General features: G+C 44.5%; 1 protein-coding gene and 1 long non-coding RNA gene across 3 annotated transcripts; one reads left to right on the top strand and one right to left on the bottom strand.

Moving 5' to 3' along the window:
• Positions 1-9,631: 9,631 nt before the first annotated feature.
• On the bottom strand, positions 9,632-38,513 carry rnf144ab (ring finger protein 144ab). 2 transcript variants are annotated; one of them, XM_023824883.2, is made up of 8 exons: positions 38,213-38,513; positions 17,036-17,191; positions 16,122-16,226; positions 15,940-16,000; positions 14,760-14,964; positions 13,860-14,007; positions 13,340-13,429; positions 9,632-12,361 (listed from the first exon to the last, which is right to left on the bottom strand). In XM_023824883.2, exons 2-8 carry the CDS (start codon positions 17,168-17,170, stop codon positions 12,230-12,232), a joined length of 876 nt encoding a protein of 291 aa, XP_023680651.2. In that variant the 5' UTR covers positions 17,171-17,191; positions 38,213-38,513; the 3' UTR covers positions 9,632-12,229. The 2 variants fall into 2 exon arrangements, with proteins under 2 accessions (XP_023680651.2, XP_023680652.2); XM_023824884.2 differs by lacking the exon at positions 38,213-38,513 and adding an exon at positions 36,598-36,721.
• On the top strand, positions 38,435-39,804 carry LOC111850701 (uncharacterized). Its single transcript, XR_002839861.2, has 2 exons — positions 38,435-38,616; positions 39,040-39,804. It is a non-coding gene; the product is annotated as an uncharacterized lncRNA (long non-coding RNA).
• Positions 39,805-69,316: the final 29,512 nt, after the last annotated feature.

The raw sequence follows: 69,316 nt of genomic DNA, 5'->3' as shown, positions 1-69,316 counted from the left end.
AGTCGAACCAACCAGTTCGAAAAAAAATTACCTAGAGCTCGATCTGAATCTCAGAAGTCAAATCGTGAACGCCGACCTAAGATAACTTGTACACGCCGGGAAATGAGTCGCGGCACGTCTGTCAGCGGAAACAAAGGGTAACGCTTCAGTCTCAGCCTCGCATTCGCTATGATAGCATCGTGCATGCTTTCACTAGCTGAATACATATATTTAGACAGTAAAAATACATTTAGACAATGATAGACAGTAACAGTAATTATTATTATATAATAAAATACATTTAAAAATAAAGATTTCTTATTAATTATTTTAATATTAATAATAAACCATTAATACATTTAATTATAATAACACTGTCGTTCTGAGCGGGGACGGAATGGAGACAAAGACGAGGGGTTTAATTACAGGTAAGGCAAGCAAAACTCAGACGGACAATAAAATGACAGGGCTGGGGAAACAAACTGAAACGCGGACGAAATACAGAGGACTAACGACAACAACCAGAAACAGCTGATCACACGGGGATTCCACACGGGTTAACGAGGGGGCGTGGCACACGGAAGGAGCGGACGATCAGGGCAGGACACATTGTTTTTTTTAACTTTACACATTGTTTGGATACATTTATTTTCTTACTTTACAAATTACTGTTTTGATAAATGTGCTTAGATGTGTTTAGTACAGTATATGCTCTTCTTGTTTTATCCGGTTCATTTTGTGTTAAAATGCTAAAAAAAAAAAAAATTAGATGTATTTTTTTGCGGGGCCGGGAACCAATGAATTGGTTTTCCATTATTTCTTAAGGGGAAAATTCGATCACAACTCGAACTTTTTAGGATTCGATCCGCAGTTCTGAACGGATTAAATTCGAGTTCTGAGGTACCACTGTACATATATATGCATTTGTAGTATAGGTATATAAATATATATGCACATGTAGTATAGGTATATACATATATATGCACTTGTAGTATAGATATACATATATGAGTGTGCAGGTAGTATAAGTATAAGCATATATTTGTGCGCAGGTAGTATAGCTATATAGATATATGTGTTTGCATGTAGTATGCACTACATATTACATACACCCCTCTACACTACATGCACACACATCTGCATGTTATAGTTTTTCCTGATAAGGGAATATGAGCCTACTGGTTCTGCCTGGCTCTTCTATCTCTTCTGAGCCCAGCAGACTTGAGCTGTAGGGCCTTTGAAGAGAAGATTCTCTTCAGCCAAACGACACTGAGCCTGGCCAGTCGCTGACTGCCTAATTCCAATATTAAAAACATACTCTACAAAATAAAATAAAATATTACGTGATTAAATGTTCCTTTCGTTATGAATTACACAAATAACCAATAAAAAAGGCAATCACATTCACCCAGAACAATCTGCAATATTAAAAAAGCTTACTTTTCATTGCTGTTCATAAATCATGAAAGAGCCATTATGTCTCTCTGCAGCTCTATAACTTTTGTGTTTACTACAGTAGCACACAGGTATTACAAAGAAGGAAATGCACTCGATTCCATTTCCTCTGGCTTGACTGCGTAAAGCCTAGTCTGATGTGTGAATACCATGATCTTCACTAGATAAAATTTATTACTCAGGTTGGAACATCCTCACTTCATTCCTATCCTCAGATCCTCGATTGAATCGATACTGAAGCACAGATGAAAGTCAATGCACCCTTCATCCTCAGAAAGAGTGTGCACTGTGTGATGCACAATGGATTATTCAGAGCTTTCTCTCAGCTTAAGGTGAATAGAGAAAGCTAGGGACAGACTGCCATTTAAATTAGGGTATGGAGTACATTCAACTGACAATTCTGCACTAATGGAAACAATTAGAAGTACCTTCAGGACCCTGAAACCACTCAGCAATGTACAGAAATCACCTCCCCAGGTCATAATGGATTAGCTACAGGGAAAAAGGGACACAGACCTCTCTCTACTGCACATCCATTTAGCCGATCCACAATTAACGCTGACTCACAAGCCCTCACTGGACTATATGGCAGTTACATTGTAGCTAGTAATGCCTGTTAACAGCAGCATTGGCCGGTTACTGACACCTGTGTCAACTGGATTTATTTATCTAAAGAGTTCATGCTAAGGATGGCAAAGCAGGGCTGTATACCAGCAACAACTTTTGACTCCATCTCTCTAACTACTACTCTAAAGTTGAGGTCATGTTTGAACACACATCTAAACTGGAATTATTGTGGTGGCATGTAAGTCAAGTAAGATCATTTCCCAGCGAAAACATGTGTGTGTGTGTGTGTGTGTGTGTGGGGGGGGGGGGGTTACTGGGAGGTGCCCCTCGACCCCTAAACCTGTGAAATCACACAGTAATCACCTTCTGCTTCTCCTTACTGAACAACTGCCCCTACATCTCTGCAAGGATCTGCAAGGTAGGTGTTGCAAAAAGCTGTGTTGCAACCAGAGATGAAAAATCACATTAATTAAAAACTCTAGTCTCTCCCATAAAAAACCCAGAAAGATTATCGCCAAGTTCATACAGACCTCACATAACCAGGAATAAACAGTTTTTTTGCCAGTACATTCGTTTATTATTTCTCTCCTTGGCAAAGCCATCAGATTTGAAGAACAAGCTACCACTGGCTTTACTTCACTTCCTGGTGTGATGGGGTTCGAGGGGTAATTCCCCCAGTGAGAGGTACAAACCACAGGAGGAACGGCCCCCCTCCTCCATCACCCCCAGACCCACAAATCCCCTCCTGCCCCAAACAGAAAACAGAATTTATTTTTTCCCTCACTTTGCTAATACTTTAATGGTGCCTTCAGAAAGTTTCCAGAACCCTCCTTCACAAACTTCGTTGTGTTGACTTATTTCAAAGTAGATCGAACTGATCTAACTTTTTTGCCATTGATTGACACACACTACACAAAAACAACTAAATGACAACACATTAACTTACAGAAGTTTGCCAAATCTATTAAAAAATAAAGAATTGAAATCTCCCATTCACACTATAATAATGTAAAAAGATTGATGAAGGCACTGTGCCCAAAGCGTCTTTTGGCCAATTTTAGTAATTTCTACAAATTCTATAAATTCAAAATAGCTCGTGTCCTCAAAGGCAGGGTTTCTAGCTACTGAAAAGGTCAGAGGTTAAGTCAAGTTTACCTGGGACTTTTTTTTTTTGAAGGAAGACTGGCATCGAGGCTAAAATACTTGGGGCTATAGCCCTGTGTGAACGGCCCTAATAACACCCATGCTCAAGGGTACAACCATAGTGACCTTAATGTGATCTGAACCAACACACCCTTTACCTGCACAGTACATGCTGTCTGTTCAGACCATAATTCAAGAAGAACTTCAGTGTGAGTAAGGCATGTAGCCAGATGGAGAAGGAAGACAAGAGAGGAAAGAATTGTAGCAGAAACCTCAGGATCTGTCCCATAGCCCCAGTTGGACCAGTATCAAAACTACGACTCTACTGGGGAGGGACACCAGCTGTTCTTGGCTTTGTTAATTGCATCCCCATGAACCCATGCTGGCTAGAAAATCAAATCAACAAAACAATCATCAGGTCCTTGAGCCTTTAAAGCTTTTGTGTTCAGCGATGTCTGGCGCTGCGGTCATTCGAACAAAATGCAAGCAGATGCAGACATCTCAGCGTGTTAAACATGCCCAGGAGCAAAACCTACCAGCTGTCAGAACCTTTGAGAAGTACCCGTTTCAAACCAGCTGTCTGGGTTGGTGGGCTATGGAGAAGGCAGCTCTGTAATGTTTAAATTATATACTGATTTATACAGAAGTTTGCCCAGGACCATGTATAGGCCATAGCCATGCGTGTCTGAGCCATTCCTTACGGAGGGGAAAAAAAAAGAAAAAACTTCAGAAACTCTAAAAGCATGGCCCACTTGTGCTGTTCAGGGTTGTGGGGGGTCCAGAGCCTATCCTGGAAGCTATGGGCACAAGGCAGAGAACAACCCAGGATGGAGCCCCAACCTATCGCACCTAGGCACAATTTACACAAACATCACACTTATGGACAATTTGGTAACTCCAATTCACCTCAGGATGTTTTTGGACTGTGGCGGGAAACTGGAGCACCTGGAGGAAACCTCCATTACAACATGGTGTGAACATACAAACTCCACACATGTAGAGCTGGGTGGAGTCTCAAACCACAGTCACAGAGGTGCAAGGCAACAGTGCTAAACAAAGCAAATCATCATCATCATCATTATTATTATTAGTTTATGTCTCAACAGGAAATACTATACTATAATCGTCTCAATTATGCGCTTCTGTGTTCTCTTTGCTAGTCTCAAAATTCGAAATGAATTTGTCGTACTAATTTATAGAAAATGATAATAACTTGGAGTATGTAGTCCAGGTAATACGGGACAGACATCGTTCTCAAAATTCGCAACTGTTGCCATCAAAAATACAGCTATCAACTGGATACAAAGCTTTTTTTTCTTTTGGTGGATTGAAAGAACTGATTTATGGTGTGCAGCCAACGGTAGTTCAATGACTACATGTCGATTTCCAGAACAGAACGAACATCTGTCAGGATAAACAAAACAAACACACTAAAAACAATTCATAAAAGTGAACAGAAGAAGCGCTTGGGGACCGAAAAGTTTGCGTGTAGCGCGGGTGCGGGGGCGTTTCCTCCCTGCTGGCCCGCCGCGCGCATGAATCCACAGTCTGCTGTACAAGTCGCCTGTGGCTCCCAGCCGCAACGCAGCGAGCAAGGGCACCTGCTAACAGCGGACGGGCAAGATAAGCTATATGTAATGTAAATGCGCATTTCAAACGAAGATAACAGTCAGCGGCCAATCAAGGCTGACTTTACGCGTTTTTATTCAAATCCTTCATGGGCATATTCGATGACTATTATTAATCGGAGAATAAACTCGTTTTCCAACACACTTTAACCCTATAGCCATTGCGACCTCAAAGGGAAAGTGTTCTAGTTAATAGATAGTAAGTTAGGATTTAAAAAGTGTCCACTCATCAGCTATTAACAATGTCACAGCACCCCCTTCAGGTGACTCCAGAAAACTGTCATTCCTGGAAGCGCTAGTTTCAGTCGCGCCAAGATTCGCCTCGTCTGTGGCTGGATAGTATTTAATAACTGTATGAGAATATTCCTAATAGTAAAAAAAAAAACTTCTCACGGGAACGTTTACTTTAGAGAGCTAATGGATGAGTACACAGCAATGGGGGAGTAAGAATGTATATCAGCTATTTTTTTTTTTTTTTAAATGAAAAACAAAGCTAGAGTAGTATGTTATATTTAGTATTCACTGATTCTGTTGAGAACCATTGATCTTACTAAATTTAGCTCACCAAGGGAGCCAGAAACCAATCCCAGTTGTCCAGAGGGGATGCCAGTCCATTGCAGAGCACACACACAATGGGTATTTTAGAAAGGCCAATTAGTCTAAATGAATGCTTTTTTGCTGTGGAACAAAACCAGCACAACAGAGGGAGAACGTGCAAACTCTACACAAAAACAGCAAAGGCTGGAGTCAGACGCCATACCCTGGGGGTGTGAGGTCATGGAGTCGCCACATCACCCATGTCGCGGTAGCGCTGATCTCACGCGCCAGAAACCTCCCGCTCGGGACAATTCCGCTAATGTCTGCAGAAGATTCTCATGTTGCCATGGGGAGAGACTTTCTGTTTACCCAACAAAGGCTCCCATACTACCTTCAATTCCATCCCCGTCCTTTCTACAGATCAGCTGAAGCTTCATCCGGAAGTTTCTGTAGATTGTCTGCTGTAAGGCTGGTGTGTGTTAATTCCACAGGATCTTTGGGAAATGGAAGCAGACAGAGGTGCTGTGAGGGGGGGCTTCATGAGGCAGTCGGCAGCCACCCCCCTCTCCTTTTAAACACTACTTCTCTTCCAGAGAAAGATACAAACATGGACACTCATCCCAGAGGTACATTGCATATTAAAATTTATGTTTTAGACACAACAACATCTGGCTGAGTGGGGAGCATTGTTGCCTCACATCTCCAGTGTTGGGCTTATAAATCCCACCTCTGCTCTGTGAAAGTATGGAGTTTGCATGCTCTCCTGTGGGCTCCATCCCTCAGCCCAAAGGCATGGTGTCTCCAAGTTGGCCACATAGCATTGGCTGTGTACCCTGTACTGGGCTGGCCAACCTGTCCAAGATAAGCAGCAGGAAGAAGAAAGGCTGGAGATATCAGAAACCAAATCTTTCATTATAGTCATGTTGCATTGATATATTGTTGCTGTCAGTCTTGTCCACATGACATGGGATAGACGGTTTCTGCAGGATTATGGCTGAAAATAATACAATAAAATAACTTGATGATTCATGCCCTTGGAAAGAACATCCCCTCCAGCTGTTCCCATGACAACATTACACACTGGACCATCTTACAGTGAGATCTGCAGAAGCTCTCACATATGATGTGTTTGGTCCAATCTGTTCTTTCTGTGTTTTTAATAATCCAGCTGAGATGAGTCATCTGGCCCCCCTCTTAGCCCTTGGGGACCTGTCATCGCATTTTAAAGATGACAAAAATGTCAACACCATGCAGAGCATCCCTTAACGTGCCCTTTAAAGTAGGATGATGCAAGAAATTCCAAGTACAGGTGGGGAAAAAAATGCAAGAAAATCCTGGGCTTTCTGGTGGGTGTGTGAGAGGCCACAGCTCTCCATGCGGCTCGGCTGAGACAGCAGTTCACTCGGTGCGTATGACCAGCCTGCCAGTGCTCCTCTGGCTCTCCCCGGGATTTGCCAAGGGAATAGCGAAGGTCTGTAAAATCAACAATTAAGTGGATGCACAGGGGCTGAGTCGTCAAGGCAACGCATTGCAGCTGGGGCTGGGATAACAGTAATGGGTACCTCACCGTGGGATGGGACCGATCCAAGGAAGCAGGGCCCACGGCAGAAAGCCAAGTTTAGATATAGCTGAGCATACTACCCAGAATTCCTCAAACAAGACTAAATCAATAATACAGAAGGGGTAAGATGCACTCCACATCTTACTGGATCAAATCTATTCATTACCCATGATGCAATCAAACATGAGGTATGGTAAGCATTCTAATAATATGGTGCTTTGGGTTGGAAGTTACACTGCTAGCAGGTCCCCAGCCTGCCATGCTCCACATGGACTCCTGTGTGACACTTTGCTGATTTACTTCCCCCCAGTGTAGGTGAGTGGGTGTATCTATGTCTTTCTGGAGAACCCGGAGAGATGACAGGCCACACATAGCCCTGGGCAGAGGCTCCAGAGCTCATGAATTCGCGATAAAATCCAGTCAGACTCAGGGACACTCAAACCTTCAAAACAAGCAAGAAGGGGACTATTTTTTTTTCTTTCACGAAACATTCACACACCATAATAAATAACCCAATAAAACCGTGAAAGGTTTACGGAAGCAAAAATGTAATTTCAGTAGTATTTGGCATCATAAAAATTACCACAGGAAGTTTCTCCACGTTCCAAAGGGATGCTTTAGTTTGGTACCTTTAAAACAGAACCATGTGTGCTCAGCCTACATGTGTTATAACCTGACAGTCTCAGCCTAATTAACAACAGAGCCAAAACAGCAAGCCACACAGAACCCATCCAGCAGAGCCAAACATGACAAGGGGACCTGTGACTATCCCCAGAGAGATTGACACATGGAGCATCCCAGCAGGACTCTCTGCAGGAGTACAGGTGGGAGCTGCAGCCTGAACACACGATTACACAACCGGCTCGCCCTTACTGGTTCATTTGGTAGACGGGAATGTGTCTGTGCCGGCCAGCTGTCAGCGAAGCAATGCCTTATGGGTAAGATGCCCAGACTGCACAGAATGTACTCTAGCCAGCACAGTTAATATCGATTTTGATGCTAATAAATTACAATTTTGTAATTACCATTCAAAATATATTATGAAAATGACAAATCTATGGCAAAAAGATAAAGACCAATTTAATTACTGAAGTAGAAGGTGGGCCAGCTACAGCTATAGGCAGAATATGCAGTTGTCTAGGGTCCAAAAAAAGCTTGTGGGACTTTTACTTACACAAAAATGTTCTGAGGGGAATGAAAAATGATTAATTGACAGAGAGATAACCAATTAGATTGCACAGGAGGTGGGCCCAAGCAACTAGAGCAGGCAGGACCAAGACATATGACTTGTTGGTCCCACCTCCTTCAGTTGCTTGGACCTAACTTCCTGTGCACCAATCATTTTTTGTTCTGTCCTCAGAACTTTTTTTTTCCCAGTAAAACTCCCTTCAGTCCACAGAACCCCAAAGAACAAGAAATGGCAACACTGTGATTTCAGAAAAATGAAACCTAAAACTGTACATGTATAATAAAGAACATTTATCATTCAGATGTTGCTGCAGAAGTGTCCAAACTGCTAAACACTAGTTGAGCCAGGAAACTGTTTGAAAAGGAAAAATGGCCTGCAGATCTATAGCTGTATTTCAGGACATGTGAGGTATGTACAGTATGGGGTTTTATTTCTGCTCATGCGTCTTGTTCACTGTGTAGTACCTTTAACACTGGATAAACATGCACTTTTACTTTTATTGTTGGACTGGTGGTTCTACAAAGTTCTGGATGTCTCTTCTGGGGGGGAGGTCTTCTGTGGGGGAGGTCTTCTGCTGGCAGCACACCTCGTATGCACTGATGCACAGGTTCACATGCTGTGTTTTACAGTTTTTAAAAAGTAGAAACCATGAACACTGGTACCTGTAACATGATACAGAAGCAGGGTGTATAGGATGTACATTTATGGCAGAACCTCTCTACCAGCCCTGCAGGACATCTATGCTGAAAGGTGCAGTTCCTGGGCGACCAGGATCACTAGGGACTCCAGCCATCCCGCCCACAAACTGTTCAGGCCACTGAGGTCAGGGAAACGCCTCTGCAGCCTGAAGTCAAGAACTGAACTGATTAAGAGTTTTTACCCACAAGCAGTGAGACTCCTGAACCACAGCACATAACAGACGGACGGACACACACACACAGGGTATACATATCCTTATGGGGACCGCTCATTCATTTCAATGGGAAAAATGCTAACGCTACAGTAACTATGACAACCTTAACCCCTACCCAGCCCTAACCATAACCATAAGTAACCGAACAAAATACAAGAGTTTTTGCATTTTTAGTTTTTTCATAGTCACCGACTTTTATACAATATAGTTTTCCCTTATGGGGACCAGGAAACCGGTCCCCATAAGGGAAAAAAACGGATATTTATCACGTTATGGGGACATTATGTCCCCATAAGGATAGGTAAACCCGCTCGCACATGCACACACACAGTCTCCTACTATACATTTCCATAACTTATAAAATATTTGCATATATGCACTTTATGGCACACCTACAGTGAGATTTATATCTTCACAGTGCAATCTGTATACTGTGCAATTTATACTTTATATTTATACTTTCACAGTGCAACGCTATGTTATATATACTATATGCACTTTATCGTCCTGTGATGTTAGTACTTATTCCTTCCGTATGTATAGCACAGCCGGGGTACTTTTTGCCAGAAAAAGCATTTCACTGTATGTTGTAGCAGCTATAACTACATGTGACAAATAATGAATCTACATCAACAGAGATCTAAAAGAGAACCCAAAGCAAAGGGATAAGTACTGCTTTAATAAAAATAAAATATAAATGGAGTGATTCGGCAAACAGTTCTGCTCGCATACAATGACCTTTTCTTACATCTAAATGAGCAGTATTACAGGATCTGTACATAATGACAACGAGAGAGCCCATGGTGGTGAATCGGATGGCATAAGTATCACAGCATAACAATGGCTGCTCGCTCATCAGTACCAGCTGCTCCCCCCCCCCCCCCCAAGTTCAGAGCCCAGCCAAAGCTCAGGACGACCACAAGAGCATCATCCTAGTGTTACCATGGGAACCTTGCAGGATCGCCCATCTAAAGCATGAGTAGGACATGGTGAGTCTCAACATGACATAGATACAGGAGAATTTGTTTTTTTTTTTGTGGGTAGCATTTCCCTGTGTGTGTGTGTGTGTGTGTGTGTGTGTGTGTGTGTGTGTGTGTGTGTGTGTGTGTGTATATCCGCACACATGTGCACAGTTAGGCATCAATAAATTGTTCAAAGTATATGAGTGTGTCTGTGTGTCGAATGGACTGGCATCCTGACCAGGGTGAACCCCAACATTGTGTTCTATAATGCCTGGGATGGATAGATGATTGGATACTGAATTTCAGGGTTGAAAGTGGGAAAATGAGGCAAGATATACAACCTTCGGTCAACGTTAGTTAAGTTCACATGTACCCTGCAGAATGCTTTGCAGATTTACAAAAAAAAAAAAAGGTGTGGTCAACGTTACAACTACATATTTCTCTCCAGGCTACAGGTGTGAAGAGACATCAACATGTGCATACAGCTGCAGAACATGCTCAAAAACGGTACATTAAAAAAAAAAAAAAAACATAAAATATTCCAAAACATACTTAACATGTCAGGAGAATCATTGGGCACTTATTCAGTCCTAATTTGACCTTAATAAAAACACTACATTAAGTTAATTGCCGCATACTTATTTGCTACACCCATGTCGACTGGTTGAAAAAAAATGTTCTAACTGCTACAGATCAGCTGATTGGATGAAAATAAAATCTGGCTGCCATGTATCAGGTGCTGTGTGTGCTGGTGCCCCTCCCACCTTCAGGACGGATGCAGTTATGTATGTGCATCACAGCTTGTGACGGGCAGCTGCATGGCCAGTTTACCCTGAGCGAGCCGAGGAGAACCACTCACCTCTCCCTGAATTTGTTGACCCTGTGTTTCACGGTACGAAAGAAGCCAACATCACATTTCTTGTCAAACTGTGAAACCAATACAACTGTCTACGATGTTAAATTACCAAATAAGTATACTTCAGTGTGTCTATTTATAAAACCCTATAATCATAGCAAGTAAACTTGAGAGGTGTACTACAAAGCGGGTTTAGCAGATTTAAGTGCGACTTTCAGTTTAAAAGAGGCGTAAGTCTCGCCCTTTCGGCAAAAACAGACGCAAACCGCCTTTTCTACAAAAAAATAAAACATAGCCTAACAAGAGCTGCCCTTTCATGAAATAATAGGGATGGCCGATACTACTGAATGCCTTTTCAGTCAGACACCAAGTTATACCAGGTTGGGCTGCTAACGAAAAAATATTGCCGAGCAGGGGAAGGGGGGGGGGGGGGGGTATTCACTACCTATGAAACGGTGGCTCTTAGTTAGCATGCTTAGTCTGCAATGCCAACATCACCCCTTTTGTGTGAATGCGCACACTCCGATTAAGAAACTCAGAGTCAACTGACCAATAAGTACCATCATAGTACCATTTAAAGCAGACTATAACAGTCAGGATTAGTAAACCTGGATTTGTTGAGTTAACTCCGGGCATGTAAAACTTGCTTTGTAGTACACCCTAAAGCAACAGAAAAATTGAATATTGAGCAGAATGAGTATGTATATGGTATAAACTGGGTCTTTAAGGACGACCAGACTTTGTACCTAGACTACTAGAAAAAGTGCTTTCAAAGGTGAAAATGAATTTATTTCAAGTTTTAAGAACTTACGATTTATAAAGTTTGACACCAGAATGAAAGCATGTACTTGGAGAAATCACCTTAATGCAAAAAATGCACTTATCCTCTGTACAGTGAACAACAACTAAACATGGCAAAAACTACTTCGAAGTGAGAGAAGAAAAATAAGAGGGAAAAAAAAAACAAAAAAAAAACAGTAAATCCGTTCCTCTTTACATAGTGCAGATAAGGTTTACTCTCCAACTCGTCCTTGGGCTCCAGTGTAGATGGAGTCACGCTCAGGAGTCCCAGTGTCACTGCAGGCTTGTATTTACCACTAGAGCACAGTGAGAACCACACTTTTACAGCTCAGGTGGCCAATGGTAATACACCGGAACCATGGTAACACACCAGAACCAAGCGCCAGGGAGCCAGTTCACACTTTCCTGCATCTCACTGCTGTCACAGACCTTTGCCATGGACACAGAGCAGCTCCGCCCCTTTCAAACACAACCCTCCTTAGCCACGCCCACCAACAGCATAACAGGGGAGGGGCGGATTAAAAAAAAAAAAACCTGGCTTGGATCATGCCGGGCCTCCTGCCAAACAGAGTGCTGGTAGGAGGAAATGGAAAAGGCGGCAGGAGAAGCCGCGCGACGGGACCCCCCCGGGCGTGGCCCTAGGTGGGCAGTGGGTCGTCGTCGCCCTTGCTGCACTTGCATTTGCAGCAGAGGACGAAGGGTGTGGCGAGGAGGAGGAAGGGTGATGCGATCAGGAGAAGCAGGCCGAAGCCAGCGAAAATGCCTATTACCTGGGAGGGGGTGGGGGGCAGAGAGAGAGGGAAAGCAGAGTGGGGGGGAAAGGAGGGAGAGAAGGCAGAGTGGGGGGGGGGGCAGAGAGAGAGCGAGAGAGAGAGAGAGAGAGAGAACAAGTCATTAGTTATTAGCATAGGACTGAGGGTCTGCCAGTGTCTCTGCTGAGCTCCGTCTCCAGGTGACCTGGGCAGAGCCCCGCCCCGAATGACGCACAGGGCTCACACCTGCAGCGTGCCTCCCTCTGCACCACTCTATACCCGCACAGGCCCCGAGAGGCTTGCTGCAGAAAAACTCCAGCAACAGACTGCGTGGCCGGTGACGGGAACAGCATGCGGTGTTCTCCTTTGAGGGCTGGAGTGTCACCATAATGAAAACACAAACGCAAAAATGCAAGCGTGTACATGTGTGTCAGAAAAACCGGCTCAAGCGTATTGCACAGATAGCACTGTGTCAGAGCACAGAGACTTCCAGTAGGGGGCAGCAGTGACTCAGAAAACTTTACAAAAATGTTATCTGTGCTTCTGTCATCAATAAGGCCAGAGGGCCACCAATCATAGACACGTCCCTGAGTCACATGACTGCTACAGATCCAAATGATGTGAAATACTGAAATGGTTTTTGCTTATCTACTGCTTGTTTAATCTCCAGAGGTGAGGCCATCTCTGTGTTTGATTAGACGTGGGTTTCCACAGGAAGCAAAACTGCTGAGGCGAGAACCCAGAATGACAGGAAGGCCACCCTCTTAAGCCATGACTGGGGCCCCGTGCCTTATGAGAAAACACGCCCCAGACAGGAACGGTGTGGGACAGAGAGTGCAGGGTCGAGCCAGGGCAAACGGGGCAGCAGGCCGACCCAGCGGGAGGCAGGCCTCGTCACCGTCCCAGGGCGAGGAGGAGCGAGAGGAGGAGAGCCAGGCAATCAGCCCTTTGGCACACAGACAGAGGGCGCTGTTCTGGGGGCGTCCCCCAACCCACCTGCGTTCGGTGCCAGATGACCGAGGCGCGGGAATGGCCCAGCTTGTTACGACACGGCCCCTTGTCGTAGTGTATAAGGAGGAAGTCATCCTGCAGCGAGAAAAGCACCATGTCAGTCTCTGGGCGGTCGTGCGGGGGGAGGATGTGAACAGACCCAACACCCACAAGGCACAGTCTACATGTATTCGGCAGATGGTTTTAGCCAAAGTGACGCACATTTTTGAGGAATCGGGGTCAAAATGTCCCTGGAGCAGTTGGGGTTAAGGGCCTTGCTTAAAGGCCAAATGGTGAGATCATACTGCTGACCAGGGGATTTAAACTAGCGACCTTCTGATCACAAGTACAGCATCCCAACCCACTGAGCCATAGTACTTCAGACGGTTGGCTTAATCTCCACACCAACATTGCTAGTCATGTGATGCAGTAAGTAGGTTACAGACGGAAGGGTCTTCTCTCCGTGGGCTGAGAGAGAACGTCACATGGCCCTAGCCAGCCAGTCAGCAGAGATGTGGCCACTCACATCCAGCGATTCCAGACAGTACCAGCAGAAGGCGTGCTTGCAGTTCTTGCACATCATTTGGGCGCAGCCCTCGTCGCGCTCGATATACACCTTGCACCTGGGGCAGCGCTTGATGGGCGTGTCCTCCTCAGTCTTGTAAAAGGGATTGCTGTGGGGGGGGGGGGGGGGTCATTTGCAAACTGATTTCCCTAAATTATCATTTAGCAAGGTGCTGTCAGTTGGCATCAATCATTACAGAACATGAGTCACTCAGGAAGCCAGGAGGGTGACACAGACACAGAAACACAGGGAAATTAACTGGGATACTAACGATGACTCTGTGCAGTTTTCAGGATGATAGCTATATAAGGCAGTATTTGAGGGTTGAATAAGTGCAGCAGACATAAAACACCTTTACCCCAGGATCATTCCTGGGGGGAGGGTCATGTCACGGGTCCCCAGCCGCCCAAACAAAACCGTACTTTCTGAAGGAATGTGCCCCAACAGGAACATAACATTCCCCGATGAGTGAAGACTGGGGCACCATCATATGTCTGAGTGTAGCTTACTGCCACCTAGAGGCCGGTCACCTTCCTTACATGTGTGCAGGCCAGCGAGAGTATGCGTAGAACGAGAGGACAGCCCAGGGAATGCCAACAGATCTCTGTACTGTGGTGTGAAGGTTAAGGTGATCCTCATACTTTAGACGGCCCGATAATGCGGATTAAGGCCCAGAGCTGGAATCGTTAATTGGCAGCTTTGCACTTTGACCTTTGCAGATGTCAGAAGACGACGCAAGACTGATACTGTATCAACTTCCAACATTTTCAGGTGACATTAAGAAAAGCACTCTGACACTAAGCATGTTGCCTGCTCAGGGTCCGGTCTGTCACTTCAGAGCAGCGACGAGGGCGCCCCCACCTGGTGTCCCCGGGCAGTAAGGCGCTGACTGGCAGGTTCTCCTTGCACACCTGCCCCGGATGCCAGGTTGTGCGGCACGCGGAGCAGAACTCCAGGCTGCAGGTAGAGCAGCGGACGGATTGTGCCCCAGGGGCCTCTATGAGGTGGCACACCGCCTGGCAGGATGACGACGGGCACCAGGTCCGGCACGGGTCTAGCAGAACCTCTGGAACACCAAAAAAAAAATGGACGTTACTCATTGGCACTAAACTGGCAAGACTGCAATTCAGTGAACATCTTGTACCAGAAAACGAATTTGTACACTGTGCTCATCCAAAAAGGGGAAACTATATACTCTGTAACTGGTAATAGTTGCATGGTCCCTGCTACAGAGAGGCAAAGCTACCCGACCTGCACTAGCAGCACCAAGCATCTCCCGTCAGTGAGTTTTACGACTGGCATTGTTCTAAAATCACACTGAGGATTATGAAGAATACACCCAATCCCCTTTAAAACACCATTAAGCCATTACTTTATGTTTTCACAGACGACAAACCACTGTATTGTTGACATACACTATGATAACAGGTGGCGTTTTACTTCCTGAGTAAACACCTGCTTGATAATCATATAATCTGTGTATCATTTGCAAGACACGGAGGCATTCCGAAACCTGAAATGAAGAATATGGCTGAAATCACTTAGAATTTCTCCTGTAAAACAGGTCAAGCCGGGACAATATCACCTTGTCATTAATAAGCACATTTTTTTGCTGCATGAGGCTCTGCTAGCCGAAGAGGGCGCTGTATGTATGTATGTATGTATGTATGTATGTATGTATGTATGTATGCATGTATGTATGTATGTATGCATGTATGTATGCATGCATGCATGCATGTATGTATGCATGCATGCATGTATGTATGCATGCATGCATGTATGTATGTAGCGTCAACATGCTTAGGTTGCAAGAGGGACGACAGTGCATTTTGGGTAATTCTGAATCATATTCCTTGAAAGGTTAGGGGGCAGGTTTGGACTGAAGGCCTCCATTACACATGAGGTTAGGAGGCATGGAGGCGCAGCCCCAAGCAGGAAAGCGACACGGGACGAGTGGGCCGGGGGCCACCCAGGGTGTCTAAAGAGGTCACGACCCGGACAGGACCTGGAGACAAAGGGGTCGCCACAGAAACATACCTACCCCTCTCAAACTGCAGTTTCCTGAACTGCTGCATAGTCTCACCAGGAACCATGCATTCGATCTGCAAGGCAAGAGAGAGCATGTCAGAAAAAACACAGGCAATGCAGCAGGCAGGAACACTGACATTGAAACATAGCCTTATCTAATAAATAGATAATGATAATAATAATTAATAGTAATACCTCATTTTCCAGAAGATGTCCTCGTTTTGGACAAGCAGAATCTGGACAGCTAATGGCAGTTTCAAGGCCTTCTTTGATCAAAAGTTCCACATACTGTTTTAGGCACTACAGGGACACAGAAACAATAATACAAACTGTCACACTGTGTGTCCCAAGTGAAGCGAATTCCCACACAGAATGATCTACTTATTCAAATAAGAAATGAAAGTTTGAACTGAACATCAGCTATAGTGCACCGCCATTCATATGGAAGGATGAGCATTTCCTGCATGCTTCTGGGGTGGAGACCACTAGACAGCAAACCCTTGTGGGAACAAGCTGCAGAACTACCCGCTAAGATGATCAACCAATTGAAATTCAAGGACCACAGTCTCCACTGTGCAATTTGCTCATGTACACTTCCAACGGGGAAATGTAAAACACAAAGACAGTGAATCCTGTGACTGCAGAGGAGGGTAAGTGATTACGAAGGTGACAGAGAGATGGGAAAGGACAGTGTACAGAGGTGCGATCATAGGGGGAATGTGATGTTTACGCATCTTACCTTGTGTGTTAATGCACATATATGATGCGCACATAATGCAGTTGTTTACTTGACGGTAATCAACTGCATTCAAACAACTAACAAAAATAGCTAACTCCGTGCACAATACCTATCAATTCAAATGACTGGGGGTGGGCTAAACTCCACCCATGCATCTTATAGCTTTAGTTATAACACGTTTTGTGCATTTGGAGAGAACTGTCCACAGAGATAAAAATAAAACACTGTAATGGGTTAGGCTGCTGATCCATGCTTTTTGCTGTATAAATATCGGTAGTCAACGTTTCTCTGTTTATGACAGCCACACGTGAACAAAACGCCCTCTATGAGATGCTCTTGCTGGGTCACCCATTACCACAGGACCACTTACCGGGGTGCAGAACACACACTGGCACTGGCTGATGGCGGTCATCTGCTCCATGGGAAACTCTCCAAGGCACAGCTTGCAGGTCACCAGCGGGTCCAGGGACAGCTCCCAATTGGGCCGGTACCTGGCGGGGGTCATGGCGCTGAGCGGCGTTGAGTCCTGGAAGACCATCCACGTCAGGCACAGGTCTGCCGATGCCACGTCGCTCATTAACAGAGAGAGTATTCCGAGCACCGCCCGACTCGAGGCCGTGTTTTACTGCTACCAGGACAATGAGACACCCTGAAACACATTTTATCTTCACATAATTGATGAAATGCGGTCGCAAGGCAGCCGGTCGGACGCTCGTTAGTCTTCTCCGGCCGTACTGGTGTCACTAAGCGAAGGGCAAATGAGTGAGCAGCTATGAAGGAAGGACCTGAAGGTGGCACCTTTGGTCTGATAAAGTTCCACAGCTCAGGAGTAACTGCCAGGCAAGCTGTGATTCATTCCAAAAGGATGGAACCCTTTATGAATGTTTGCTTCTCACAGGAAAAGATTGGGGGGGGGGGGGGGGCGGGGAGCAGTGCTGGCTTTTATAGCAATTACTGCAGCTTAACCCCTGAGTGAGAAGGTGAAGCATCATTACATTCAGTCTCAAAAATGTGCCTTGAATATTTCTACATACTATTTGTCATAAGATTCCACTCTATCTGAAATTATTAAAAACCACCAACGCTACTATTAATCTTCCACCCACTTATCCTGGTCGGGGTCAGAGGAGGCAGCACAGATCGCAAGGCTGAGGTAACAGACTGGGACGCCAGTCCATCACAGGGCCCACACACAGTTATAGTTATGGGCAAATTAGAGACACTGATTCACTTAAGAGGAGGTCCGGGTGGGTGACATGGGGCAGGGGAGACGATTCAATGAGTCAGGAGCCGCCCGGCATCGTGTAAGATATGGAAATACACGAGCAAGGCAGCAACTCACTCGACACTTTACAGTCAAGCATGGCAAACTGAGATGGTGGGGGGCCACCAAAAAGCAGATGGACTGATTAGTGGATGCACTAAATGTGGTGGCCAATGAGACCACAGCCAACATATTCATTACAACATTTTACATAAATAAGTGGAAGGGGAGAGTATGAGCTTCTCTAAACTTTTACAACAGACACACAGGGCATCTTTAATGCCAGAGATGAATACGACTGCTTGTTCGTAATTGGGGGGGGGGATTTAAATGTAGCTGCAGCAGCACAAGTGCCACTGGTGCTGTAGTAATTGAGAACTGTTTACTGCACACTGGAACATCAGGAATGAAAACAAAGCTTCTTTACAAGGTCCTGCAGTAGAGTAGGGGGTCAACAGAACCACAATAGTAACCATGGTTTCTCTTAGTGTGTTAAATCTCACAACGATTTACTACGGTGTGTGAAATTTGGAGGGAAAAAGGGACTTCCCCAGACAGAGCCCTATCTAGTGGTAGAAGGGGAGTTTGAGGCAAAGGAGATGGTGTTTTTAAAGTAACAACACGCTCCATTCATCCATCTACTTATCCTGTTCAATTCATGATGCCATCTCAGTGTACAGGGTGAAGTATACTGAGTGTGATTTAGTAAAGACAACCAATCTTTGGAATCTACCACACTGCCCTACAGAGATACACATTTCTTACTGGAGAGCAACAAAATGAATCTCCAAAAACCCATTACTTCAGGAGCGTAAAACATTTCCTCAGAAACGTCTTCATAAAATGAACCTGAAACAACGTAATGAGAAACCCTTAACACCACAAATAAAAACTTCCTTACACAGCCATCAAAGAACAGTTTAATGTTTTAAACAGAATTGTCAGTGTCAACAAGATACAAAGGGTGCATCTGAAATTGCATACTTGTTTGCTATGTAGTAGGGGAAATGTACTGTAGTACATACAGTGAGCAGTACGTCCCAGTCCTCACTATGAAAGTGACAGTAGGCGAATGGTACCCGGATGAGGTACTACATTCTGCTGAATTTCAAAATGTATAACCAATGGAGTGGCCTTGTGGGATAGTGAAGTATCCATCGGTTACACTGGAGTGGCCTTGTGGGATAGTGAAGTATCCATCGGTTACACTGGAATGGCCTTATGACATGAACTTTTTCAATAATTTGTGCTACAGTAGCTCTCCTGTGGGATCAGACCAGATGGGCTGGTCTTCTCCCCACGTGTATCACTGAGCCTGTTGCTGGGTCACCAGTTGACCTTCCTTGGACCACTTTTGGTTGGTACTGAAGACTGCATAATAAAAGCACCACAAAATACCTGCTGTTTTGGAGATGCTCTGACCCAGTCGTCTAGCTATCACAATTTGACCTTTGTCAATATCGTTCAGATCCCTAAGCTTGTCTATTTTTCCTGCTTCCAACACAACTCCAAAAACTGACTGTTCACTTACCTAACATATAGTGGCACCCTTGACAGGAACGGTGCATGGTGTAAATGTTCACAATGCAACTGCCCCGGACACAATTTGAGATTCAACTTGGGATACATCTTCATCATATTTGCAGTGGTGAAATCCGATTTATTAATGTAGAAAAAATGAGTTCAATAACTTTGCCTTATTAATATTGCTACGCAACTGGTGTTAATGTTTCCGGGGTCATTATGCTTGCAGCGCATTTTCATTTTGTTTCAGCTTTTTCTTTTGTTTGTGTTTTTTAATTTGCAACGCAATTTCATTTTGTTTCAGCTTTTTCTTTTGTTTGTGTTTTTTAATTTGCAACGCAATTTCATTTTGTTTCTGCCTTTTCTTTTGTTTATGTTTTGTCTCTAGGGGCCACCGTAATTCAGGCCTACAAGCAAGTCTTTAGTTTTATTTTGTTGTTTAAGACATATTCACCTGGATACTCTATTCACCATCACCCATCTCCCATTATCCAGTTATATCGAACTCCTCATCGGGTCAGAATACCTGAAGTCAGACTGCGACCGTGGTTACAGCCATGTCTCACGTGGGTTGGAGACATGTTCAGCGATGCATCGCATCGTGTCATGTCAAATCAGACTGCATTGCGATAACGGTGAATTGTACTGTATCACATCGCAATAGTAGTTGCTTCATATGCATCTATAATGTATCAGGTCATTGGCAATGTGCCAAGACGTATATCACATCATCTAAGCGATGCACATCCCTAGTGTATACAGATTATATATAGAGTATATTATTCCTGTGTGTGTGCGCACATGTGCGCATATATAAAGATGTGAAGAGACGAATTCTCTCTACTGATTGTATAACACAATCCTCCCTGCCCCCTCCATCGCCAAAAGTGCCATTCCTCCATGCAGTGTCACTTGTCACATCTGTCCCAGGCAGACACCCCCGCAGGATGATATTAACCGAGACGTTACTCCAACGTGACAGCGCGACTCCTGTGTAATGTGTCACACCACATGAGCAGGGCAGCTCGGTTTACCCCGAATCTGGGTTAGCAGAAATTAATAGCGAACCATGACGGCCAGCATGGAGAGCGGGACACACTGATGGCAGTTCCCACGCTCGGGGGGGTCGGATTTGGCAGGAGCCCAGCAGAGCGCTCTGATGGCCCACTTTAGCATATTTATTTTCGGGTTCAGCCTCTTATGTGATCAGGCTGATTTCAGAAGCAGGTAATGCGGCTGCTGCTGTACTGGATCTCGTCAGGGATACCCAGGTTCAGGCTGTTATCACAGAGGTTAATTCTCACTTCGCAATGAAAGCCTGTCAATACACAAGCAGTTTGTCCAGTAGGACAAGCAAACCTCTGGAGCACCAAGCTCCATGAAACAGATTAATGAAAGCTTGGGGGGAACTCAGACCCCCCCCAGTTCTCTAGGGGTGCAGTTTAAATGGCTGATCCTGAGCTTAGACCCCAAGCTTCATTCTCAACTGTGTGTCAAAGGCAAGACGGATGTATACGCAAAAAGAAGCGTTCCAATGTACTCATGCAAATGGCTGGAAATGGCAGAAGTGTGCAATTTTCCTGAAAAACAATGAAACCCAACAGAAAGAACACAAGGTGTTAAAAAGCAGTCCAAAGTCATTTCATATACATAGTCGGTAATTTTCATAGATTTGTATTGATTATAAACGTCGCCTCAGGGGCACAGGGCAATTTCATTTGAAATTTTACCACAAGCTCAATAGATTAATTAGTTTTAATTAATTCAGTCAATGACGTATTGATTGGCTATATGATATGTGCTAGTGATCGCGTCACCAAACACATGAGCCTATTGGATGGTTCCTGGAAATACTGGGGTGACTTTAAGAGGTTTTGAAATGGCTAAGAAGCCAGTTTCACAGCATATTATCATAATTTTACAGCAACATCATTTTCTTTGACTGCCTAAGATTTTTTGCACAATACTGTACAAATGAATGATGAGACGCTGAACATCTGAGGTTATAATATGGTTGATAAAAATGAGATACGACACATGGAAAGGACCAGCTGGCCAGTAGAAGCAGAACATGATTCAACCTCCTGAAAGCCTTCATTGGCTGGTTACGCCATAAGGTTCATCATCCCAGTCGATGAGACTAATGAGGAGACAGAGGAACCTGTGAACATCTGCATTCACTGTGCCAATAAGGGACCTCAAATCACTACACTCAACGCCAACAAAGGGAAACTAAATATTATACAAGGACAAGGAGTGGAATGCGGCCCAGAAACAATTACAGTTTAACGAGCTGTCCTCACACGTTGCCTCGGAAATGGGCAGATCGCCATGGAAATGAGAGGAAAACGTTGGGCCTCTGCACGCCAGATGATGACACAAATTAGAGTATCGGCACTGCTAATTACCTAGGTAGAGTGGGGTGACGTGACCAGAGAAGAGACGATGCCATTACACTCCTAACTTGTTGTTGGTCAGAGAAATCTCCAGAGAAGAAACTCAACGGATCCAATAATAATTGAATTTTAGAGTCAGCGATCAGCCCGCCATAAGAACTGGATCTTTGCGCAATGGTGTCGTTTCCAACCCACTCTGCAGTTTCAGTCGCATTAAAAATTGAGGTGCACCGATCTCACTTCCTCACTGCCATTATGATCCTGATATCTTAACAGAGGGTATCGGTCGATATGAGTACCGATCCAACACCAGATCTCTTTTTAAACTACATGAAAAAAATGAAATATACATGAAAAAATGTATGATAAAAACACTTAATTTGGCTACTAGAAACTTACATAACATTCTGTTCCACTTTGTTTGTACATCTTGTTTTAAGCATTTTTAAAGCATTTGCAGTTCATTTGCAATATCTTCCAAAGGAGGATATGCAAGTGTCAAACGCTAAAAATGCCCCGCAATTTCTCTCTCACTGGCAACAGCATCACTTGTGCTTCGTTGCAATAGCAGCCCCCCTGTATCACAAGCTGCAGCGAATGCGCAACACAGCCAAAGCTAGTGACTCGCAAACCATCCATTTCTTTTTTCATATGCAGTATTGCATGCGGTTTGTTTAGTGGGATTTTCCACCAAATGCTACATCCACCTCACAAAATTTTGTTTTTACAAATATTGCAAATCGCTGTGCTACTAGTTGTTGTTTCAAGTGTAAAATGCTTCCAGATTTCAGACATGGTTGTTAGTTTTTTTTACAAACATGCAAGTCCGCATTTGCTATCGTCACCCTCTTTTTTGACGTTGTTACGCTCCCTGTACTGCGAAGGGTATGCGCATGATGTCACAGCAGGCGGAAGTCACTGTGCTCACACCCACTGAGTGGCAAAAAAACTGAGTGGCAGTGTTAGCGTTCAGCCTGAATGCCACAAAAATGCATCTAAAATGGGAAATGGCTTAAGGGCGATTGACGCTATGAATCGATTTAACAAGAAATAGGAGCTTTTTACAGCCTGTCAAAAACTAAAGTATCGGACATGGATCGGTCACATATGGCCGATACCGGATCTGTCTAATAGGTATGGATTGGTGTCAATCCCGAATATCGGATCAGTGCACCTCAAATTAAACCAAAATAGATCAGACGAGAACTTGTTTAATCTGTCCACCTGGTGGACAATACTCAATATGCTGAAGCCCTCCAAACTGCATGGCAAGCTAGATAGCCATCTAAAAATGCTAATCATACTGTCTAGCTGTATTACTCTAAAGCCGTACACAAGCTCATGGATTCTGTATGGGAATAATTAAGTAACAAAGAAAAATTTCACATCAGACAACCCCAGCCAGGATAAGCAACCGGAAGATAGATGGATGGAATCATGTCACAGACAAAATGAACATGACCCCGCATAAACACCCTCCCTGTCAGTAGCTAGCCTTAAGCACTGCTGACAGATTCCCTGCAGTTCCGTTTCAGTAACCTCTACTGCAAAACAGGGTGACAGTGGCAGAAAATGCTCATGAATAATTAATTGCACGATAATTAAAATGAGGTCGATAATTTTTCTGGCCGCGATAATTTTCATTTGCATGCTTGTTTGTTTTCCTCGTGTCTCTCTCTACTAAATGGGAATATCGGCTGTTTTTAGCAAACCGGCTCACGGAGATGCTGCAGCGAACGCTTTCAAACAATGTTGTGAAAATACGCTGTATAAATAAAATTTAATATTTAGGTACAGTATTATAATGTATTATATAGCGTATTTTAATTATACACAGTTCAGTCATTTAATTTGTACAGTACTGTAATTTGAAAAGTGTTTGAAACGATTGTACTATATTTTGCAACGGACGCTGTCCGTTTTATTACCCATTATTCATGTAAGAAATATACACGCGTCAGACTGAGACAAAGAGAAAAATCGGTTATGATGATCATCCAATTATAATTATCAATTTCGCCCAGGCAGACATGTTCACTATAAGCGGTAAGTAAAATGTGGCAATAAATTATATGAAATGTAAGTATAAATATGTCGGATTTGCCCAATTTCTGACTTTTTAGGACAGAATGTTATATCAGGTATGTGCAGATTAACAAAAACCCCAGAACTTTAGAGTACATTTATAAGACGACTTTATAAAGAGCTGGCTGGTTCGTGGCTGGGCAGGTTAGGACTAGGGCTGGACAATAATTCGATATCAATATATATCGCGATATATTTTTTTTCGATAACGGTGATACGATTTTTAAACACATTTCCGATATTTCGATATACATTTACATGTATCACAAGTGCTAAACAGCGCGTATTCAAATCGCATTTGCATGGTAATTTGCTGAACAACGCAGCTGTGAAACGTGATCCAGGTAAAACTTTTTTAGACAGCATAAATAATATTGAAGCATTTGTTTAAGCAGACTGTTAAAAGCAAAAGCAACAAAGCATTTTAGACTTTGTAAAGAAACCATAGTAACCACGTGTATGATACTTTTCAGAGCTGCGTCAGAGGGAAATGACTCGTGAATTTAATTTTGACACTGGTTAGCTTTTTGTGAAAACGAACTACAGTACACCCCGCAGGTTTTTTGTGATTTTGTGAGCGATCTTTGTGTTTTCAATGTTGGAGAATATAATTAAAGGTTTGTATCAAGAAACGACGGTGGTTTTTATTGTTTACTGGTAAATCTCTGCTGTTAGTTGGTGGTATGCCTTTTGTTAGCCAACATGTATGTCGGGGCCGGCTCTACGCTGGGGCAACGCCCCCTTAAGCAAACGTCCTGCCCCCTTAAATCAAACTTTTAGAAGTTGAGGAAGAAAATAATAATTACCCACAAACTGAATATGGACAAGATTTACTACAGTAGCTGAAAAATCCACTGAAAAAGGCACAAACGAGATGATAAGTTTCACTTCTTGTTCGCTCTTTCCCTCCGCGTTCTGTTTGTGCGCGGGCTCACGCAGCACTCGGCAGATCCCCCACTCACCCTCCCCCCAGCTAAACATCCAATCACTGTTAGTATGCAAATGAGCCAGTTTCTCAGTAGGCAGGGCAAAGCGAAATGAGCTGCGTGATTGCGGAAGGTTTGGAGGAAACAGCAATCTCTCTCGTCAAAATCATAGTGATTAGTGAGATCATGGTTCGAATTATTTTTGTCTGTTTGGGGGGGGTCTTGATCGGGGGGTACTGTACCCCCCAGTACCCCCCGATCACGACCCCCCCCAAATAGACAAAAATAGCAGTTTTGGGGGGGGGGGTATTAACATTTTTCTTGTTATTTTTTTTTTTTTTTAAGAAAGAACCTCACCTTGTAGGAAAATTTTATGTAAAACGATTTTAGACACCCCTAGTGTGGATCGTACCATTTGAACCACCTTGGCGCTAGAAGCAGCTTAGCCAGTCGGTTACGTCATTCATTCTCATTGAGCGACTTGTTCGTTGTGATTTCAAGATTCTTTATTCGTCACATACATAGTTATAACAAGTACAACATGTAGTGAAATGAACCCTGACCGATCCTATTTTTCAGTTTTATATTTCAAGACTCGGTGAATTGATTTTTTCTTTTTCATAACTTAGCCTACCCTTTTTAGTTTTGGTAATATTGGCAATAGTGAAAAGTGTTTTGTTGGGTTCAAATATGTTTGATATAGGCCATCCAATTAAGGTAAATGTCTTGTTTTTAATCTGATGAGGAATATTTTATTTTATTTTTTGTTTTACTTTTCAGTTTTCCCCCTGTGGGATTGCCACCTTACTGTGGTCAGGGGCTTTGCGTGCCTCAGTGACCCTAAGAGCTACACCAGCAGAAGCTTAGCCTTCAGGTGGGACACCCAAGTTGGACAGGTCTTAGGGCAGAGGCCTGACAAAGTGCAATCCAATTACATGACAAAAACAGTTATCCAGAGCACCACCCCACCCCTTTCCCGCCTTTGTCGCCACCATGTGCCCCCTTCACATTTCTGTCTGCCCCCTCATATATGCATGTCTAGAACCGGCCCCGATGTATGTACATATTTATAGCATGCCGATCGCGTAAAACAAATCGCGGCAATGCCAAAAACCCGTGCATGTACATTCTCAGTTATTAACGCACATAAATACATTTCAAGCACATGCTAATATATTGCTGCCATATTGGTTTTCGGTTATCTCGATCATCGGTTATCTCGACGCTTTTTGGCAACCCCCTAGGCCGGCGACATAACCGGGTTCGACTGTATATGAATAATCAGCCTGTTCTAGTTTAAATGGAAATATATTATTGTTAATAAGCTGAGTCTGAGAGTTTTATTTATTTGATAGTTTATTTCACATTTCTTGTTTGTAAAGGCTAAATACAAAAAAAAAGTGAACCTTTTTTTTTTTGTACTGTTTTTATTTTAAAAAAAAATTATATAATTTTAATAGGAGGAGCCTGGAGGTATTATAGACTTTGCAAATTCAGTTTGCAGACAACCATTGTGCGTGTCCTCGGCAGTTTTTTCCTGAGGCTTTTTAATATTACCCATATCGATATCGGAATTATATCGTATCGACCAAAATTAAGAAATATATCGTGATATAAATTTTTGCCATATCGTCCAGGCCTAGTTAGGACACCACACCGGTAATGAGAAGGTGGTCAGATCCCAGGGTTGGCAGAGTGATGTCACCACTGCCTGAGTGAGGCCCTGACCCCAAGCACTCCAGGGACTGTCTGACACCGTTTTCCATTGTGCGTTGCTTTGGATAAAGGCATCTGCTATATAAATAAATGTAACAGTTTATTAGAATCTTCACTCTGTTTGTGATCGCTTACGACAAAAGTGTCTGCTAAATAAAATAAATGTAACGTAATACCTTTAAAAAATTCTTAAAATAATTTGATTGAAAAAAATACAGCACGTCCCGACCTAGGGCATTTTGGCGACCTTGGCCTGACCTTTTCTGTTAATGTGAACGGTCACAAAAATAGACGGCTGCATTTCTGAGAAATGCTTATCCTGCATTGGAGTGAGACATGGCGGACACCAACAACGGCATTAAAAAGACACGGCTACATGCCCCGTCACAGGAGAGAGCCCTCCTGTGCCGTTTACTCCCACACCGCTGCTGCCTCTCACAGCCCCGGCTCAGCAGAAGGACGCCAGTACACATGGTCATGCAGAAAAATCTGCCCCTCAGAGCAGTGATTCTCAACTGCTGGGTCATCTAGTAGGTCATGGAACCATTTTCCATGGTTTTGTGAACTGTGTGTTTAGAGCTGGGCGATATGGCCTAAAAATAAAATCTCCGATTTTTTTCACAATAAATCCGATTTTCCCCTCCCCTACTCAAAATCAAACTACAGATGACAAATAAATGGTTCAAAACCAGTTTTAACTTTATTTTGATTTTTTTTTGCTTTAGAGTTAAAGTGCAATCTGACAAGCCGAAAAAGATGCTTGTGAGATGGCAAACCACACCATTGTAAACACTTTTAGAAAACTTGTAAAAAGTTTTAGCATGTTAATGAATCCCGGCTTTTCCACAGTATGTATGGGCACCATGTCTTATCATATGGCACACCGTTCGAAAACGTGTCAGGGACCGTTGCTTGCTTAACTTTGGATGTTGTGCTGGTGCTGTGGGTATTTTCATTTCGCTTGGAGCTGCACTTCTCCCACTCCGCTGTGTGCCTCTGCTTTAGGTGCTGGAATAAATTTGTCGTGATGCTTCCTTTGGTTGCAACAGTTTTTAAACAGACTTTGCAATGTTCAAGGACTTGTTTGGTCTGTGTCCGACGGCGGAAACCAGAACCATTGCCATGTTGTTTGTGAATCCACTACAGTGATTGGGTGCGGCACCCTAATTTACCCGTGAAGAACGGTGCGTCGGATTGTCTGTCACTTCGATAAAAACTTCACTGTATTTTTCAGTCTGCTCAGATTGTGTCATTCTGGTATGACATTCAAGTTGGAATCTCCATATCAAAAATGTATATTTAGCTGGTCTTTTATTCTCATGTATATTTCACTGTTGCAAGAGATAAACATGTTGAAATGTAATCGAGAGACAGTGTTTTCAGCTCCAGTATTTCTGCTCGACACTTAAATGTGCCGTTTTTCTATGGCGGGGGAAGATACCGCATAAACACCCTCCCTCGCTACCCTTAGGCACTGCTGACAGATCACCTGCAGTTCTGTTTCAATAACCTCTAATGCAAGTCAGGGTGACGATGACAGAAAATGCTCATGAAGACAGAATTCCAACCTGCCATGCCACATAGAGTCTTGTCATCCCCATAAGCCATAATCATCATCATTATCATCATCATCTTCATCCTGCTACCCCAAGGTTCTGTGCCATAACGACATCTTACGGTTGTATGTGAAGAAACACACTGACCTGCATCAAGGTACTTGTGCCATGAGATCAGTTTGCCATGTACCAATATGTAAAAAGACAGTATCAATGCCTCCAGTATTGTGCAAATGGGTGGGAATCGACTACAGTGGTGTCTTAATGGTTAGGGAAGCGCACATGTAATTGAAAGATTGCTGGTTCAAATCCCCGACCGGCAAAGCAACACTGAGGTACCCTGAGCAAAGGTCCGGCCCCAAGCACTACTCCCCGGGCGCTGAATTAGCTGCCCCCTGCTGTGTCACATATGGGTTAAATGCAGAAAACACATTTTGTTGTTGCACACTGTGTGCTGTGATGTGTCAACAATGACCACTGATCACCAAACTCTAAAAAAAAATAATAATAATAATTCTAAAAGCAAAGGCCATTGTCATCTCCCCTCAGACATACAGAAAACTGAACACACTATACATAATACAGCAAATCACATATTATATTGGATTGGATTTATGAACTATGACCCTACAGAGGAGAGTGAGGACTGCAGAAAGATCGAGGTCTCTCTGTTGCAGACATTTACACGTCATGCTACATCCGCAAAGGCACCAGCATTGTGGACGACCCCACACACCCCTCCCACACCATCTTCTCCTCCTTCCGCCTGGCAGAAGGTTCCATAGTATACGAGTCTTCAGTGCCAGGATAGGAAACAGTTTCTTCCTTCAGGCCGTCAGACTTCAGAATCAGAACCGAATCACAGACTATATTTCATATACCATTATATACTGCATACTCTCTATCCTGCTGCTACTATTGTTTGCATTTTTATTTATTTATCATTTATTGCTGTCTTGCTGCTAGAATACAGTATATGTCATAATACTGTATCTGCAATAATACTGTTCATTGAAATATCCATTCAAACCAGCATGGTTACTACTGCCGACTGCACTGTATGCTGTCTTGTCCTGTAACTGCACTTGTGTAGTATCGCGTTGTTTCTGTCCTTTAGTTTTTTTGTGCACATTGGTCCTGGAGGAATGTTTCCTTTCACTGTATACTGTGTGTATGGATGAAGTGACAGACAAACCTACTTGGATTGACTGGTACCATTTATAATAAAGATCCCACACAAAAAAAAAAGATATGGGAAAAAGACAACAGACTAGGGATAAAAACACGATTCTTAGCAGATATTCCTGGGATCTCAGGCTCCCGATGTCCCCCCGTGCTCCTTGGGCAGGGTCACACCAGACTAATGGTGTGACGTCCGCAGTGTAAACTGCATGGAGCTCTCCACCTGCTCTCCGCGAGGTGCCAGGAACACAGAGCCATCTGCTCTGGTCCCCGGAGCTCAGCGCGGCTGGCCGGAGAGAAGAGGCCAAGAGAGGCTCCCTCGTTCCTCCGCTCTTACATAACCCTCTACATGTACCACCTACATCCTGTCCTGTGAGTCCCAAGCCCTGTGCCCTGTACTAGGCTCCAGCCCCCCCGCCACGAATCTGTATAGAAGCAGCATTTGTAAGATGTACTGACACCTTGGCAGACGGAAAATTTATTTCATCTTCAAAACTAAGTCCAAGTCTGTGGCTGGCCAAAGCCAACTGTGGGGGCAATGTGTAGCTCAGTGGGTTAGGATGCCCCGGACTGGAAGGTTGCCAGCAGAGTGATGTCACCATTGAGCCCTTGGGCATGGCCCTCAGCCCCCAGCTCCTGGGGCACTCCATGCTGATTGACCATGTGCTGTGACCCCCAAACTTGCTCGCACCCACGTCTGTGCGTCTCATGGAGAATAAGACGGGGCAGGCGAAAAGTCGGGATCTCCATAGTGATCAATAAAGTATCAATATTGTATGAACTAGTGATGCTCCTCGCTTTACAAACGTTCAACTATACCACTGTGTGACTATAGTGATGCACATTCAGTAGTCAGAGAATGTCGACCTGTTCCCGGTCTAACGGTATGCTGTGCGATACTTTCAACCGATGCCAGGCGAGGGCATTCACACGGTCCTGCTTCCAGTCTCTGCAGCCATAGTGAGTGTAAACATCTCATATGGTGTTTAACAACAGATCGGACGCTTTTGTATTTAACCACATTTTCCCAAGCACAGCATGTCCGCTAAACACACGTGTGCCTTAATCATATTCATAATACAATATTTTCATCTTATATGTTCCACAGATGGGCGGCGTGGTGGTTAGTGCTGCTGCCTCACAGCAAGAATGTCCTGGGTTGGGTCCCGGCTCCTTTCTGTGTGGAGTTCGCAGGCTCTCCCCATGTTGCTGTGGGTTTTTGCTGGGGGCCCCGGTCCCCCCCCGCGACCCCAGTTGGGATTAAGTGGTTTCAGAAAATGGATGGTTGGATGGATGTTCCCCAGAATGTAATGCCATCGCAAGTTAAGGAGCATCTGTATAATAAATGTTTCACCCAGTGCCTCTAGAGCTGTGTTTTACAGACCAATGAAAAATAAGCAACTGAAAACAGAACAAGTAATTATGATTAAAGAACCTGCAGAAAGACTCTAATTAGAGGCAGCATGTGATAGAGGCAGAGCGAGGCATTCCCCAGAGGACCCAAGACATTTCAACGTGAAGCACCTGCACAAAAATACGACCCTCAAAATGGCAACATGGAACTCAGACGGAGGGGTAAAGCCATGAATCACAGGCAGTACTAGAAGTCACCAAAAATACACCACTTTATATAGCGACCCTCTATGAACCCGCTGCCAAAAGAGCAAGTTGGTGCCACAAGTTTCCGAACCCCCTACACTGTCAGCTCTGCTCGTCATGGCAGGCAGCCTCTGACCTTTGACTGTCCATTAACTATGAAACATCAAACCAGTAACCAGATCATTTCAGCATAAGGAGATATACTCATACATATCTATATCAATTAAATAAGCTGGGTTGACTTAAACTGTAAGATAAACTAATGGGAAAACACAATGGCTGAGGGAAGAGAAAAACAATATACAGTGGTACCTCGGTTCTCAAACTTAATCCGTTCCGGACTCCAGATCGAATCCTAAAAAGTTCGAGTTCTGATCGAATTTTTCCCATAAGAAGTAATGGAAAACCAATTAATTGGTTCCCGGCCCCCCAGAATTACACCAAAATATGTTATTTTCATTTTTTTTAAGCATTTAAACACAAAATGAACAGGATAAAACAAGAAGAGCATTTTTTTCTTAATGGCTTCCAAAACGATAAAGATATTATCCCAACATTACTCCTGTCCTGCCCTGATAGTCCGCTCATTCCGTGTGTCACGCCCCCTCGTTAACCTCGTGTGGGATCCCCATGTGATCAGCCGTTTCTGGTTGTTGTCATTAGTCCTCTGTATTAAGTCCGCGTTTCAGTTTGTTTCCCCAGTTCGATCATTGGGTGCGTTCGACTTGCTTACAGCGCTGGCTTAAAGCAACGCATTCTGATCGTGACGCAACGCATTACGGTTAGATGCATTGCGACCTCTCACCCGGCTGCACAAACTGGAACCGCCTCCGTGACGACACACCTTTGCCCTTATTGGCTGAAGAGTTTAGTTACACGCATGACGTTTGAATCCCAGGCATTTCCGATGCGTAATCTGCTATTTCTTCCGAATATCACGTAAAGCAGTGAGAACTGGTTTTCAGTTAATTTACCTGGTAAAATTAAGTTTAAATAAATGACAAATGCTCTAACAGTACACGCAAGTTAGTGGTTTATTTATTGTTAGTTACTGTAATGTTGCGCTGCTTTATTTGGTCAATCGTCCAGTCTGTGAAGAAGGCATTCAAGTAAGAATTGCATTGTATTATGACTCATTTCCTGGCGCGTACAATTTATATTAGATCAGCGTTCACGGTTCAACTTCTGATATTCAGATAGAGTTCTAGGTCAAACTGGTTTGTTCGACTTCCAAGAAATTCGATTTCTAGTGAGTTTGAGAACCGAGGTAGATTTGTATATTTATTACATGAATATAAGGTAATAGAATGGACAGTGTCTATTTCCTGAATTTTACGGACTCTTTCAAAATACAGTACAGCTGTTCAAAATGCTTTTCAAATTACAGTACTATACAAATGAAACACAGTACTGTACATATTAAATCACTGAACTGTATAACTCAAATATGCTATAATACAGTGCAGGTTTCTTTGCTGCATCCTGTTGGCTCATTTTTTGATAGTTAATCAAAATCAAAAGCTTTCTTCAGTCTATATTTTTGATTGAGAGAAAATGACTCTTTTTCCGTGGATACAGCATTAGCCTCAGGTAACTAGCCAGAAGCAGACTGGTTACCACAAGGGAAAATAGGCAGATTAAAGTAAATCCCATATGTTGTGATGTATAAAACCACAAAATGGACACTTTAAACGGACAACCTGAATAATATAAATGAATTCTTTAAACAGTATCTGTACAGGAATGATTCTATCCCAAGCGTTTTGATCCATATCAGCGATTGATCACTATAACCATGATCACTATAAGCAGTTTCCATTGTGTGTGCGTGTGTGTGTGTATAATTTCAGCACATCACAAAGAAAACATGCAATTACAACTAGGGATGCACTGATACCATTTTTTTCAGACTGAGTATGAGTACCGATGCTCACTTTCTCGAACTCACTGATACCAATACCTAGGGCTGGGTAATATCACATCGATATTATATTGTGCATGCACAACAATCACCAGGGCTTCAGATGACGGCGAAACATTTGGCCGGGGGGCAGCTTTTCAGTACTTTACGGACGTTTATTTAAAAGAAACACCCTTTTAATGCAATTGATGTTGAAAAATACTGTTTTATAATTAAATTCTATTTTATAAAAGTGCTATAGTCCTATGTGTATGCTGCAAGCACACCACCCAGCCTCGAACCCATGACCTTTGAGGTGTAAAGTGACGTGTTACCTGCTGTCCTGCCCTTCGTTTGTTTTTAAATTATTGGTCTTAATAGTAGTAGTTGCTGTAATAGTGGGATAACCTTCTGGGAATATTGGGAAATCTGGACACTTTGAACATTTCCATACATTAATCGTAAAGTTCAGTACACGTTCCTCGAAGGAAAAATTGTTAGCTGGGACAAAGCAAGGCGCTTAATTTTTTGCTGGAAAAGAAATGTGAAAGCCTGAAAAAAAAAACGGATATACAGACAATCCAAAGTAGTGCTGTATGAACCCCAATTTCATACCTCCTCTTCATACTTTAGTAGAGCAAAACAGTCTGCAGTCCACTATGCTTTGATTTTGTTGTTAACTTTGAAGTATTTCCACACCGTAGACATTCTGTCCCATTTATTTTGCACTGCTGATACATCCTTACGCGGTATCAGTTACAGATGCATCGGCATATTGCCATGACGATGAGTACGAGAACGTGAGCACGGTATTAGACCCACACCCTCATTACAACAATAGTTCCTAGATGATAATGGTTCATTATCTGGGGTTATAATGACTGTTTGTTAGATCTGCTTTGATCTTGTTTATCGCACCCATTTTATGACAGATAGGGACCCTCATGGGAGAACCTCGAAGCAGCTTCACTCCAGATCACCCACACACACACACACGGCACTGAGCCTCGTAAAAAGCCTTCAGAGATAAATCAGCAGCGCTTTGGCACTCGCCCAGCTCATTCCATCTGCCTCTGTCCCCTTCTGACCATGAAGAGAAAGTACCTGGATCGTAAAGCAACAAAACCAGCGAGAGGAAGCAGGCCACTGACGGAAGAGGCTTGGCTTCCTGTGCACTGATGCACTTACAGGACACTCCCTGCTGATGACTGAGATACCAGGCAACCAGGAAAACCTCTGAGAGATAGACAGGGGGGTGAGGGGGGGGGGGCATAGGACCAGCAAGACCAGCAAAACAGAACATGACGCAACAAACTTAATGAAGTGGTTTGTCTGTGAACCATCCCATCTTTGAAAGCCCTGCTGTCATTGTTCCGCATTCTGAGGTTCTTGGCCTAGCTGATCTGACTGCATTACCTCACTCTCTTTTGAAGTAAAGTGAGCATCGGTACTCATACTCAGTCTGAAAAAAATGGTATCAGTGCATCCCTAGTTGTAACTGCATGTTTTCTTTGTGATGTGCTGAAATTACACATACACACAGACAGTGGAAATCGCTTATAGTGATCATGGTTATAGTCAGACATGGCCAAGACAGTTCAACGCTGGCACACGTTGCTCCAAGAACCAAAAATCTTAAACGTCATCTGGTGGCGTGTAATTTGGAGGGTTATAGCTCTGTGCCCCTGTGAGTTGTGGGTTCGAATCCTATAGCAGCCAGACATCACTGTTGGGGCCTTGAATAAAGCCCTAATGCCCAACTGCTCCCTAATCCCCACTGACCCTGTGCTCTAAATCAGCTATATAATATGCAGGTGTAACATGGAAAGCAAGATGGGATATGCAAAAACTACCCAATTTCCCCACAGGGATAAATTAAATACTGCTATTCTATTCAAGAATAGAATGATGGAACTTTGTGTCAATTCCTTTTAAATTATTATCCTCTAACAGCTTCCAAACGCTCCAAAGACCGTAAGAGTGGCTCAGATTGGAGTCATTTTAATTCATTATAACCCTTTCAACCATTAACATTTTTGTTCCCCCTGCCAAAAACCATTGCCTTTCACAAGCCAGGCTGCCCCCGGGAATTCTATGTATTCAAATAAAGCAATCAGTACTAGCAGAAAGGCTTTCATAGACTCAGAAGGGGTGCAACACCAACATTCTTGTTAAAAAGAGATCCTACAAAAAAGAAAAGAACACAAACAAGAACCGTGTGCCAGAAAAAAATTCAGACTGACAGTTTCATATCTCAGCAGCTGGAACCCAGGGCATACCCTGAGATACCGTGGTACAAATAATATGGACAAATCAGGAAAGCTATTCCGAGGACAGAAGTAGCACAAAGGCGAACAGCGGGATAAGAGCGGGCCAAAAAGCAGCAGCGGCAAAGACGTCAAAGCCACTTGGACCCGCTCTCTTTATCAGAATATCTACCAAGGTTCAGCCGTGTAGGTAGGCTCTCATAGCAGAGGATGACATGCTGTTGGAGGTGATACAATAGCTATTTTTAGACCGGAGGCATTGAATCAAAAGATAAACATTGTAAGTCATGTGACACCGCAGGATGGGGTGAGGGAGTTATGCAGGGGAGAGGGGTGATATGATGAAGGATGCAGGAGAGACATTTTGTGTAAGTAAAGCTCCCACAAGCACAAATTTGGATCCTTAAATTTGAGAAAGCGTTTGATCTTTGAAGTCAATAAATAGCGAAAGCTATAATGAACAAGGAGAAAGACATCTGTCCTTGATGCTGGATGGTGACATCGTTGGCACTTCCTGTGTCTGAGGTGGCCTAAAGCAGGCCAGCTAATAGCTACCGTTTTACATGGGGCACTTTTGCAGAGGATAGGGGCACAGAGAAAGGCACCAGTGATTTCATTTCACAGGACAATACGGAGTGGATTCAACTGAAAAGAAACAAGAACAAACCGAAAAAAAATTCATACACTCATCAAAATGCTAAAAACCACTGACACAAACACGCGACGATAAAGACAATGCATACTAAAGAAAGTCACTTAAACATTCAAAAATAAAGCTGAGCTTCATCTTCAGAGAGAACAGAAACACTAAAACATATCACAGGGTGATAAGGCAGGAACTTCTACCCATTTAGAGTTATGCATGTGCACCCGTGCCGTTCCAGTCGGAGGTGAGGTGCCACACAGTGATGCTCCACTGAGGCTGCCTCACACCTCAAGCACTGCGGGCGTGAATCAGGCCCCAACTCTGTATCTGCAGAGCCTCTGTGCTAAAACGCATTTAGCTGGTGTCTATGTATGTGTGTGGGTACGTGTCCCGTGACAGGCTTCCTGTTAAACGTATAACCCAGTTTGTGCCCCAGGGCATGATGGGAGAGGCTCAATTGCACCACAACTCCACTAAAGGTGAGCAATTAATGGATGGAGGACCAAACTGTTACAGCTAAAATGAAGCCGTTATCAGAGACAGGCAAAACAAAATACCGGGCAGTAGTGGTATTTTGAGGGAGCCCCCGCGCTGTGTACAGTATAGCAGTCTGTCAGATTTCCTGCAACCACAACTAGTTAAAGCCAAAATAAAAATGCAAAGCAGAACTGTATTCCCCAGGCATTAAAAAACTCTAGGAAGCTCAATCATCTAATTTTTTTCTTGCAACATACTCTCTAAACAGAGTTACACAGAACCCCCCAGTGCACACAAAGCCACAGCTGTACACATTACATGCATGTATGTTGCATGCGTTCCATGTGTTATAACTCAGGCAGAACTGTAGCTTGACACCTCCACTGCTACATACCTGAATCCCACTCCCAGCTCTGGGGCTGTCGAGTCTGTATGTCCTACAAGTTAGGTGGAATAGACCGTGGTGTATGTGCGTCTGTGCCAGCGTGTGCCCTGTGACGGACTCGCATCCCCTCCAGGGTATTCCCCTGCCCTTCCCTGCACTAGACAGACCTAATGGTATGGAACACTGATGGACATTACAAAAACCCGCCCCCAAAGCCCATTCACCAATCAGCAGTGTACTAAGAATCACATGACCACGAGACTCCCCAATCTCTGTTGTTCAACAGGTGGTTCTAATAAGGCCCACGCAAATTTGGTTTAAAAAAATGAATGTGAAAAATATGCTTTGACCAAATAATCCAATATGCCTTTGCACTGTACCGACTACTGTAATCTATGAAGATGCTCTAGATAAGATCTACTTAATTTCAATCAATACCAACGAAAGGCAAAAGAAACTAAGAAAACCCATGCTTGTCAAAACGCATTAGCATAATTTACAGAAAAGGATCGACTGACATTTTAAAGTTATTAGAATTTTACTGCAATGGAGAGACTAAGTTTAGCAAACCAAAATGAATAACCTTAGAATTTCAGTTTAATAAGCATATAACTTCACACTCTGTTCCCTCCATTCAGGTTAACATTCTACTTGTTGTGTAAAACTGGTTATGGTTATAGGGGGCATCAGTCCCAAATTCCTAATATTTTAACTCGCTTATTATTATTATTATTATTATTATTATTATTATTATTATTATACATATCCATCCATCCATGCAGGTTATACAGCTTTTAAATTTGGCACATTTTTTTATTTGCCGCGACACAAAATCATCTCCAGTCACTCTTAACAGCGGGACCATGTCATCAATATCATTAATGCGGTTACGATCGTATTCAGTACACAAATGCACTATCCCAATCCTTTCCATTAGGAAGTCTGATTTCATTTTGATAGCATTCTTACAATTAAAGTTTGCGACGACCTAAAAACAATTAAACTAACGAATAAACAAATAAATAAAATAGATACAAAGTTCAAGCCGCTTAAACTAATTAAAGCAACATACGGAAATATATTATCTGATACTGAAGTACTATTAAATTCACAATCGTGAGAAACTCATTTTAAGTGATGCTAAACCAGTGATACTGAGCAGTGTTTTTTTTTTTTAAATAAAGAAATTAAATTAACATTCTAATAATAATGACAACCAGTCAACTGCATATCCTTAATAGCTGCAAGATGTTACTAAGCGCGGAATACGTGCTGTTGATACTGGTCTAACGAAACCATACTTTAGCTAAATAAAACTATTTTTCTACAGCCCCCGTCGCCCCCTGAAATTGGGAGCAGGGTACCTGAGGCTCACCTCGGACTCATAATACTGCGTAAACTGGATCAGCGATCGCTGCAATTGCAGACGAACAGTCCTAAATTACACTAAACACTGGGGAAATACGGGCTATTTTTATCGCTTTTTTCTGCCAAAACTAAATCATAAATCCACACAGAGATTTAGATTAATCAGGACACACAGTAGCGAATATATTGCAGATTGTGTTCGAGGGCGAAAAAAAGAAACGAAAGAATCAGCGATCGACATTGTATATAACTTTACCTTTGCATGCGGCTTTGAAGGCGATCTTCTGCGGGAAATAACAATAGACCCCGGGGTCTCTTCTAGCAACTGGGCGCCGTCCCTTTTTAACGCTACGCAGGCATTGCAGTTATATTACCACACGTTACAGTACATTTCATGCAATAGCAAATGCTGCGCTGAAAAAGCCTTGCGCAGTGTATATATGTATGTAAGTCAGATCAGCTGTGCGAACGGAGAGACGCCATTTGTGCGAGTTTACGAGCTGGAAACGGCTTGGAAGGAATCGGCCAGTTTGCTATTCTGGGAGGGGGGGAATAAAATATCACCGGGAGCGCCCCTCTTTGGCCAAGGAGCGTTACTGGCAACGCTGCCTTTTATTGAATTAGGTGCTGATCGGATGGATCGGACGGGATGCCCGAAAGGTCAGCAGTACGTGTACTTGCTTTCTTAGTCCCCAGAAAAAATTAAGATATAATCAAAATAAAACATACGCGCGATTTATCAATACATTGGTATCATCTTGTGGCACTATTATAGAAAAAGTATTGAAGCTTCATTTAAAAATATAAGAAACAGTTCACTTGTGGGGGAGACACGGTCGTGCAGTGGTTAGCACTGTTGCCTTGGTCTCTGGCGTGGCTCCATGCTTCAGCATGGTGCTTCCTTCATAATCCAAACACCAAATTGCCTGTTTTATGAGTTTACCTATAGACCCAGACCCCCAGCCATTCTGAATAGGATAAGCAGTTACAGAAAACGCATGCGCTGAATTTCATTATGTGGCATGTCATTTTATGTTTTGAGGTTGTTATGATTATTGTTATACATCCATCTTTTAATATTAGAGCAAATTCAGCAGGGGAGTCCATGGCAAGACTGAAGTCCAAGTTTCCACTGCCAATGGGAGCAACACGTACAACATGGCCAGCAGATCAAGTCCCCACGGCAAATTAAACAGGACTGATGTACTGCCCTCTCCTGGACAATGCCTGCCATGACTGCTGTAATGTGGGTCACAGACGGAATCCTGCAGCACTGCATTTCATTCCCACCAGTGGGGTTGCCGCAGGTGATAATTTTATTTGGGGTAGTGGGGTCAGTATCAAGATTCAAAACCTAGTCTGTGTCAAAGGAGGCTACAAAGTTTGCTGCAATATACTACTGACATACTGTTATACCAAATACATGCTGTGCGTGACAAAGCAGCACATTCCCCTCCCTGAATAAGATAAGTCAAACTTTCCCAAGACCCTGCTCCTTTAGCCTTACAGTTTACACCACACAAAGTCCAAACTTTCAACTGCAGACCTTTAGTGAGGAGCAACAGAATGTTTAAGCCTCACAGTTTGGTTACTGAAGTTCTTAGGAAATTTGTTCTGATTTGTGCAATAAGAGACTTTTCCAAGAACAATAGCATTCACCAACCTTGGGAACAATCAGGCCATTTTAACTGTCTATACTGTATATATAATACTCTCCCAAAGTCTTAGGCAGTCAAACAAAATGTTTAAGGCTATTTTCCTGAGTAGTAGTGTATATTTGTGCATAAAAACACATTAACAATGAACATATGCCACTTAAGAGTAACATAATAAAATATAATGAATTTCTTCCATGTTCTGAAGTTAATGATATCTTGATAGACAGCTACATGAACACCCCTCTTGTTAATTTTCAACACTATCTTAAATAATTAATTAACTTGATTAGCTTATAACCCAATGAGGTATTGAGTAGCTAAGCAAGGTGAGGTAAATACATTGGAGTATTGGATGGTTGCTACAAATCCAGGGGTGATTTTATGAGATGTTTGGAAATGGCTAAGCTGACACTTTGACATATTATTATTGTTTTAAACCAACATGACACTGTACTGTGTGTGTGTGTGTGTGTGTGTGTGTATGTGTGTGTGTGTAAAAAGTGTAAATATAGCTAATACCTAGCAGTACTTGCACCTCTCACATCAGTCACATATAGGACATTCTGCATTCAGGCTCTGAAATCAGTATTCTGAGGTGCTGGAGTTTATCTCCGTGCTGCATCCACCCTGTGTGTGATGTGAATTTACATTGTTTCACAGGAGGAGGTATAATTCACCCGAACTGCAGTGAAAATTGTTCCAGCCACAGTGGATCCCTGCCGAACTTGTGTGAACAATTACCATGCAGCATTTCATCATTTCAGTTCCCCTACACCTGATTACTGTAGCATGAGGCCATATGACAGCCTAGCAAAGAAGTAGAGACACTACCAAATCAGAATCGTTGACTTCCTGTTAGTTACAGGATTAATTTCAAGATTTTGTTTTCAAAGCTTCAAATGACCTGGCCCCCACATACCTGTCTGACCCCTTAGTCCCTTATTCTCCAACTAGATCAGTTGATAAATCAGTTTTATTTGTTCCACGGACAGATCTGAAAACGAAAGGGGAATCGGGCCTTTTCTGAGCTCGGGCCCAAAGTTTGAAACAGTCTTCCTCTGTCTATTAGGTCGGCTTCCTTATACCAGGGTTATTCAAATCACAGTACTCAAGGGCAGAGTCCTGCTCATTTAAGAACATAAGAACTATACAAAGGAGCCAGGTGTGAAGCCCCTGAGGCCAATTAGAATCGGTAACTATTTGTGTATTTATTTTTTATATGTATGTTTAATTATCAATTTCTGTGTCAGATTTGTTTGCTTTGTGGTGACATGTTATGTTTCTTTTTCTATTTGATATGTTTTTGATGTTGTCAGAAATGTACAGCACTTTGATCAGCTGGGGCTGTTTTTAAATGTGCTACATCAATGACTTGACAAAGACATTAATTTTTGGAAAAATTACATCCTTCTGTCACTTAGACATAGGCTAATAGTGCTAGCTAGCTAACTTGTCCGATAACGTGAGGTAGTTCAAGACCTAACAAATCAAAACATAGGAAGCTAGTAAAAACGGAACTAGTGGTGATTTAAACCCCTATGTTTCAGTGTAACTTTGTAGCGTTGAAATTTAACAGTAGACCCTTCTTTACACACACCGTTTATTAATTAAAAGTTACAGTATGTTAGCATATATTTCGATGTACTGTTAGCTAACTAACTGGCTTTGTGGATGTGGTCGTCATCCTAGGTAGACAGGTATTAGTGCTAATCAAAAGATTCAGCATTGCTGCTGTCTCATTGCTAATCCAAAACACACCTTTAGTAAAATTGTCTCTTTCAGATAGAGGTAGTTAGTTGACAAGCCACAGCACGGCAAGCTAGTTAAAACATATGGCTTTGGTAGTTAATCAGAATCCAGACTCTTTGTGTGGTTTGTGCACTTTACCTGTATGTGCCCTCCCATGATGGCGGGGGGGGGGGGGGGGGGGGTGGAGCTCCGAAAGGCAGGTACCCAGGGGCCTCACAGGATCATGATGCGGTCCTGGTCATGTGTGGCTCACACCCCAGCAGTCACTGGTCGGGGCAATTCACTGTGACATGATAATTACTTTTGGGCCGGGAGAAGATGCTCATGCCATTCATTCTCAAAAGGCAACATAATTGAGTCTCCTGCATGATTTTTCCCCATTGAATGCGTCAGTTTCAGTGGCTGTGACTGAGACTTTGTGTTAGCTGGGAATGAATCAGAATGCAGACCCCAAATTTCAGTCATCGTCGGCAGGGATAGGTCTCACTTTGGGTCAGAAGTAGATAAAAGTGTGTCATCTTGATAAAACATGGTGTGATTGGGCCACTCTGGTCTCTGTGGGAAATTAGTGTGTCCAAAAGCAGGAGGGGAGGTAATGGACATCTCTGTCTCTCTCTGGCACCGCCGTGGAGAATAAATTAAGTGAATATGAGCAATTTGTGACCACAGCCACATTAGGGTTGTTACAGAGTCAATGAATCCCATGAATACTTAAGCGCACCCCAAAAACTGGAGGGTAAGGAATGAATATTTCCACTCAACCCTATCAAATGCTTTTACTGTGTCAAAAGAGAGATTCTGTCACAATAAGAGAACATTCAGTGCGCACAGCCTATGTAATGTTAACCATTTGTTGTTTTTTGTATTTTGGTGATGTGTAACCCTGTGTTTGTGATGTGGCAGATAGAGTGATGTTACCACCGAGCCCTTGAACAAGGCCCTTAACCACAGTAGCCCCAGGGACACTGTTTGACCCTCCTCTCTGATCCTCACTTGTACGTCCCTTTGCACAACACATCTGTTAAATAAATGTAATGCATTATGGGTGGAGGTTCACCAACTCTGCTTGTTTGTACCTCTGACTGATCTTTCGTTAAATATGAAAAATAATTTGGCTGAATTTGCGTCTTCATATCCATTGTTGGCGTGTAAATAACCCCTCAGGTGAAGATGCTGCATAGCTTTCAGAACCAGAGAGGCACTATTTTAGGAGGAAGGTACAGATTATGGTGTAGTTTACAGTACTTGCATGCTGCTGATGAATGATCAGTATAGTTATTGAGCCAGTGATGGATAGTGAGAATGGGCAAGGTTGACCTCTGCTCAGGTTAAATGGAGCAGGATGGCATTCAGTGCACTTCATTGTTTAGGCCTCCCATACCCCAGAACATTCATTGTTTGCATGACAAATTAAACAAGATGTTAAATCATAACAATATACAAATAATTTAATGATAGACAAGAAAAGATACAATGATATGTAAATCTTTGTTATGTTATGGTTACATATGAAACACAAAATATTTTCTGATGGGAAGCATGATATTTAGAAAATAAACAATACTGCCCCCTACAGGCCATAATTGCTACTGTACAAGTTAACACAGCTATTTACATTTATTATTTTGGCATAGGCTTTTATCCAAAGCAACATACAACTAAGCCCTTGGGGATGAAGGTCCTTGTTCGAGGGCCCGATGGTGAAATCACTCTTGAACCAGCAACATTCAGACCAAAGGCACAAATCCCTAACCCACAGAGCCACACATATTTAGCAGACATATCAAGCATCAAAAATGGATTTGACATTTTTACATAAATAAATAAATATAGACATCAAAAGTTGGGACACATCTAACCAAAGTAAGGTTTTTTGTACTCTTTATTTTAGAATAATTATGCAGACACCAACACTATTAAACGACATTTATGGAACTATGCACGGGAGAGCTCTGTGGGTTGGGACTCAGAAGGTTGCTGGTTCAAATTCCTGGGTCAGCAAAGTGGTCCCACCATTGGGGTCTGGAGCAAGGCCCTTCACCCCACTTGCTCCAGGGACTGACTGACCCTACTGTCTTTATGCCAGTTTCATGAGGTGGCCTCCTGGGACGCTTTTCCAGCCGTCCTGAAGGAGGTCAAACATATGCTGAGCACTCATTGGCTGCTTTCCCTTCACTCTCTGGTCAAACTCCTCCAAAATCATTTCTACTATGTTTAGGTCAGCAGTCAGGTCATGTGATGTGATGTGACACTATCACTCCATTGTAGGCAGCTTAGCATGTCCAAACCTTTGACTGGTCCTGCAAATTCAGGGTCACAGGGGGTCTGGAGCCTACAAGCACAAATCAGGAAGCAACCCAGGATGGGACACAAACCCATGCAAGGCACACATACACACACACACACACACACACACACACAAATATTGAGTAATTCATTTTCATGCCTCGATGAAGCTTGAAATAGATATTGTTAAATATATACTAATTTGACACAAGAAAATATATAAAATATAAATACTGCCTTATAAAAGTATTAAATCCATTTAAAAGGTTTTTTTCAGGTTCACAAATACTTCTTGTACACATTTCTCTTTTTAAAATTGAAAATTACATATTTTTTTTACTAGAAATAAAAAGAAGAAAATCAAAAACTGAAACATACTAGCAGTTTTCGAGATTCACACAAACTTGTCTGGAGGTGTCATCCTCAGGCTCTGCACATGGATGTCCGGTGACTCCCCCATGATGAAATCTGGTTAAATATGTGGAAATGAAATGTGTATCAAAATATGGGACAAATCACTAAACATTCAAGAAATGTGACAGCCACCTCTGCGATTCCGAGGGAGAGGCCTGGTGTGGGCAGTCAAGTGTCACCTGTGTAAATCAACATTGTTTTCTTAATTGTAAGCATTTATTTTTAATAGTTTTTATTAATATTACTTTCTAATCAAAGTATTTAAATAAAGTTTCAAGACAGAAAATAAGTGGAAATGGTATCTATATATTTAAGGATCTAAACATTTTTGTAACAAACTATACTGTTGAAAAATCATGTTTAAATGCCAAAGTTAATGTCGTCTCAGTGTCTTCCTACTACTGTAGTCACTTAGACCAAAAGCATCGGAGTGGTTCGGTAGGCTAGGTCTCTGTGCCTGTGATTGGAAGGTTGCTGGTTTGAGTCCCTCCTCAGCATGTCTGTGGCTGCTTGGGCAAGGCCTTTAATCCCCAGCTCCCTGGGTTGCTGCCCATTGCTCTCACCTACAAAGAGCAAGATGGGGTAGGTGATACAGGGATTTTCCCATGGGGATCAACAAAGTGTAATCATTATCAAATTAATCAAATATGTTAATATATCTTTCCTAAACATCTGGCACCCTGAATGGGTGTGGCTGAGTGGGTCATAATGTCAATAATACCACGTTCAAATACACACGGTGTGAAATTTTATTTTACCTTCTTAGCCAATAAAAGTGCCTTTTTTGTACAGAATGAGTATTTTTAGGTAGGGGATTTCAGGCTGCATAGCTCCATAATCGCTGGACTAATTTAATAAAAGCATAATATTTAACTTAATCATTGGCTTTGAGTTGTAGAAGGTGACGTTCTGCCGGCTTTTTGGTTCGGTGTGTTGTTGTTGTTGTTGGTCCATCAGGTAGGACTACGGTTAAGGTGGCAGGTGTGTGACCCGGTTTGTGGGCGGGGCCCTGATGTCGTGTCCTTCAGCAGCATTCTGACGCAATAAAATGCGGCGCCATGCTGGCATCCACGACCCTCAAATGGATAAACAGAATGGAATATAAATCGATGGAGATACATACAAACGGCTGCTGCTATGATGGAACGGAAGCCCTGAGCATAAGGGGGAGTGATGCTCTGTGGCAGGAAGCCTCGCTGTCGATTCAGCATTACTGTCCTCCATGTAAACCCTTTCTCAACCTGTCAGGAGCAGTAAATACTGAGCCCAACAAAGACTTTGAAAATGGATTAGCAGCCAGCTTGCTCAGGCTAAAATTGATTTACTTTCCCTTCAGCGTGGAGAATCGGCTCTTCCGGTGTAGAAGGTTTATCCGCGATGCCAGAGATGTTCCTATCTGGAAAAATTGGTCCTATCGGATGTCAATGGGTCCATTAAGAAAGTTAATTCTGACATATGGCATCTCCCTTTAACTTTCTTTGAGGGATTCAAATCGAGTTCTATTATATTAGTTGCTGCTTGCTTTCTGGTTGGCAATCTTTCTTCAGTGTTAACCTCAGAGTGGATAAATACCGCAGGCATATTACCAGCCAGCTGGAGTGCAAATGGGTGTTTAAAAAGAATTTATCTTCTTAAGCACTAGGGTGGCGCACTGCTAAATAGGTAAAGTGGCATGAACGTACAACACCGCCCTCTGCTGGGTGAGGAGACCAAGTGCATACAGATCAACTCGGCAGAGGATGTCAGAGGAACTGCTCTCCTTTAAAAAAATGAAACAAACTGTGGCCACACCCACCCCCTCCCTCCTCATGGCTGCTGAGTTGCTGTGCCACTAGGTGGCAGTCCTGCACCGATTTTGCCATGGTCCCCCTACAGACAGAGATGACCTTACCAATGAGTGCATTTTAGGAAAAAAAAACACACACACACAAAAAAGATCCCTATTCACAGAGCATGGCAAAGCCTGATATGCTGCCAAGGAGCGACCAGCCGCTCGCAGACAGACAGGGACACGTGTCACGGACATGTTACAGCGTGTTCAGCACCTCTAAGCAGCACCAGGGGATGTGTGGGAGAGGTGGGCCTTCGATTCGGCAATTCAGAGTGTCCTCTGATATCAGACCCTACTCTGTGTCCTCCCCTGATAAGCTTACTGCTAAGTCAACAACAGACATACCCACGGCGTCTGGCACAGAGCATTTTCCAGACCAGGAGAACATTAAAGGAAGGAAATATAGGCCTGAGCATACATTAATTATATTTCAATACAGAGATATGGGATTTCAAAAATGGTTTTGAGTCTGCAAGGACAATTAGAGTGTAATTTATCTATCGATGAAGAAACCAGTCACCGGAAAGGATATTTGTAAGCTAAATTCATAAAAGGATTCATAAATGAAAGTATTTAAGCATACAGAACCTTTTCCTCATGGTATTGCTTTAGTCAGGGATGAAGATAAAAGTTCTTGGCCCTCTGATGAAATATTACCTGGCCCGACCCGCTTGCCCAATTTTGCAGATAATTTTATGTATTCAGGGGCCCCTATAAAGCACTGGGACCCCCGAATCCACCAAAGCATCCATGCCCCTACTGCGTCCCTGGATTTAGTCTAAACAGGTAAGTGAAATTAATTACAGATCATTGGTTTATTATGTGATATGTATGAATGGAGGAGTAGTACCTGGACAGCAGAGGACAGTGTAAGCGGACAATACTGAGGCAGCAGAGAGGACACTGTCAATGCTGAAGGGTCGATGCCTTAATGAGACCGGGGGAGGGGGTCTGTGGTCCTGCCGCCTAAGCAGCACAAAGTCCCGTTTCGAGCAAAAGCTCACACTTTTCAAAGCTGGCCTCCGCTCTCTCCAAAACTCATTTGTGACCCCCATGTAAAATAAGCGCCCCGCTGCATGGACGGCGACCGCAGGCCCCGGGGTTATCGCATGAATGCTGCGGGACGCTCCGGCAGCGCCTGGCATTTTGAGGCACCTCCGGTGTCCATACATAATGCATCTGTACCCGGAGTCCAGCAGGCCGCCACCGGAGAGCGTTTCCTGTGACCTTCCAGTCAATGGTACGCTTTGGAATATCTTACAGCAAGTGCTGCATTTTTCATACAGGTAACTCGTGACATGGTGCAGAGCCATAAAACAACAAGGAGGGGCCGCCAGGCTTTTTCTGGTGCAAAAGGACCCCTCCTGTCAACCCAGTCTATCATTATTCTACATTATTTATAAATAACAGACTCCAGCTATTTCCCAGATCATAGACGTCTGGCTTGCGTTTTCCCAATCAGCTGGTCTTTGATTATTTTTGCAAGTTGCCTGACCATATGTAGGGCTCTGGGTCACACAGCCAAGGGCCACAAGGAACATGAAAGGTCCTGCAGGGTATAATCACAAGTTACACATTCTCTGGTCATGCTGTTACCATGACGATGGTGGCATCATAATCGCATTTGGAATAAAACAGTAGGAAGTCACTTTGGGTACAAGTAAACTTAGGTGGGCATTGAAGCCAAGCATGAGTCCTTAGAGAATGCCGCCCCACTATCCATGTGACTTCTAACTACTTACAGTGAAGCAATATAATCAGCTGTAGCCCAACAGACCAATTCGGTAAATGGCTGCCTCATAGTAAACAGAAATGTGTTATTAATGAACCGCATTAACTACATAAAATCAAAACAATCTGTGAAAACATTGATATAAATTTGTGTAAATTTGTGCACAACTGTATAATAGATCAGAATTTTCTTAGGAGTTGCCATTATTAGACATTTCACTGGGACAGAAGCTTAGCCTGCTGAACCACAGTTTAGTGCTGTCGCCCACAAAGTCAGAGGCCTGGGATGAGATCAGGACTAGAGCACGCAAAGCATTCTGGGAGGGCAGCAGAAATGGAACAGTGTACGATGGACACCACGCAGGGAGATCTCTCCCTAACAGCCCTGCTGGTCTGACTGTATCGCTCCCCCAGTTACTCCATCATAATTAAAATAATCCATCACTTACTGCCCGCCATGCCTTAGATCAAAGAGCACTGAGGGGGCTATAACAGATATGGAGGTGCAGGCTGAGCTATAGGACTGCTGAAGAAAGATTAATCATATGCTGGCGGTGACCTGATCATTTCCAACAGGTAGGCGAGTGTATCACACTGTGGGTAAACATATAAGGCAAATATATAAGTCAAATGTCCTTCTTCCTTCTGCATTTCCTCTTCTTATTAATTTACAGGCTACCTGAGGAGAAAACCCTACAACTTTCTGCCGTCCGCTTCAACATTTCCATTTTTATGTAACCGCTATGGATTTCTGCACCGCCACTGTCCCTACAGTTCTCATGCAGGCAGACGTTCCATATTTTTTCTGAATTACATGGGAAAAAAGTTCCCTGTGCCATTTGCAAAATTTTGGGGCATTTAATGCACGAGATGATTTATTACATCCTTTATTCCTTTTACAAGCCCATTAACATGATGGCTATTTAACTTTACTGGTATCTTCAGAGCGCACAGACCCCTTTTGTGAGAAAATGGAGTTTTTACGAACATACAAATCTGAATCTATAGTTGCATTAATTTGCTTGGCAGACACTCTTATCCAAAGCGTCTTAGGAGCGAGACTGATAATTCATACCAGCATATAGCTACCAAAGAGCCAAGTCTTAGAGCATAAGTGCAAGATTGTTCTGAGAGAAGGAGCTGTACGAATACTGCTTAAAACCTCCAATCATGGATAACAATAAAGAAAAACCACCTAGTGTTTTGCAGTAGCTTCCAACTGTGAACACAATTCAAATACCCCATGCCCACAACGGCAAATACCAAAAGTTTACGTGGTTCTGCTCCATAACATCAAGAACAGCATGTATCACTGACAAATGGGACAAAGCAGGAGATTCTGTTTCAGCTAAAATGCCTGCATGAGCACACAGTGATGCATATATTACAGAAATCAACATCCCCTTTCCTAACAGTGTTGTTTACATTTAATGGCTGGCACCTAAAACGCCTCACGGTTAAATAATCCAAATGGTAGATATTTCACTTAGGCGATTTCCCCGGCCTTATTTTTCCTGTGACCTTTATGTACCGCTGTTTTTCAGTTAGCTTTTAGCGTGTCACCACAGATAGATCACAACGTTCGCCTCTGTCAGTTGAATATGTCCAGTATGCTTCTGCGCTCACTGCTTCATTATCGTAAAACTGAGTTCATTACCGAGCATTGTAAATAGCCCCGCACGCAGGCTCCATAAAGCCACGCCGTATGAGTTACTGGATCTCATGGCTGTGATGTAGCTGCCAGTTACTGAGTGGGCCCACCAGTGAGTACCAGTGCGAGTCCCAGTGTTAGTCCCACTGAGTTCTCCCATCATGTGTCCCCCCCACCCTCCCCAGAGCGAGACCCAAAGCAGTTCTTGCTTGGTGTTCCTGTAACAGCACCTCTGGAAGATGCCCACCATCTGACGAGTCTCCCCCCTGTTCGCCGTAAGGCTGGCTGGCTGCCAATCGTGCTGCGGCTAACAAGCAGGCCCCCCAGCCCCCATCGCACACGGGCCCCCAGATGGCGGTGGCTGCATGAATAGGTAGCCCCCCTTGGGTTTGGTAGGCAGTCTGGTTCATCGTGTGGCCTTACTGCACCCGCTCTGTTACCTGCCATTTTATTTCAATTTCAAGGTGTTGTGCATCACGGGGATTGTGTCTGAGAGAAACACAGAAGCACAAGCCAATTTCCTGCCGCTTAACATTACGGCAATAGTGCTACGATTGGAAAAGAACACAGAACCCAATGAATATTTATATTATAGTCTGTCCTATTAATAATTGAACCAGCCACTGCACAGGATTTCCTAACTCATGAGATGTGTTTCCATATTTCGCTCTGTGGCTCGTCTCAGAAGTGGTATCTACAGGACCCTGCAGGAGTGGCCCTGTTACCGAGCGTAAAAAACAAATACCAGGAGCATGCAAATGATGCCTAAAAATATGTCCTTACCAGTTTGTGGCACTTGGTTTTTAATTTGTTTACTACTTCAGGATGCGTTTCTGCATTACTATTTGTTGCCAGAAGAAACTCCAGCGCAGATGTGATTGCCTCCGACAAAGGTGGGAGAGATCAACTATTTGAAATTTCCAGGGAATGCAAAACACTTTATCTGGGTTTCCATGACGCAACCACGACCACATCTTTACGAGATTCAGGAGGCAATATGAGTAGCAGACAGAGAGGAGTAATGTGGCTAGATAAAGGTCATATTAATGATGTGCACATATACTGAGGAACAAAACTATGAATACTTGCATGATGTGGCAATTTTACAGTATGTTTCAAATTCAGTCAGAGATGGTGCTGTGAGGCTGACAGTGTCACGGCACCCCTGGCTTTGAAACACGTCACCGCCCAGCCGAGCTAATCTGTGACCTTTCAGCTTCCCTCAAAGCAGAGGATGACGGAGCCTTCAGAGATCTTTACAACGTTATCCTGTTCAGGAGCTCAGAACACATTAATGTAATTTTTGTAGCAGAAGCCGTAATCTATCTGAAATTTGAAATCTTAGAACTTCTGCGGGCTCTTAGCCCCGCGGGCGGCGCTTCTGCCTCGGTTTAGATCTTGCCTCCTGCGGAGGGAATGAGCACCGGGGTCAGAGGTCACGCTGCCGTCTCTCGCTTGACGCTGTGGGCTATGAGATCAGCGGCAGGCATCAACAGCGAAGAATGCAATATCTCCACAGTTCACCCTTCTAGTGGAATATAGACAGTCCCGAGGTTAAGAACATCCAACTTATGGACAATTCCTACTTACAAAGAGACTGCCATAGTTTATTATATTAAAAATATGGACTAAATACAGCAGTTCCTAATAAAGAATACATGCAATACTTTGTGATGTGTGACTTCAGTGGTCCGTCAGCTCAAGGTACAATACAGTACAGTACAGTATGTAGTGATTATTACTGTATATTATTATTATTATTATTATTATTATTATGCACTTTTATTATTACTTGTTATTACTTGTTATTATTACTTACTTGGAAATTCGACTTAAAGATTTAGGACACGGATCTCATTGATAATGTGTTGACTGCATTTATTTTTTTTATGATGGGGTTTAAAATGCACTTTTTAATTTCTCTACATTCTGCAGCAGCCTTGCATGTAAAGAGGCAATGTGCTACAGTAACAGCTTCAGTCGTTGTTGCACCACACAACACACAATAAAGAAGAAAGTAAATTGTTATTCTTGTTATTCCGCCACGAAAGGTAAAGGTGCCACTGTATCGACAGGAGCCAGACTCACACACTGCATGGATTACTGATGGATTGCTAATTTTATTTGCTTGAGCTGAAAGGGTGGTGATGTTTCTGCGACATCTAACATACAGAGATCATACGGAGAATTCTCATTTGGAGAATGAGCTGCTCAGGCATCGCGACAGTAAACTGGCAGCCATGATGTTTGGGTTCTGTTGAGTGCCGGTGAGGTTTGATCTCCTTCCTTTATTTCAGAAATAAACAGTGATCCAAAGTCCAAGCAAGCATTTAAGTTTTGATGTTGCACAATTTTAGAAAATGCATTTGAAACTGTCCTCAGTGACTGACTAGTTGTGGCACAGGGAGAGTTCATCCCAAACATCTACATCAGATACATGACTAGGATAGATGTGGTTTATTAGCAGTAAATGTACAAGTTACACTAAAGCTGGGCACTGTGGTATAAGATACAATGAACACATAAACCACTGGCATGCTTTATGAGTATAAAATACGATGCAGCTAAACCCTGTGTATTGCACGGCACTCAGCATTAGATTAACAATTAATTCTACAGCTGTGGTCATCATATTCCAAAATCAGAGAGTTTGGTATGTTCGTCTGACAGACACTGGTGCTTTTATGGGTGAGGAAATTGTCTGCTGTCCTTGTCACTTTCCATTCATATGTTGCTTTATCATTTAGCGAAAGAAGCTATTTTATGAATCATTAAGTAGCCATCCAACAGCATTGCACTTTTATACTGAGAGAGCGGGAGGTAAATCAGACTGTGAACATGCTATTGGAGGAAAGTTCACCTGGACATATTTATCCAGAAAGCACACTGGTGCTATAGGTATACGGCAAATCATATGGCAGACTGACCGCAGTGAGGCATTCAACAGAAAATCTAAAACTAACTGCATCAAAAGGTAAATGCAACCATTATTTCACGTCCCTATACTTGGGTTTAATTGCTTTTTTCTCCTTTAAACCTGAGTGAAAAAAAAGAAAAATCTGATATGCTGTTCTCTCTCACTGTCTCTGCCACTCTCTCTCTCTCACACACTCTCTTTCTAGCACTCTCTAAAGACCCTCCCTAGCTCCTCTCCACCTGTCAAAGGACCATGTGGGATAAGCTGTGTGATTAAGTAAGCGCAGTTTGAACAGGGGAGAGGCGAAAACACCCAGCTCTCATTAAAAATGCAGGCGGATTATTTGAGCCAGAAACTGTCCTGTGGTTCAGTGCCTTTCACTCAGGGAAGATGCCTGCAGCCAGCTCACTATGGTAACTCCTGGCAATAGGTGGAGCGAGAAGAGGACCGATTGCGACCCAGTATCTCATAATGATCAGAGGCTCTTCCAGTCTACCTCTTCTGCAGAAACAAAAAAATCTTTCACTCTGTGAGACAAGAGTTAGTCACATTTCCGGCTCTGTGTTTGGATTTAACAATTTAATTTAAAATGTTTCTCTGATGTCATTTTGTAGCAGGCTCAGATTGGCCCGAGAAAGAGTGACTGCATGCATAGGTAGAGATCAGGTGGTCAGGCAGCAGGGTTTGTAGAAGGTCCACCTCTCCCAGACTCTGCATGTTAGCTCCAAGGAAAGAAACAAGAAGAAATGTCAAGCTGCAAAGCTGAAGCTTTTAGCAAAATGTGTCTTTGATAAAAAGTTATGGCTACTTAAAAATCTATATTTTTTTCATATCTGAAATGTAATAAAAAAAAACGTTCTGAGAACGCTCTCTGTTTTCCCTCAAGCTCACGAAGGGATGAATAGCTGTTGCCAGTTCTGAAGCTCCATCGCTCTCCCACACCCTCGCAGGAACGCCAGCACACAGACATTTCCTGTACGGTAACGCATGACCTGATCTGACCAGGTTTTCTGATGGTCATGAAAAACCTCCCCCAGGATACCTGATCCAGAATCGCAGTCTACTCAGAATACAGACCATACTCCACAGCTTAGGTCTGCAATATTAAGCAGTAGACAGAATTATTTTTGATATGCTTTTACAGAGGAATGTGCAGTCAGAGAATGAGGCTCATCTCTGCAGAATGCTGGTTCTAACTCAAGGTCTGAAGTAGAATATTGGCAGTATTTTGACTAAGCTTACATTTTTCCAGTTCAACGTTGTATGCATTGTGTAACGAGTTTTACGTGGGAGAAACCGCGACTGATGCACCTGAGTACCAATGGCAGCGTCCCAGCTGGACATCGCTTCCACAATCGCTAGTTTGGCACTCAGAATGCGTGAAACCACATGTTACAGCCTGTAGTTTCAGTATAACCCACATTCTCTGCTGAGCATTCGTGGAAGACAATGAATCGCAATGGCGGGGTGTCTTTAATTCATTTTTGTCAAGTGGCGCTTGGTTGTCTAATGAAGACGGCTGATTTGTGATCGTCGAGGACTTCAATTTGAAGCAAGACAGCATACACAGGTCACAGGGTGGAGTAGCTGTTGTTCAGAGGAAAGATACAGCCTAAGGCAAGAAGGCAGAGATAATATGAGCTATTCTGAATGGAAGAGCGAGGAAAGAGCTCTAAATACACATATTTGAAATGCATAACAATAGCAGTGATAACACCAATAAACAATATTAAGGGAATTTTAAAATAATGACAGTGCAAAGCAGAAAATGGTTAATTAACAAATGTCTTACCTATTACATTTTTTAAAATACTTCAGTTTAAACTGGCCTTCTACTTGGAGATTATCTGTTGAGCTAAGCAATATGACTCTCAGAAAATATAACCCATCCATCTTCCAAATGCTTTTCCAGTACAGGGTTGGAGTTGGGGAGGGAGTGCTGAAGCCTACCCCAGGCAGCATAGGGCACAAGGCGGGGGTACACGCAGAATGGGGTGCAAAGCCATCACAGTGCAAGCACACGCTCACAGTCACACTCCGCAGAATGGAGTGCGAAGCCATCACAGTGCAAGCACACGCTCACAGTCACACTCCGCAGAATGGGGCGCCAAGCCATCACAGTGCAAGCACACGCTCACAGTCACACTCCGCAGAATGGGGCGCCAAGCCATCACAGTGCAAACACACGCTCACAGTCACACTCCGCAGAATGGGGCGCCAAGCCATCACAATGCAAACACACGCTCACAGTCACACTCCGCAGAATGGGGCGCCAAGCCATCACAGTGCAAACACACGCTCACAGTCCCACTCCGCAGAATGGGGTGCCAAGCCATCACAGTGCAAGCACACGCTCACAGTCACACTCCGCAGAATGGGGTGCCAAGCCATCACAGTGCAAGCACACGCTCACAGTCACACTCCGCAGAATGGGGTGCCCAGCCATCACAGTGCAAGCACACGCTCACAGTCACACTCCGCAGAATGGGGTGCCCAGCCATCACAGTGCAAACACACGTTCACAGTCACACTCCGCAGAATGGGGTGCCAAACCATCACAGTGCAAACACACGCTCACAGTCACACTCCGCAGAATGGGGTGCCAAGCCATCACAGTGCAAACACACGCTCACAGTCACACTCCGCAGAATGGAGTACCAAGCCATCACAGTGCAAGCACACGCTCACAGTCACACTCCGCAGAATGGAGTGCCAAGCCATCACAGTGCAAGCACACGCTCACAGTCACACTCCATGGGAAATTTGGAAATACCAATTCACCTAACTGCATGTCTTTGGACTGCAGGAGGAAATCAGAGTGCCCAGAGGAAACCGGGGAGAGCGTGCAGACTCCACACATACAGGGCGGAGGATGTACAGAAACACCCAACCCTGTAGGTGTGAAGTAATAGTGCTACCCACTGGCCAACACACACACACACACACAAACCTAATACACAAACACACACACACACAGACAGACACACACACACCCAAGTTGGACTACCTATCTAAATGGGGACCATCCATTCATTTCTATGGGAAAAACCCTAATCCCATTCATGACACCCTTAACCTCTACCCATCCCTAACTTTAACCATAAGTAGCTAACCCAAATACAAGACTTTTGGCACTTTTGGCCTCAAAAGATGTCCCCAAAAGTAGGGAAATGTTAGGTTTTACTACACTTTGGGGACAATTTGGTCCTCAAACGTGATCTATGCAAACCCACAGACACACACACACACACACACATGTAGGGTAAACATATCCTTATGGGGACCGCTCATTCATTTCAATGGGAAAAATGCTAACGTTAACTATGACAACCTTAACCCCTACCCTGCCCTAACCATAACCATAAGTAACCTAAAAAATACAAGAGTTTTTGCATTTTTAGTTTTTTCATAGCAGTCACTGATTTTTATAAAATAGAGTTTTCCCTTATGGGGACCAGGAAACCGGACCCCATAAGGGAAAAAAAACGGATATTTATCACGTTATGGGGACATTATGTCCCCACAAGGATAGGTAAACCCGCTCACACACAAACCTGATCCACACACACACACACATATATACTCACACACTTTTTGAGGGAGGTGCAGAGGTATCCATGGGTATTTTTCAATATGCATTCTTGACTGTACTTTACCCACTTTATATCATCTTCCATTGCCAAGACCAGCTGCAATACTAAGAACTGACATGCAGAGGACGGTAAGAAATCCCTAGATGTTATTCTTGCCCTGCCCCAAATATTAAGGATGTATCAGTTGCATCCTCACCAAATGACACCATTCCCATGATTCATTGCACCCCAAGTTCGTTCTTGGCAGGCAAGACCATACATACAGTACGATCATTAGGGTTCTTGGTATTGATAAACACCCAGAATATCCTCCTGAGACTCCACCCGTTCATTTATGTCCATTGCAGTGGACATTTTGTTTTTGCATATCTTTTCACTGATGTAAGGAAATTTATTCCTGTTGTACAATAAATGACATGCTGTGAAATTAAAAATAAAAATAAATTTGAAAAAAGATGTCTTATTTCCTCCAAAGACATAGAAAATCACAATTAACCTAAAACTGAAGGCCACTTTTTTCCTTGGGTCTCAGGAGGATATGTCATTCTTAAAAGCAACACTATACCGGTATATTCCCGGCTAATTTTGTTGTAACGATTTGGGATTCGAAAATGCTGCAGTGTCCTGGGTATGACGTTAAACTGCATCTGACCCTGCAAGCAGGTCCTCCAACTTGCTGGGAAAAAATATGGGGGTTGGTGGCAGGATTGGCACTCCAGCCACTGTAAAAAAACTTCACACAGCTCCAATGAAGCAGACTGCTCTGCTGCAGCCTCCCACAGGAATGTTGCATGCATGATGAAGAGGATGGGGAAGCCCTTGGGAGCCTCATCCACGGAAGAGTTGAAACCGCTGGAGAGCCAATGGGGTCAAGCCCATTGGGGATTGGAACTGGTGTGGTGCTGAAGCATCACAGATGGCAGCACTTGGGTCCTAATCTGAGGTGGCCCATCCGGCTAGGTGTGTGGAACGTTTTGTCTCTCCCTGCATGATGATCTTCCTCTACTGTCACAGAGGCTTCGTAAACTCTGCATTTCAGTGGCAGCACTCTCCGAGGTACACAGACAGGGGAGTGACCAGATCTCTCTAGGTAGGTACACGTATTATTAACCTGGTGGCTCTGATTGCTGCCATACTGTTGTTGCTGTGGTGGATCAGCTTCTCCTGATGGTGTTCGATGTCACTCCTTACAACGAGCATATTATGAGATTCAGATTAAGGCTCTCTGGGTGTCTCGTCTGTTGTCTCAATATATGCTCCTATTGCGGTGAGGGAGACATTTTATTGGCAATTTTGCTTGGTGGTTGATGAGTGCCCATGAAGTGACACTCCTCTGGTCATGGGTGACTTCAATGCGATCACTGGCACTCACAGGGCTGGCTATTAGGATTGTGTTGGTTCCCAAGGGTCTGGTGACCGTGGTGAAAGTGGCTCCATGTTCCTTAACTTTGCAAAATTGAGGGGCTACGGGTCACTGGATCCTGGTTCCATTGCCCTGAGCTGCATTGTTGGACTTGGTACTCTAATACTGTTGGTGTGGTGAAGGAGATCGATCACACCCTTGTGGGCAGATCCTCGTGGTCCCACAGAACTGCAGGGTCTACAGAAGTTTTCAGCTTGTGAATTCTGACCACAGACTTGCTACTATTCAGCTTAGGTCTAGTAGGCTAGCACCTACTAGGAGATTGAGGCTGAACCTGGATAGACTTCAAAATCAGGCTGTTTCTAATGACTCTGCATTCAGTTTATGTGAGGAACTTGCAAACTTGGGTGCAACTGCTAATTCTAATGTGATGTGGGAGACCTTCTTTGACAAGACCCTAGAGGTTGCTGAGGGTTGTGTTGGTGTTGCTGGTATTACCAGAAGTATGTTTCATCTCGCAGGGTACCCTGGATATTATTGAGAGGGGTCACAGTGCATGGCTTGAGGGCAACTCCGGTCTGTACTCAGAAAGGAGAGGGATGGCTGCGAGGGGTCTGAGGGCAGATAAGGAAGCCTTTGCTTTTCTGTGAGCAAATGACACTATCTATGATCTAGTCATCACCTAACCCTAACCCACCTCCTGCTTACACAGGAATTGAAACATTATTCATATCTGAATCTGTACTGTACCTCAGAGAGTTCCAGTCAGAGAGGGTGATGCAATGGAGATGTTTAAAACTGATCCTTTGGCTAGGATGTTGAACATCTCTGGGTCCATGGCTCTTGAAGCTGATCCACTGATTAGCTGTGAACCACCCAATCTCACAGAAATTTCACAGGTGGTTAACCAGCTGGGGGTAGGGAATGCTGCAGGGATCTGTGGTATCAAGGGTGAACTTCTCCAAGCTGGTGGCAAGGCTGTCCTCCTGGTATTGCAAGCAATCTTTGCTTCTATTTGGGAGATGGGTGTCATCCCAACTAACTGGAAAACAGGACTTCTTGTCCCTTCCTGGAAAGGGAACGGTGATTCCCTGTACTGCGGCAACTACAAGGAGATAACACTGCTGTCCGTGCTGGGTAAGGTACTTGCTAGGGTCATCCTCAACAGGGTCCGTGATCACTTGCTCACTTACCAGTGACCAGAGCAGTCTACCATTGACCGCATCCTTGCACTGAAGGTTCTCGTCAAGCGCAAGTGCAAATATCGGCAGAGGTACATTGCAGCCTTTGTCGATTTTTGTAAATCTTTCAACTCAGCCGATTGACTTGCCCTGTGGGGCATCCTGAGACTTTGTGGGATTTCCCCAAAGTTGCAATCATGGCTGGCTTGTACACTGGTACTGTGAGTGCTGTGGAGAGTGGATGCAGGACCCAGTTGGTTCTGGATTTTGTCAGGAGTATGCTCTTGTTCCTACTCTTATTCCTGTTCCATGCTTGTGTTACATGGGCGTTACGGGCATGTGGGGTTTTGTTTTTACCCTCGTGCCTTTGGTGTGTGAGCCGGGATCGCTGGACTAATTAATTGCCTTGGCAATTGCGGCGCTGGACAATGGGTGGGAAATTGGGATTGGTTGAAAAGTGAAGGAGGACGACCGCATGACAGAAAAAAGGGAGACGACAACAAAGGAAGAGAGACACGGGACGGGAGACCAGGATCAGCATATATCGGAGGGCGGATAGCGGAGCACCCCGGAAGGAGATCGCGGACTCCGAGGACTGGGAGCGAGAGAACCCGGAAGAGACACCCAGGAGACACAGGGGAGAGGGGTGCCGGTGAGAAAGATAACGCTGGGACTGAAGGGACGCAGCGATCGTGTCTCAAGGCGCTTTTCGGAGAGGGAGCCGCCTGGACGTCGGAGCGGGGGAGAGTCATTGGGCACTCCCCCCGCAGTGAGTTAAGCCGAAACCTTGTTTGCCTGGATAGATCCATATATCGGGTCGGCGCCTGGTCCGGGCTCCGTCTTAGGGCTAAGTAGTTAAGGGGTGTTAGAGATTAGGATATCAATTCTCCCTGTAGTGGATACCGCGATATGGTGTTTTGTAGTGGGTGTGTACGGGTGTTTCGATTCGCGTGTACGATTATTATTGCGGTGCCCTGTGGGGGTTATGAGTGTGTGGTAGCGTGCTTTTTGCTGTGAGACTCGGTATCCCTATAAGGTATTGTGGGTTGTGCCTTGGCGGAATCTGCTTTTGCTCGCCCTGTTTGTGTGTCGCCCCTTTTAGGCTCGGGCGGACGGGACCCGGCTAGTGGGGACCATTTATTGCACGGACATCGCCTGGCCCCGCTGATTCGATAGTGGATCCTGAACGGATTTTTATGAAGTTTTTATTATGTATTTGTATGCCATTGGCTAGCCTTGGCATCCTTTTTAAGTGTGTGTTTTTCTCCCTGTAAAAATAAAGTGGTAAAACACAAACTGCCAGGTGTTGGGGTGTGTGGAGCGACTCATACCAGCACAACCAGTCTGAACCAAATTGGAGGGTCCTGGTGCCCTATTGCAACATCAGGTGGCGTAGTCGAGGCTTTCAAGGGTTATTGGGGGAGCTTTGTGATTAGGTTACCCATTGGGTTGAAGCAGGGTTGCTTTATAACTGCCCCATTTCCTTAAGTGTGGCATTTGGGCCGCGTGACGTAGCCGTGACACTACGTTTTTCGTGGCGCAGTCGGCAGGATAGTACTGGTTCATGCTGGGTGAGTGGAGTCCATATACACCACACCTATGATGGAGGCCTCTGGCCAACCGTGTTTGGGAGCTGCTCAGGGCCTTTACTCAGGGAGCAATGTAGTGGCAATGTCACCTTTTTTCATTGGGTCGCCTTGGGTGCCTAGGTTTGGGGGTAGAGATTCAGATGTCCCATATGGGCAATGGAAGAATAGAATTAAGGCAATGTTGAGGAATGAGTCCTGGGATCCGCAGCAGCAAAGTGACTTCATAGTAGGGGCTTTAGATGGTGATGCCAGGAGAGAGGTAGTAGTGCTGGAGGAGCCTTTAAGGAATACCCCTGAAGGGATATTCGCCTACTTGGATGAGCTCTATGGTGATCGCGTGCCGGTGGCCTATTTGAGGGGGATGTTTTTTGATTGTAAGCAGAGAGCTGGTGAGACGGGGAGGGCCTTTGCCTTGCGGTTGCGGGAATTACATCAACGCTTGCAGCAACGGGACCCGGTCATGATGGGGAATGCAGATCAAGTGCTGAGAGACCAGTTTGTGACAGGGCTGCAGGATGCAGATTTAAGGCAGAATTTGAACCGCTTGATCCGCCGTAGGGAACTCAAGACGTTCGATCAGGTACGAACTGAGGTCCTTTGGGCCGAGGAGGATCGTCAGGCGACGGTCTGGCAACCATCAGCTTGTGCAAAGGTTTCAGCTAATAGGACTCCGGACGTGAGAGGAGACGATTGGAAGGAAAAGTTGCAGGAGGAACTGCTGCAGGAAGTTCGTGGGCAGTTTGAAGAGCTGCAGAACAAGGTGATGTTAGAGCTGCGGGACCTAAGGGCTGGAGTGGGCTTCAGGAGGCAGGGGATTGAACCAATGCCCCAAGGGACTGTATCGGGACAACCAGTTGGTGTACAGGATCGTATTGGACAAGCTCCATTCACACAGGCGCCGGGCCCTCGAACAGCTGCCCGGAACCCTAGGATCCAGCCACCACGTCATCCTCGATTCCAATGGGATGAGCAGGGGCGCCCCATTTGTGGCCATTGTAAACAGGCAGGGCACATTGCACGGAATTGTGGTACCACTTCCCCAGCTTTAAACTAGATCGTCCAGACACCATGGGGCAGGTGTCTGGAATCGAGTTTCAGGGCCTCAGTCAGTCTTCAGAGGTTTTAGTGGGGGCATGCCCATTAGTGACAGTTGGTTTTAATGGGATGGAGGTAGAATGTTTATTGGATACAGGGTCGGAGGTAAGCTTATTGCCGGAGAATGTCTTCCACAGACTCCCAGGGGGAGATGAGAGGGCTGTGGAGGAGGCTACATGGTTGACTTTACGGGCTGCGAATGGGTTAGAAATCCCTTATGTGGGCTATGCCCTGGTAGATGTGATGGTGGGTGGATTACTGTTGCCCAAGAAGGGAGTGGTAATAGTAAAGGATTTAAAATCACGCCAGCAACCCATTTTGGGGATGAATATCATTGGTGCATGCTGGAAGGAGCTAGTGGCCAAATCTCTCTCTCAGTCTGATTTCCTTTCAGGACAAGTGGACCTCCAAAGTCACCATGGGTGGGCCAAGGCATTGGCACATTGTAAGCAGGTGGTGGTGGAGGTGGAGGACGCCCAGTCAGTGCATGTACGGATAGGACAGCGCAAAGGTGTGGTCGTGCCTGGCCAGAGTGAGATGGTTCTGGCAGCCCGAGTGTCTGGACCTAGGGTTCAGACTGGGGTGTATGGGCTGGTGGAACCGTTGGAGGGAGGGGGACCGGTGGATATTGCTCGGAGTGTAGTTAAGATTGAAGGTGGTAGGGTCCTCCTCCAGGTAAGGAACCTGAACCCAGCTCCAGTACGTCTTCATAGGCACCAGAAGCTGGCGAGAGTGACCCAGCTGAGCCCGGTGGATATTGTTGACCCAGTGGTCACCCTGCGAGAGGTAGAGAGGGGTGTAATTGAGGTGGGTGTTAGGGTAGCAAGTGTGGAGCCAGCAGAGGCGATGTCCTTGCTGCAGGGATTGATTGACCGGTGTGAGGGATTGATGGAGGAAGAACAGGAACAAGTACAGGGGCTCTTGACTAAGTGGGCAGGTGTGTTCTCCACAGGAGACCATGACCTGGGTAGCACAGATGCAGTACGGCACACGATCCCCACAGGGAATGCAGCCCCTGTTCGGGAAAGGTATCGCCCAGTTCCGCCTACCCTGTATCAGGAAATGAATCAGCTGTTGCAAGGCATGTTGTCCACAGGTGTTATTCGAGAGAGCAGCAGCCCTTGGGCAGCACCCGTAGTCCTGGTCCGCAAGAAAGACGGGGCACTGCGCTTCTGTGTGGATTATAGGAAGCTAAATGCAATTACCCATAAGGATGCCTATCCTTTGCCCCGAATCGAGGAGGCCCTTACCAACCTTAAGCAAGCGAAGTACTTCTCAACTTTGGATTTGGCCAGCGGCTATTGGCAAGTAGCAATGGATCAAAGGGACCGGGAGAAGACTGCGTTTGCCACCCCTATGGGTCTGTTCGAATTTGACAAGATGGCCTTTGGTTTGTGTAATGCCCCGGCAACCTTCCAGCGACTCATGCAGAGATGCCTGGGGGACCTGGGGACGGATAAAGTGTTGGTGTACCTTGATGATGTGATAATATTTTCTGCCACATTTAAGGAACACCTGGGACTCTTGGAGAAGGTGTTGCGCCGGCTTGGTGGCTATGGACTAAAGTTGAAGCCACAGAAGTGTAAGCTATTTCAGCATCAGGTCCAGTTCCTGGGCCATGTGGTGGACGAGGCTGGTGTCCATCCAGATCCGGAGAAGATCAGGGCCGTGATAGAGTGGCAACCCCCAAAGACGGTGCGGGAGGTGAGGTCTTTCCTGGGCTTTGCGGGGTATTATCGAAGGTTTGTCAAGGGGTTTGCCAAGATTGCCCGACCCCTGCATGCATTGTTAGTTGGAACGGCGAAGAAGGGAAAGGCACCCATTGTGTGGACTGAAGAGTGCAGTCAGGCCTTTTCTAGCTTGAAGGAGAAATTGACCCAAGCGCCTGTGCTGGCCTTTGCAGATTTTTCCTTGCCTTTTCGGCTGTACACCGATGCGAGTCTCGAAGGCTTGGGGGCTGTACTGGCTCAAGTCCAGGATGGACGAGAGCACGTTATAGCGTATGCTAGCCGTAGCTTGCACCCGGCCGAGAAGAAGGATTCGAATTATAGTTCATTTAAACTGGAGTTTCTGGCCCTGAAATGGGCTGTGACGGAAAAGTTTAAGGACTATCTGTGGGGAGCTCAGTTCACGGTGTATACTGATAATAACCCTTTGGCACACTTGAGAACTGCTAGATTAGGAGCGACAGAACAGCGTTGGATGGCCCAACTGGAGAATTACACCTTCGATCTCAAGTATCGGCCAGGGAAGGAGAATGTGAATGCTGATGTGTTGTCCCGGAGGTCCGGTACAGTGGAAGATGATGGAATGACCCCTTCATGGCCAAGCATTCAAGCCCAGCAGAGAAGTATACAGGTGGAGCCAGAATCAAGCTGGGGGTGGGACCCTGCACGATGGAAAACGCTCCAAAGTCAAGATGTGGCCCTGAGGCAGGTGGTGGAGTATGTGTCCAGAGGACATCTTCCCGATGGGACGGAGAGGAAGCGGGCAGGTGCGGTGGTGAGTAAGCTATTGAGACACTGGCCTCGCTTGTCTGTAAAGGAAGGGGTATTGATGAGGAGAATCCAGGACTCTGCCACTTTGGAGGTTCATCAGCAGATATTGGTCCCCCTCTCTGAGAGGAAGACAGTATGGGAAGAGGTCCATGCTCGGGTAGGCCACCTGGGGGTAGAGAAGACCCTTTCGGTCCTCCGCAGACGGTTCTTTTGGCTGCACATGGAAATGGACAATAGAGCGTGGATCGCTGCTTGTGAGAGGTGTGTTATCCGTAAGTCTCGGACTGAAGGCAAAGGCCCCTCTGGTTCCCATCATCACCTCTGCTCCCTTGGAAGTGGTGGGTATGGACTTTTTAACGTTGGGTCGACCCCAGGATGATTACCAAAACTTGCTGGTTGTGACAGATTTGTTTTCCAGATTTGCGTGGGTGATTCCCACCAAGGACCAGACTGCACGCACTGTTGCACAAGCCCTTTGGCATACCATAATACAGCCATTTAGCTGCCCACAGCGCTTCCATTCTGATCAGGGGGCCAATTTTGAGTCTAAGCTGGTGGCAGAGTTGTGCAAGTATTATGGATGCAGGAAGAGCAGGACTAGTGCCTATCACCCTCAAGGTAATGGGACCTGTGAACGTTTTAACCAGACCCTTTTAAACCTGTTGGGTACGTTAAATGAAGAGCAACAGAGCAGGTGGGTGGAAGCCTTGCCAGAACTTGTGAAGGCTTATAATACTACGGTCCATGCATCGACAGGTTTTACCCCTCATTATGTTATGTTTGGCACCCAGGCGCGGCTCCCAGTTGAATTAGTGTTGGGAACATGGACTGGGCAGGAACAGGTCTCTGTAGAGGGGTGGGTACAGCAGCATCACCAGCGGTTGGCCAGGGCCTATCAGAAAGTGACTGAGCACTCTGCTAGGGCTAGTGATCACCAGGCACGGTTTCATGCTAGGAAGGTGCATGGGGAGCCCCTTTTACCTGGGGAAAGGGTGCTGATACGTACCTTTAGGAAGGGGGGACAGGGTAAACTTGCTAATCGTTGGGAAAGAATCCCTTGTGTGGTGGTAGGACAATTACCATCTGGGATCCCAGTCTACCAGGTGAGGCCAGAAGGCAGGGACGGGCCTTTAAGGACGGTGCATAGGAACCGACTACGCACGTGTAAGTTTGCCCCGAAGCCAGTGGTGGAGCCTCAGGTCGAGCCACCACAAACGCAGGAGGGACCTACGTGGATGGGGTGGCCCTGTTGGGGTGCTCCTTATTTGCCCAGAGGGCAAGCTCCTGGGCATAGGTGGGAGGACTTCCAAGGACCAGGAAGTAGTGTTGGTGGGGTGGTAGACACGGTACGCAGGTCACAACGGGCTAATTTTGGAAAGAAACCAGTGAGGTATACTTGAAAGCTGGCTATGGGGAATGGCTGTTTCATGTTTGGTGTTCCTTTGGGAGTTTTTACTGGACAGCTGGGATCAGGCTCGAGGACGTGCCTATGAAAAAGTAGGGAGGAGTGTTACATGGGCGTTACGGGCATGTGGGGTTTTGTTTTTACCCTCGTGCCTTTGGTGTGTGAGCCGGGATCGCTGGACTAATTAATTGCCTTGGCAATTGCGGCGCTGGACAATGGGTGGGAAATTGGGATTGGTTGAAAAGTGAAGGAGGACGACCGCATGACAGAAAAAAGGGAGACGACAACAAAGGAAGAGAGACACGGGACGGGAGACCAGGATCAGCATATATCGGAGGGCGGATAGCGGAGCACCCCGGAAGGAGATCGCGGACTCCGAGGACTGGGAGCGAGAGAACCCGGAAGAGACACCCAGGAGACACAGGGGAGAGGGGTGCCGGTGAGAAAGATAACGCTGGGACTGAAGGGACGCAGCGATCGTGTCTCAAGGCGCTTTTCGGAGAGGGAGCCGCCTGGACGTCGGAGCGGGGGAGAGTCATTGGGCACTCCCCCCGCAGTGAGTTAAGCCGAAACCTTGTTTGCCTGGATAGATCCATATATCGGGTCGGCGCCTGGTCCGGGCTCCGTCTTAGGGCTAAGTAGTTAAGGGGTGTTAGAGATTAGGATATCAATTCTCCCTGTAGTGGATACCGCGATATGGTGTTTTGTAGTGGGTGTGTACGGGTGTTTCGATTCGCGTGTACGATTATTATTGCGGTGCCCTGTGGGGGTTATGAGTGTGTGGTAGCGTGCTTTTTGCTGTGAGACTCGGTATCCCTATAAGGTATTGTGGGTTGTGCCTTGGCGGAATCTGCTTTTGCTCGCCCTGTTTGTGTGTCGCCCCTTTTAGGCTCGGGCGGACGGGACCCGGCTAGTGGGGACCATTTATTGCACGGACATCGCCTGGCCCCGCTGATTCGATAGTGGATCCTGAACGGATTTTTATGAAGTTTTTATTATGTATTTGTATGCCATTGGCTAGCCTTGGCATCCTTTTTAAGTGTGTGTTTTTCTCCCTGTAAAAATAAAGTGGTAAAACACAAACTGCCAGGTGTTGGGGTGTGTGGAGCGACTCATACCAGCACAACCAGTCTGAACCAAATTGGAGGGTCCTGGTGCCCTATTGCAACATCAGGTGGCGTAGTCGAGGCTTTCAAGGGTTATTGGGGGAGCTTTGTGATTAGGTTACCCATTGGGTTGAAGCAGGGTTGCTTTATAACTGCCCCATTTCCTTAAGTGTGGCATTTGGGCCGCGTGACGTAGCCGTGACACTTGGATGAACTGGGTGCTGGGCAGGATTGTGGTGTCCAGCAGCTGTGGGTCATCTGTTGCAGAAGAATGATTCTGACGTTGCTGGAAAGGGGTGTGTGGTGTTCCTAATATTTTTGAAAGAGGACGAAGGTCAAAATCTTGTCCTGGTGCTCCCTGTTTTGCTGTATGGCTGTGAGACATGGACTCTATCCAGTGACCTGAGACAAAGACTGGACTCATTCGGTACTGTTTCTCTTCGGAGAATCCTTGGGTACCGCTGGTTTGACTTTGACTGGTGTCGAATGAGGGTTGCTCAGGGAGTTCCGAATGAGGCACATTACCTTCATTGTGATGGAACTTCACTTACAGCACTATGGCTATGTGGCACAATTTCCTGAGGATGATCCGGCTTGCAGGATCCTCATTGCTGAGGACCTGAGTGGCTGGACTAGGCAAAGGGGACACCCACGTAACACCTGACTGTAGCAGATAGATAGGCCATTTCCGGAGGGTGGGACTGGACTGCATGTCAGTTTGGGTGAGGGTATGGTCCTTTATGTACCAGGTCAAGCTCCCTAACCTGACCTGACCTTATATTACCTTAATACTGATCAAGCATAGCCTAATAACTTTTAAATTGTTCATAAAAAGTTTAACCCGTTTCACTACACTGCTTATATTTGCGTTTGCTGCAAATACACCTGCCTGGGGTCTGTTTAATGAAGCTTGATTTCTTGCTTAGCCGGATAAGTTGTCAGATTTAAGGTAGTCTGGGCTAAATGGGCTTTATCTTTATTCATTCACATTTATCCTTCACTACCTTAAATCCAAAAAGTTATCTGGCTCAGCAAGAAATCCTGCTTCGTGAAACAAGCCCCTGGTCTGGTGGAATATCATTGCGGCATGCATGCACCAACCACGACCATCTGTTTCCACCAACAAATGTAGCATGAACTAAAGATTCCATGCGTACAACTGTCCACAGCCTGAAAGCGCACATGCAAAAGATTGAACTAGCTTTTAGATGGACACGAGAAGGATTTCAACGTTGTTTGACAATTCAGTTTGAATGTTCAATTTTGCTTGACAATAAACGCGATTAGTTTAGTAAAAATGAAAATAAATGCAGGCGATTCACAGCGGAACCATCTGCTCGGAAGTCAATACAACTCCCCTCATCGCAAGGGAGAGGCTAGCGGTTCGACCCAGGAACCCTGGGAGATGCAGCACCTGACACATTTTTCATTAAGAAAAGCCAGCTAACCAGCTGCCTGTGAAGGAGTCCTTTGTTTCCTCTGGTTTTCATCACCGGAATAACGAGTCGTGCCTTACATTACTGCTTCAGAATGATCACATGAGCAGTGGATCGGCGCAAAATTACATTTTTGGTAAATCTATTATGGAAAAATGTCAGTGGTAAAATTTTTTCGAGAGATTTATATCTCCTTCTCCTCACTCCGGAATGCAGTAGAAAATATTTTCTAGAATATATTTACAGATTTATCATGTGATGTTTTCAAACACCACCTGGTGCTGTTACAGCACATTTGCAATCAGTATGTGGGTTTCAAGATACTTCCCTTTAACCCTTTCAGCTTCCACCCTATTAAAGCCATATCCACCTTTTTTGCAGGCTCTAAAAGATAAAGGGAGGCATCCCTGCAATGTCAGACCTTAACGGGCACAAATCACCAACAAATCCTTTTTGCCCCTGTAATTATGTTGAGCCAGAATTTAATTAAATACCCTTTTCACTTAACAGTAAGTATTAAAAATGAAAACTCTCAGTCCTGTGACCTCCTCTATTAAAAACTTCAGCTAATTTATTAGACAGGAAATAAAATCTGACACAGATTTATGAAACTTGATATCAGTTCATCGTTTTACACGTATAATAATCCTCCAAACCTCTCCAAATTATGCATGGAAATGACAAGATCATTTTTAGATATTTTCAAAAGCATGATTTAGATATTTCATGAAGCAAGATTACTCAAGCTAAATATATATATATATATATAAAGAGTAGTCATGGTGTTGTCAGTGTATTTAGCAGTGACATTTATTAATAATGGTGGCTTTTCAAGATATACAAGCCAGCAAACTTTCCTCTTTCAGGTATTTCAGTTGAAGCCTCCATTACAGGAAGAATTATGGTCACCAATTGAGGTATGAACTCGTGTATGAAATGCACTGCAGAACTGACTAGAACTTACCTAATAGTATATGAACTACATTTACATTTGCTTTATTTAGCTGGTGCTTTTGTCCACAGTGACACACAAGTGAGGCCAATAGCACTTTACAAATAGGAGTCAACTAGGCTTAAGTGCAGCTGGGCCTGAGCTTACAATGAATGTGTCAGCAGTGCTTCTGGTGAGCTATGCAACATCATTCAAGCAAAGTAAGTACCCAATAAGACTACTATTCAACTGAGCAGACAGTGCAACATTAAGAGCAATGCCATTACAGAAACTAATCTAAATCTCATTTCAGATTAGACAAATTCTGAAGAAGAAGCACTTACATAATATAATAAGCAGTTTTAGAAATCCATTACCACAGAAGATCTTACTGCTTAAACAAAAAACCCAGAAGGTATACCTGTTATCCGGTGTCTTATGTCATATTTTAATATTTTACTAAGTGTCTTGTGTTTTTAAGCTCCATTTATTTTCAAGCAGCTGTCCATCAGTGCAGTTTCGGCTTATTGCTGAAAAGCGGCCCAGTGTCTTGTACTGCATGGTGATGTGGTTGTCTGTGAGGTTCCCTCCCTGTTCAGGATAAACCGGCTGTGACCTTCTTAGACCTGCCTCCTAGCTGCACAGACTCAGACTCAGACACAGACTCAGACTCAGGCTCAGACACCGTGCGGAGGTCTGCCACACCAGTGCACCTGCTCATCAGGCCACGGTGTTATTCTCATGCTGCTGGGCTGCAGTTTGTGCCTCAGCTGTCAGTTGCTGTATGTACAGCACATTTAACTTTACAAAACTTTTGCAGTTAGACTGTCTTGGGAGTTATGACCCTTCATAAAAATGTGTCACTCTTTCCAAACTGCATTCTGGAGACATTATAATTTGGCCATGGAGTATGGGAACCGAATCTA

This window comes from Paramormyrops kingsleyae, chromosome 19 (assembly GCF_048594095.1).
Source record: "Paramormyrops kingsleyae isolate MSU_618 chromosome 19, PKINGS_0.4, whole genome shotgun sequence".
Lineage (NCBI taxonomy): Eukaryota > Metazoa > Chordata > Actinopteri > Osteoglossiformes > Mormyridae > Paramormyrops > Paramormyrops kingsleyae.
This window is presented reverse-complemented; position numbering and strand designations above follow the sequence as displayed.

Coding starts and splice junctions, on each gene's coding strand:
- rnf144ab (XM_023824883.2), bottom strand. CDS start 17,170: ATGACCCCCGCCAGGTACCGGCCCAATTGGGAGCTGTCCCTGGACCCG. Junction 16,001..16,121: donor GACATCTTCTGGAAAATGAG/GTATTACTATTA, acceptor CTTGCCTTGCAG/ATCGAATGCATGGTTCCTGG. Junction 13,430..13,859: donor ACTGTCTGGAATCGCTGGAT/GTGAGTGGCCAC, acceptor TTCTCGCTGCAG/GATGACTTCCTCCTTATACA.